The sequence below is a fragment of the Adiantum capillus-veneris genome, chromosome 24 (genome assembly GCF_014529385.1).
Source record: "Adiantum capillus-veneris isolate H3 chromosome 24, ASM1452938v2, whole genome shotgun sequence".
NCBI lineage: Eukaryota > Viridiplantae > Streptophyta > Polypodiopsida > Polypodiales > Pteridaceae > Adiantum > Adiantum capillus-veneris.
In genome coordinates, this window is record NC_140954.1 from 19,010,582 (window position 1) to 19,082,670 (window position 72,089).

A 72,089-nucleotide genomic window follows, 5' to 3' on the forward strand; every position below is an offset into this window, starting at 1 on the left:
GCCGATTTTTACACAAAAACTTGTGTAAATTTGTTGATTTTCTTCAAGTCAAGCTCAAAATCTAATCGGGAGTTTAGGATTTCGGCCGGTTCAAATACACTGGACCCCGGTTTTTTTTTTCTAACATTGGTGCATGCCTGCACGCAGGGAAGCGAGGAGATTCGAGAGAGAGAGAAGGGAGAGTTAGAGAGAGAGCAAGAGAGAGGGCGGGTTCACGCGGGGCGGGAAGAAGAAGAAGAGAATTTTACAGTTGATGAACTATCGCAAGCGATCGTAAAGATCTAGTTGACGAAGATTTTTTATGCACGGCAAGGCATAGTGTCGAGCTCGAAACGGCTTTTTATTCATTTTTTATTTCCAAAATTGTCCAAAAATGCAAAAATTCAGCCGAAAATTAATCGAAAATCCAAAAAATCGTCAAAAAATCCCAAATTTTTTTGGGAAACTTAAAAATCATCGTCATTCACAACCAAACATTTTTGAGAGGCAAAAGCACACCAAAAATAGCAGTCTTCATCTAACACACCAAATTCGACAAAATCGTCAACCCAATCCCCAAAAATAGTAAAATGCTAAAAACTTGACCACGGAGGGCACAAATGCGAACAAAATGATGCCGATAATATGCACACACAAAATAGTCCGTGAAGATCGTAAAATATCAAATTTTTATTGAATTAACCAAAAATTAATAAAAAAATTGCAAAGATTATCCGAAAAATACCCAAAAGAATTCTACAAATTCTCCACACATGGGGAAATAGTGCAGCCAAATAAAATTGCCAACAATTTTATCAATAAAATCAAGACTAGGCCATTAAACCGGCAACAAAATTAGGTTAAAAATTGACACAATTAGAGTGTGAAACACACACACACTAATAAAATTGGCAGTTTTTACCAATCTTTAGGTGCGCACACAAAAGGGTTGACGTCGAATTTGCAATGTGATTTCACAAATCATTAGTTGGGCATGAGCACAACACCAATCAATCATCACAATTGAAAAATCATAATGCACACATTGATTTCTTAGTGTACAAACATGGGCAAAATAGTGCACACACACCTAAAATTAAGCATACACACACTCAATTAAAATGCACACACACTTGATTTTAGTGCGCACACACTTAAAATTGACCATCCAAGCATGAAATTAACTCAATTAGGCACCCAATTAGCAATCCACAATCACCAAATAGAAATTCAAACTTGTTAAATTCATGCGCCACAAGATCTTAAAAATTTCGACATTACGACGGCATGAAAATGAACAATCGCAAAAATTTCAATTCATAACATCAACATTACATTGCATCATGGTGGGATTTCTACACAATTGTACACATCCTTAGATTCTAGGGAGGTTGAGAATACCACCTTAATTACCTTTCTATTGAAGTCAATTGAATGGTCAAATGCTCCAATCCTTCAAAACACATTAGTAAGCTAGCAAAAATTAGTCAAATTAACAAGGGATTAGTGTGAAATTAAAGTGTGTAAACAAACAATTGGCAAGATATGGTGTCAAATTAGGGAATTATGAACACATTGCTTCATGCACACAAATCCAAATCCACAAAAACATAAATACACAATTGAAATTAGTGAGGGAACGCATTCGATTATGCCACAATTACACTAGCGTAGGTCATCGTCCCCAGGAATGGTGCCAAATGTTGGGAGTTCCATCATTGCAATAGCTCTAATGACCAACAAAATTGTCAATACGGAGGGATGAGCTACCGGGCTAGGGTATGGAAACACTCACACGGTTAGTGAGCTAATCGTGGCAACACAAATGGTTAACTCTATGAGGTGAACTTCTCCGCCCATGGAGGAGCTAAGCCACAATGAAGGGAAATCTCCACATCCACTTCTCTTCACCTCTAATCAACCCAACCACACACACTACAATTGCAAGACGCACACAACCCACTAATCCTATCATGCAACACACTAATCGCAAGCACACACACATAGATCTATCGAGCACCACACTCCAATCAAACCTACATGCACACACAAGAAAAAGAGGGCAATCACACAATATTAGAGAGAAATTAACCACTAATTAGTTAAGATCTAGTTAATATAAGCATCATAGGCAATCATAAAAATCATGAGAGAGACATAGTGAAAGAGAATGAATCATTGATTAGTGTTAATCAAGTCTCATGAGCAAGGAGAAGCTCAAGGACTCCATAGCCACACACCTCAAGAGCTCTCACCAAAGAGCGCTCTCAACAAATGAGCTTGAGAACCTTAATTTCTTTCACACACTGCCTTATCATTAGGAAATTTTGGAGGTCATTTGGAGGGCCTTATTGAAGAGAGAAAAAGAAGACGCAACCAATGAGCAACAACCTTACGTAACGTAGAAATGCATGGTAAATAACACAAAAATGAAAGAAAACATTTTAAAATATAGAGAAATGTCCCATTTTCGTAAGGTAACTTCCTCGTCTCACAAAGTAGGGCCTACTGCCAGTAGCCGTCAAGTTGCTGAAACCTGACTACTGATTGATAGCTAACTCTCTCCCTTCATTAAAAGATATCACTACCTTTATGAAAGGCTTTCAAAACTCATTCTCCCTCCATTATACTTATGGCTTCGTCTTCTACCCGCCCAAGAAGTTCTAGAGGTTGCTCTACAGTGTCCCCAACTAACCTCACCGTTAGTGTGCCAAGAAGACCATGTAGTAGCATAAGCATTATTTCAATCTCAAACTCTCTCACTACAGATAATAGGTGACAAGAGCAGAGGATAAGCAAAGGTTCTTGGGTTCTTATGCAGCCAAGAAGGAGAAAAAGCTCAAAAGCAACAAATATGTTTCGTTCTGCATGGAAACCAAGAGTTCTAGATTTTAAAGTTGAGGTTGGTAAGAAGATTGCGAAAGAAGTCTTTGTTCAACATGTTTTCACTCACTCTGATGTGATTGCTAATGATGGCGATGTATCCATGGTGCATAATCTACGGTGCAACTGTGAGTTAATTATTTAGCACTCCTCTATAAATGTTATCTTACATTTCAAATGTGAATGTTTTTTTTTTCTTCTCTTATTACAGATATTTAATTAGGTTATACAGATGTTTGTATTTATTTCTATTCTCTTACATTCATAGATGTTTATACTTCCTCAAATGAGGAATGGGAGCCACTGGAGTTCATTATAGGTCTCATCTCTGTGACCCATGCTCATATTGGGGTCTTACAATATACGGCTAGAACTAGCAAAATCCTTGCAGATGAGGGTATTTTCTTCTATGACCATTTCTACCAACTCAATCAAAGGAATCAGAGAGGAGTGTTGGTGAAGGTTTCACTACCAACCAACTGGAACTCCGTGGATTGGCCCATTCCCGACACAACAATGAGTGAGGCATTGAGGAGCAGGCTCTATAGGGATGTTTAGAGGACTCTCCAAAACTCTGTACCCACTAAATTGGTCAAACTTGCAAACTTATGTCCTGTTGGTATCTTTGTTGAGTTATTTCATACCTGCAAAGTACATGTTGCTGAAACTATGCTTCTCTGCAAATCATTTGATTCCTTCTTGTGTGATAAGCTTCTTGATCGAGGGTGGTATGTGAAAGAAACAGATGGCATATGTTGCGAGATTTCTCTTGACACTTTCATTATTAAGTATATGCTTGTAACTCAGACATTAATAATCTCCTTTTGGTACAAGCGTTCTCACATTGTTGAAGGTTGCTATGTGGCTATGGATCAAGAGGCCGCAAGTTTGGCAAACAATGTTGTCATAGACGTGGAAGTGGTGGACAAAGACATAAATCTTATGACATCAATTACAATAATGCATCAATGAAATCTTTTGCAACTTGGACATGACATAGTGGAGGAGACTGCCGTCATTGACTCCGTAAACTTTTATTTCTTGCTGGGCGAACGAAGAGTAATGCAACAAAGGGAGAAGCATTTTCTGTGTGGAGATCTTTCTGGTCGTATTCAAATTGTGTCCATGTAATCTAGCATGAATGGCTTCAACAAAATGTAACTTTTTTTACTAGTTTAATCTTAATATCAAGTGTTTGCTCAAGTCTCTCTCTCTCTCTCTCTCTCCCCAACAAAAAACGTAGCCGTTTTTTGACCTAGTAGACATCAGTTTACTCTTTTGATCATAACTTCTTCATTCGAACTCCGATTTGGATGATTTATAGCCTCAATTGAAGAGCATGAAGCCCTCTACGCATTGAAGTAAAGACAAAAAATTTCAGAGTTATGGAAGATTTTTTTGTAATAGAATTTCCAAAGTGAACAGGTTCAAGAAAATTGACTCTCATCTCTTATTTTACATACAATGTCCTCCGGCACTCGCAAGGGTTCTTCTTCTTCAACAAGGTCCACAACCATTGTGGAAGATGATCCAAGATCTCCTAAGTGTGGAGATAGCAACAGAACCACCCAACCAACGACATCAAAAACCATGATCATGGCATACTTGGTATCATTGCAAGAGACCATAAACAAACAAAGAGAATACTTATGAGCACTTGCAATGGAGAATGGCACACTAAGGGTACTTGTGGTTGAGAATGAGAATCTCAAGAGGACACTTGAGATGCAAACAGCACATTTGATGCAACTTGAAGAGGAAGTCAAGGAATGAAACACTCTCTTGTGGACTTGAATGCTTTGAAGGAGCGGATGAGCAAAGTAGAGCATGACCATGTATTGAAAGAGGAGAAATTTGACACCATGAGACGGGATGTATGTGACATGGCCAATGTACAATGACGTATACACCTCAAAAAAATGGTGTTGCTGAAAGGAAAAATAGGTTGCTTACAAAGATGGTGTGGTGTATGGTCAAGAGTTAAGCTTTGCCACATTTGTTTTGGCTTGAGGATATCATGTGTGCTACTTATGCAAGACCTTCACATGGTTGAGAAAATTCACTACAACATTGCTAGTCAATGGCTATTGGAGAAACATGTTGTGCTTGGTAATACTTTGTTCGATATGTATACCAACTTGCGTGCCTTTAGAAAAACACATAAAGTTCTTAACAAACTTTCTATCTAAAATGTAACCTCTCAAAAAATGTTGATTGCAAAATATGCCCAACATCATTCTGCTTGATGTGTCCCTTAGACTTGTGAATGATTGCACACTTGTGGTAGTGGATGCAAAATCATTTGGAGATTTAACAGTCTTTTCAACCTTTGGTGATATCTCGACACCTTTACTAAATTCATGCAAGAATTTATTGTTCAAAGAATCAATTTTAAGCTTTTCAGGTGCATGTGCATCTTTATGCTGGTTTTGAACTTGCAGTGCTTTTACTAACACACCGGTGGCAAGGACTAACATATGAAATTACAAGAGAAAATTTCACATGGCCATGTCAAGGACTTGAATACCAAATTAGTAAAGAGAAATTCATTTTGTTATCTTGTTCTTGAATACCATGCCTATGTAGTAGGAAATGGATTAGAAAAACACATAAAGTTCTTAACGAACTTTCTATCTAAAATGTAACCTCTCAAAAAATGTTGATTGCAAAATATGCCCAACATAGCGGTGGCAAGGACTAACAGACAAAATTACAAGAGAAAATTTCACATGGTCGTGTCAAGGACTTGAATACCAAATTAGTAAAAAGAAATTCATTTTGTTATCTTGTTCTTGAATACCATGCCTATGTAGTAGGAAATGGACTACAAGAAGGACAAGACTTCCGTTTTTATAGATTTAGAGAGACATTGTGCTGATTCTCCACCATAATTCTGTATGGCACTCACATAAATGATGCACTTTCTAGTTTTTTATTTTACTTTTATTTTCTTAGTATGAAAAGTTTAACTAGTGTTTTCTTTGTCTTTTGTAACTCCTCAAAGTCAAGACTTTTCCCATATAAACTTGTTCAAATGAAGCTTCTATGTTTATTTTGATTTTTTCTTTTACCTTAGAAAAAAGTTATCAAGCAAGCTACCCAAAGTTTATTTTTTAAAAATAAACTAATGTGAGTAAGTACTGATTTTTTATTTCAATTGCAATATCAATTTAGTATACTCAAGAAGGCTCTGAACCTTAGGGGAAGGCCAAGTTGTGTGATAGAAGGTAGAATGTTGCAAATAAAAGCAACTCTCTCTCTCTCTCTCTCTCTCTCTCTCTCTCTCTCTCTCTCTTCCTTCTCAAGCCAATCCACGGTCTCACTATGGCGTACGACTCAGTGAAGGTGTACAGAATGGTCGCCTACTGACCATTCTAGTTAATCATGGGCAATCGGTAGGTAGTAAGGCTCTGAACCTTAGGGAAGGTCAAGTTGTGTGATAGAAGGTAGAATGTTGCAAATAAAAGCGACTCTCTCTCTCTCTCTCTCTCTCTCTCTCCAAGCCAATCCATGGTGTCACTATGGCGTACAACTCAGTGAAGGTGTAGGGAATGGTGATAGGTATTAAGGCTCTGAACCTTAGGGGAAGGCCAAGTTGTGTGATAGAAGGTAGAATATTGCAAATAAAAGTGACTCTCTCTCTCTCTCTCTCTCTCTCTCTCTCTCTCTCTCTCTCTCTCTTCTCAAGCCAACCCACGGTCTCACTATGGCATACGACTCAATGAAGGTGTAGGGAATGGTGATAGGTAGTAAGGCTCTAAACCTCAGGGGAAGGCCAAGTTGTGTGATAGAAGGTAGAATGCTGCAAATATAAGTGACTCTCTCGCTCTCTCTCTCTCTCTCTCTCTCTTCAAGCCAATCCACGGTCTCACTATGGCGTACGACTTAGTGAAGGTGTAGGCAATGGTGATAGGTAGTAAGGCTCTGAACCTTAGGGGAAGGCCAAGTTGTGTGATAGAAGGTAAAATGTTGCAAATAAAAGTGACTCTCTCTCTCTCTCTCTCTCTCTCTCTCTCTCTCTCTCTCTCTCTCTCTCTCTCTCTCTCTCTCTCAAGCCAACCCATGGTCTCACTATGACGTACGACTCAGTGAAGGTGTAGGGAATGGTGATAGGTAGTAAGGCTCTAAACCTTAGGGGAAGGCCAAGTTGTGTGATAGAAGGTAGAATGTTGCAAACAAAAGTGACTCTCTCTCTCTCTCTCTCTCTCTCTCTCTCTCTCTCTCTCTCTCTCTCTCTCTCTCTCTCTCTCTCTCTCTCTCTCTCTCTCTCTCTCTTCAAGCCAATCCACGGTCTCACTATGGCATACGACTCAGTGAAGGTGTAGGGAATGGTCGCCTATTGACCATTCTTGTTAATCATGGGCGATCGGTGGAGGCCGGGAGCCGGCTGGTCACCTTGATTACGAGAATGGTCAAAAGGCAACCATTGCCGGCTATCAAATCTAGGGGAGTGGGGGCCATTAAAGAGTTTACATGTGGATTGCAAAGCATAGGCTGCACAGGGGAAGGAGGAAACACAGTTGCACAAACAACATATTATGTAGGCAATGATTGGCTGCATGTTTCAAATTCTGATGGGCTGACATGGCGAACGTTGGTTCATATTCCCACTACTGCCGTGTGAGACAATCATTTGCAGGACTTGAAATTTATTATGCATGCTGATGTGGCACCCATCCAAGGGCTGCAACACTGGATTCTACAATAGAAACGACACTAAACGGAGGGTTGTGATGAATCTCAAATTTTATTAGGAATGAGCCAGTAAATAGGCAGTATAGATTCTGCAAGAGAAACGACACTAAACGGAGGGCTGCGATGAGTCTCGAATTTTATTAGGAATGAGCCAGTAAATAGACAATATACTTTGCACATTAACTCGTTCAAAGAATGGTTTGATGGTACAAAAAGGAGTGTCCTTGAGAGAACATATACTTGGTGATTGTTGTGTGTAAAAACCATGGGCATTTTTTTGGAATTGGGGAGGGCAAATAAACTTCTTTTTTAAGTGGACGTTTTTTAAACTTTAGAAGCATGCAATCCTAAGAAGAGGTGGGGGGTGATGGCGGGGCCGGGGGGTGGGGTTACGGTTGGGAGCTTTCACTCAAGCACCTCTCTCTCTCTCTCTCCCTCCCTCCCTCACACGTCCCTCTCCCTGTGTGTCTCTCTCAGTTTTGAACCTTCTCGCCTTCCTTTCTGCCTCCATAGCCACCAAGCTGCTCTCTCTCTCTCTCTCTCTCTCTCTCTCTCTCTCTCTCTCTCTCTCTCTCTCTCTCTCTCTCTCTCTCTCTCTCTCAAGCCAATCCACGGTCTCACTATGGCGTATGACTCAGTGAAGGTGTAGGGAATGGTCGCCTATTGAACATTCCTGTTAATCATGGGCGATCGGTGGAGGCCGGGAGCCGGTTGGTCACCCTGATTACGAGAATGGTCAAAAGGCAACCATTGCCGGCTATCAAATCTAGGGGAGTGGGGGCCATTAAAGAGTTTACATGTGGATTGCAAAGCATAGGCTGCACAGGGGAAGGAGGAAACACAGTTGCACAAACAACAGATTATGTAGGCAATGATTGGCTGCATGTTTCAAATTCTGATGGGCTGACATGGCGAACGTTGGTTCATATTCCCACTACTGCCGTGTGAGACAATCATTTGCAGGACTTGAAATTTATTATGCATGCTGATGTGGCACCCATCCAAGGGCTGCAACACTGGATTCTGCAATAGAAACGACACTAAACGGAGGGTTGTGATGAATCTCAAATTTTATTAGGAATGAGCCAGTAAATAGGCAGTATAGATTCTGCAAGACAAACGACACTAAACGAAGGGCTGTGATGAGTCTCGAATTTTATTAGGAATGAGCCAGTAAATAGACAGTATACTTCGCACATTAACTGGGTCAAAGCATGGTTTGGTGGTACAAAAAGGAGTGTCCTTGAGAGAACATATGCTTGGTGATTCTTGTGTGTAAAAACCATGGGCATTTTTTTGGAATTGGGGAGGGCAAATAAACTTCTTTTTTAAGTGGACGTTTTTTAAACTTTAGAAGCATGCAATCCTAAGAAGAGGTGGGGGGTGATGGTGAGGCCGGGGGGTGGGGTTACGGTTGGGAGCTTTCACTCAAGCACCTCTCTCTCTCTCTCTTTCTCCCTCCCTCACACGTCCCTCTCCTTGTGTGTCTGTCTCAGTTTTGAACCTTCTCTCCTTCCTTTCCGCCTCCATAGCCACCAAGATGCTCTCTCTCTCTCTCTCTCTCTCTCTCTCTCTCTCTCTCTCTCTCTCTCTCTCTCTCTCTCTCTCTCTCTCTCTCTATTTGAAAATGGATAGTAGTGCAGGAGATTACTGGCTTGGTGATGCTCAGGACCTTTCTTTCGATGAGATAGAAGGTGATGCTCAGGACTTCTCTTTCAACAAGGTAGAAGGTGATGCACAACTCCTCTCTATCAACAAGATGGAAGGTGACGCACAGTTCCTCTCTTTTGATGAGGTACAAGGTGGCCGAAGCAATGTTCAGCAGATGCACATCAATTCCATTAGCACTAGTATTTCAGCTGCATGTACCGGTAATCAGGCTTTTCTTCGTGATTATTGGGCTACAAAGAAACTTGCACAGATAAGCAACGAAAGAAATCCTACGTCTGCTCTTGGATTATCAGAAGCCATGTCCAGAAATAACACTTGTACAGTGGTGGCTCGATGTTGGCGCAAGCAAACAGTAGGGATTGCAAAGAATGAGCAAAAGGAAATATTCCGGCAACTCCTGGACCACCAAACATTTTCATTGCTGCAACCATCAAATTTCATCAAAGTCAAAGACACTGTTGTATCGGGTGTGCACAACACTTTGACTCAAATCAAGGTCCCTCATTCAGCAAGTGAACTTTTTGTAAAGAGAAGCTCTTTGGCAATGATTCTGAACAATAGTACAAACTCACAATCAGTAAACCAATCCAGAATGGCTAGTATCCTAGGGACCCATCGAAGGAATATAGCTGTAGCAAGCTCACGGCTAGAGAATGAAGATGAAGATGAAGTGTTGCCATTGGGTGCTTGCGAGAGACAATTGCCACGAGGAACCATTATTACCAATGAAACAAGAGATTTGGTATATGCCTTTTGGACATCAGAGAGCAGAGTTTCACCCAACAAGAAAGACATATGCAAGATGAGAATTGGAAGGAAAAGTGTCGTCAAACATCCTATACATCTACTCAATGAATCTCAGGTACCAACAACTACTAGTAATTGTACATCTTGTTTGGTGCTACTTAAGGCTTATTTGGTCCAGACAGTACCAAATTTGGTAGTCTATTGTACGGCAGAGGGTGTTTACAGTACCAAAGAATATCTATAAAGTACCAAATCCTAGCTATCGAGTGCCAAAGCCTATCCATAGAGTTTAAAATCTTCTCTATAGAGTATCAAAACCTAATTATCCAGTACCAATGACTATGTGTAGAGAACCAAAGTCTATTTACAGAGTACCAAACTCAACGGATACTACCAAAGCCTCTCTGTAGAGTACCAAATCCTATCACTATAGGACCAGGATCTATTTACAGGGTACCCCACACTTCTGATAGTACGAGTACCAAATCCGGTATATCGAGTACCAAAGCCTATCTATGAAGTACCAACTCAGATCTGTAGAGTACCAAATCTGGTATATCGAGTACAAAATCCTAGTGATCGAGTGCCAAAGCCTATCCATAGAGTTTCAAACCCTCTCGACAGAGTACCAAAACCTATTTATCTAGTACCAATGCCTATGTATAGAAAACCAAAGTCTATTTTCAGAGTACCAAACTCATCGGATACCACCAAAGACTATCTGTAGAGTACCAAATCCTCTCTGAATAGTACCAGATCCTATCTGTAGAGTACCAAAGCCTACCACTATAGGACTAAAGTCTATTACAGGGTACCACACACTTTTGATAGTACCGAAGCCTATATGTAGAGTACCAAATGTTGGGGTATAAAGCCCAATGTGGTCGCCCAGGTAAGTGGGCGGGCTGCTAGGTATGTACACATATTCTTTTGTAAAAACCTAATAAGAACTCCCTATTCTCTACACATTACAATAGAGCGAGTTCACCATATCGTCGTGCTCTTCTTCTCGCACTCTCTCTCACATCGCACTTCTGCTCGTACTCCTTCAACTGGTATTAGAGCTCAGATCGAGGCTCGGGGCAGCACTGCAGGAGGCTAGAGTCACCAACTCAGATTGGAGTGAAATTCGACAGGCGAAGACACGGCCCCAAATCTCGTGGGTGGACCCGAAGGACTCAATGTTCTCAGAATTTCATTCTGAGGTCATCTCGGCCACCGTTCGGCTTCGACAAAGGTCTACGCAGGCCATTTTCGACTACGTGGTCTCGACAGGTGCAGATCCAACTCTGCAAATTTGGGGTTTTTCGGCCTACGACTGCAGGTGCTGAGGATATCGACACTCCCAGAGTGTTGATTTGCGGCTGTCTACACATCGAAGGACGGCTCACAGTTCTTGGAGGCGTGTCACATACGACACAGGCGCATATACACACAGACTGTAGGCGACATCCACTAGTTCATCAGGTAGCTTGTGTTTGCTGCTTGATATTCCAAATTTCATCGTGACATTGTAGGTAATTCCACATGGGATGTATTGTCAGAGATGATGTATGTCTGTTGAGGGTTTGCTGGCTGTGAGTCACGCAGCAAACAACCGCCGCAGCGGTTACAACATACAGTGGGAAATTTGTGGATGTATGACTTTGTGGGAAGTCTATGTACTGTCAGATTTACTGCAGCCTTTGTTGAGGGTCGAGTGAGGTTTTATTGAGCTGGCGGATTCTCGAATGTTGAGATCCTTTCGGTGATACAGGTCTCGGAGCGATTCCTCGAGCACCCTTAGATAGGCAGCTAGGATGTATTGACTGTGAGTTAGACATTTGGGATTGCATCTTTGCTTTACTGCCGTTGAGGCATTGTCGCAGTCTATGCTTATAGGACAGTGACAGGACAGTCAGAGACAGTACAGGTGCAGGATAGGTTTACCCACAGCTTACAGTGTTAGAGAGAGAGTGTTTTTTGAGCTGTTTTTTGGTCTGTTTTTTTAGTACACTAGAGCCATTTTACAAAGGAGACTCTGCCGAAATTTATGCAGAATCTGAAGCTTTCTTGGTTCATTTGACAGGTTGATATTGGTTTAGAGGTCAGTTTACAGGGGAAACTCTGCCAAATTTTTCCCAGGAAAGTAAACCACTATGAAGCGTAGCTATGGCTGGATCACAGGACACTGCTCTTTACAATATCAAGAAGCTGGATGGAACCAATTTCCCATTGTGAAAGAAACAGATTTGGCACGTGTTGGTACAAAAGAAGCAGATAAAACCTATAAAGCTCAAGGGGATAAAACCAGAAGATATGGACGAAGATGAATGGAGCGAAATGGATGAATTGGCACTTTCTACCATTATGCTGACTTTGGCAGAAAGCGTTTACTTCAATGTAGCAGAAGAGATGTCGGCTTATCAAGCATGGTTAAAGCTGAGTGGTCTTTATGAGAAGCAGAGTGCAACTTCACAGGTATACTGGCTTAAGAAGCTTGTTGACTTGAAGATGAAAGAAGGGACACCTATGTCCAATCATCTGAATGAATTCAACACAATCTACAGTCAGTTGTCAGCTCAAGGTGTTAAGTTTGATGAACCTGTTAGAGCTATGTTCCTGTTGATCACATTGCCGGAAAGTTGGGAAACTTTTCGCACAGCTTTGAGTAATTTTGCACCTCCAGATGGTTTGAACATAGCAGGTGTAGAAGGAAGTCTGCTTACTGAAGAAACCAATAGAAAGACAATGGACAAAGGCAAAGGAACAGCCTTAGTTGTCAGGGGAAGGACCAAAGAAAAGTACAAAGGTGGAAAGAGGAATCAGTCTCGTAGCAAGTCCCGCAGTGCTAAAGGCAAGAGTGACATAGAATGCTACCATTGTGGCAAGAAGGGTCACATGAAAAGAGACTGCAGAGAATGGAAAGCAGAAAAAGGCAAAAAGAAAGCTGAAGACCATGGTGAGAAGAACAAGTCCTCAGTGAAGATTCAAGAAATAAATGTGACAAACACTGTTGCAGAGGATGACAGTCTAGTGTCAGGAGACATCTACTTCTTGAAGAATACAATGGACTCAGCTCTTCTTACAGCATCTGATGGAAATGCACTGAGTGACTGGATTATAGACTCATGGGCATCACTTCATGTGTCTCCAAACAAGGAGTGGTTTACCTCTTATGTGACCACTAAAGATCATGTTCGGCTAGGAAATGGGGAGACATGTGAGATCTTAGGTGTTGGAGATGTTCAATTGAAGTTTCGGAATGGCTCTTCTTTCACGCTGAAGAATGTGAGACATGTTCCCGCAATTACAAAGAGCTTGATCAGCACAGGTTTACTTGATGATGCTGACTACGTCACCACTTTTGGACAGAACATGTGGAAGATATCCAAGGGTTCTATGACAGTAGCACATGGAGTAAAGTCTGGAGGACTTTACATGATTTATGTATCAAATGTCTCTAAAAATGTAATCAATGTAACCGAGCAGCCAAACGTTTCTTTGTGTCATAGCCGGTTAGGACATATGTCCAAGAAGGGAATGGAAATCTTGTCTCGTTCTGGTTAGTTGCCTGGCTTTTCATTTAATGATTTTGAATTCTGTGAACATTGTCTGTATGGTAAGCAAACACAGTAGCCACATAAGCATAGAAGCAGTAGAAGAGATACACAGTTGGCACTTGTTCATAGTGATTTGTGTGGACCTATGCCTAACCTATCTCTAGGGGGAGCTTCTTACTTTATGACATTTATAGATGATTACTCGAGGAAAGTATGGGTTTACTTTCTCAAGCACAAGGATGAAGCGTTTAGTGTTTTCAAAACGTTTGTGACACTTGTGGAGAATCAGAGTGGCAAAAAGCTTAAATGCTTACGCACTGACAATGGTGGAGAGTATGTTTCAAAGGCCTTTCAGGAATTTTGTGAGTCAAAAGGTATAAAACGTGAACTTACTGCTCCTTACAATCTTCCTCAAAATGGTGTTGCTGAGAGGATGAATAGGACCATACAAGAGAAGGTCAGAAGTATGTTGTCTAATGCACAGCTGCCAAATGGGTTTTGGGCTGAAGATGTATCAACAGCTGTTCATCTTGTAAATAGATCTCCTAGCAAGGTTTTACAGAAGGATTCAGTGCCAGAGATGGTATGGTCAGGCAAAATGCCCTCATACAAGCATCTCAAAGTCTTTGGCTGTGAGGCATATACTCACGTTCCAAAGGAATTTAGGAAAAAACTTGAGCCAAAGAGTAGAAAGTGCATCTTTCTAGGCTATGGTAATTCTGATGAGATGGGGTACAGACTTTGGGATCCCGAATCCAGAAAGGTTGTCCGCAGCAATGATATTCACTTTAATGAATCCAAATATCATTCTAAACTAGAGAGGGTTGAGGAGATTAGAAGAGTTGTCTTCCAAGAAGATGGACCTGCACGTGCAAGACAAAATGTCAGGGCTCAAGAGGAGCAAGGACAGGATAGATTGGAACCACAGGTTGTGGCTGAGCCTAAGCCACCTATTGTGCGTAGATCTGGACGTGTCACACGACCTCCTGATAGGTTTGTTCCATCTATGAACTATGTCATGTTGACTGATTGCAATGAGCCTTCATGTTACAAGGAAGTAGTGCAAATGAAGGACTCCGGGAATTGGCAATTGGCCATGCAGTCAGAGATGACATCTATGCATAAAAACTAGACATGGAAGCTAGTTAAATTACCACGGGGCAAAAAGGCTCTACCCTATAAATGGGTTTACAGGTGTAAGATCACCGCTCATGATAGTTAGCCAAAGTACAAAGCAAGGCTTGTTGCCAAGGGCTTTAAGCAAGAACAAGGCATTGACTTTGATGAAGTCTTCTCTCCGGTGGTCAAGATGACTACATTGAGATGCTTTCTTGCATTGGTTGCCATATTAGATTTGGTGTTGCACCAAATGGATGTCAAGACAGCGTTCTTGCATGGTGATTTAGATGGGGAAATTTACATGCAGCAGCCAGAAGGGTTTGTTGAGAAAGGCAAGGAAGATTGGGTATGCCAGTTGTTAAAGAGTCTTTATGGCTTAAAACAATCACCGAGGGCATGGTACCATAAATTCCACAAGTTTATGCTTTCTCAAGGCTACAAACGTAGTGAGTTCGATCACTGTCTATATACAAAGAAGGCTAAGGATGGAAGTTGGCTAATCCTTCTTTTGTATGTGGATGACATGTTGATTGCTGGCAAGCACTTGGAAGAAATTTCAGCTTTGAAGTCAAAGATGGCAAAATCATTTGACATGAAAGACATGGGTGAGGCAAGTCATATACTTGGTATGCGCATTGAGAGAGACAGATCAAAGAAGTTGATTTGGTTATCTCAAACAGAGTATATTGACAAGGTTTTGCAACATTTCAATATGGAGAAGGGAAAGGCATTGAGTGCTCCATTGCCACCATATGTGAAACTTAGCAAACAAGATTGTCTTGTGTCTGAGGAAGAACATGCTGAAATGGATAAATTTCCATATGCGTCTGCAGTGGGTAGTTTGATGTATGCAATGATTGCTACTCGCCCAGACATTGCATTTGCAGTGGGAGTAGTAAGTCGATACATGTCAAACCCAGGCAAGAAACATTGGGAGGCAGTGAAAGGAATATTGAGATACCTAAAAGCTACAAAGAGTATGCGTATATGCTATGGGAGTCAGGATCTAAGTGTAAAGGGTTTTACAGACTCAGATTATGCAGGTGACTTAGACAACCGAAGTTCTACGTCAGGGTATGTCTTTAAATTGGCTGGTGGAGCAGTATCATGGCGTTCTAGATTACAAGATTGTGTTACTCAGTCTACTATAGAGGCTGAATATGTTGCAGCATCAGAGGCATGCAAAGAATCAATTTGGCTTAATCGACTAGTAACAGATTTGGGAATCAAAGAAGAGATGCCTGTGTTATATTGTGATAGTCAAAGTGCTATACAATTGGCTCGCAATCCAGTTTATCACTCAAAGACAAAGCATGTGGATGTGAAGTATCATTTCATCAGGGAAATGCTCGAGGATAAGCAACTTCAGCTTGTCAAAGTTCACACCACAGAAAATCCTGCTGATCTACTTACAAAAGGACTTCCCTCAGAGAGCTTTGCGCATTTTCGCACGCAGTTAGGTGTAGGGTAGTACATCAGTTCTCTACATCCCTTGTATATTAGCTTGTATAGTAGCTTCTCTCACACTTAAAGTGCCACATTGACTTTAAGTGGGAGGTTGTTGGGGTATAAAGCCCAATGTGGTCGCCCAAGTAAGTGGGCGGGCCACCAGGTATGTACACATATTCTTTTGTAAAAACCTAATAAGAACTCACTATGCTCTACACATTACAGTAGAGCGAGTTCACCATATCATCGTGCTCTTCTTCTCGCACTCTCTCTCTTCTCGCATATTTGGAACTGTCTAAAGCCAGTTTTGGCACTACTACAGTAGTGGAATTTTACCAGTACCATGAAGTTGGTTTTTTTCTGAATCATTTTGTTTTTGTGCCATAGGTTGAGCTGTACCAAAGAGTCAAGAAGGCTCACCCAACAGTGGTAGTGTCTCTTAGATGCTTCAAGGCATTGAAGCCATACTTTGTACGGAAGTTGAAGGACAAAAATACTTGTTGTTGTGTGGTTCATGTGTAGATGCTCTATTTCAAAGAGGCCCTTAATCAAATGTGGTAGAACAAGTTTGGGCACCACGGGAAAGGCACCTTTGCACTTGCTCCGTTTATTGCAGAGGTGATGAGAGACGAACGTGTTTTGCAAACCAAGCAATGTCTCAGCATATCACCGGTATGTGGGAATCCATCATGTGCCCAAAGCCTCCAAATTGTGAATACCATGCAAAGAAATTCTTTGATGGGGGACTGCTCACAATGTGGAGTACGGAGGTTGACATTTTGTCCCGATGAGATAGCAGAGGATAGAAAAAAGGTGTCTGTGAAGGTTTTCATGGAGGTTGGAACAGGACAGGTTCATGAAGGTGGGAGTGAGAAGAAGAGAAAGGACTTGATTGTGCAACGGATGAAAAGTGGGACTTTTCTTAGCCTATTCAGCCCATCTGACAGGCTTCATCAGGCACAACTTTGTCTTCCGCTGGCAAGCCCAACAATTCAAGGACTGTTTGCAGAATTTTCCTAGCAACGTTGTAGTATCTTTTATTGACTTTGCGAAGAATTATTCCTTTAAAGTTCAGTATGAAATTCAGTCAATGTATTGGTGGTCTACCCAAATCACATTACTTGTGCACATCACTTATTTAAGAAATGCAGCAGGTGGTACACAGAAGACGCTACACTTCTACATATCGGATGAGAAGCAGCATGACACATTGTTTATACAACATTGTTTCTTACTGCATGACAAGTGGCTGAAAGAACGAGGACATTCTCTGCAACAACATTGGGTTTGGTCAGATGGTGGTGCTTCACAATTCAAGGCCAGTAGACCTTACTATTTTGTGGCCAGGTACTATCAAATGACAGGCTTTCACATGATGCATAACTTCTCTGCATCCGACCATGGAAAAGGTGAGCATGATGGGGCAGGGGCAGTCATCAAGAGAACTTTGACGCATGAGGAATTGAAACCAGATGGCTGGCGTATGAAGTGTGCAGCCGATGTTGTCAACTTTTTGAAAGCAACTTTTCAGCCAAGAGAACAGTCCCAGAGGTGTAATACACAAAGAGTCTTTAACTTATTTGCGCGGATGAAGTGCAACACAATCTGCAATGGGACTGTGAGTGCATCATTGGCTCCCTCTCATTTCATGGTGTTGATGGCTATTCACAGGACAACCGCACCGCCATATGCTTTCAATCACTTTCATGTTTTTGTGATCCGTGTATGCGTGGGTTGTGGAGAGGATGCAGGAACAGAATGCACATTGAAGAATGGAAACATGTTTGCATCAAACCATGCCAGAGTCCAGGGATACAATCAGGGATGACAAATCAGATGATGATGAGGAGGGTGGAGATTCAACATCAATTCCAATGAGCCAAGTGTCCAACCTGCCACTATATGAAGGATGCCCTGAAATGTTAAGTGGCATGTTGTCCATAGGGGATAATTTTGCAGTGAAAGCAGCTGAGGCAAATGAAGAATTCTACATTATCAAATGCACAGAAGTGTTGTACCAAATGGTGAAAGCACAAAAGGATAAGTGGTATAACCAAATTTTTAGAGGAGGGAAGGTTGTTGAAAGCTTTTTTTATGGCCAAGTTGAAGGAAAAGCTGATACATACCGGCTATTGGATCACACATCTCCGGTAATGATCTACTCACATCTTGTTAGGGCCATACATTTCCCGATGGAGCCTATTGCAGGATCCCTAGGTCAAATTTTACAATACAAGTAATCTACTGAAGTATATGAGAGGATATGCAATAGCATGCCATATCATGATGATGAGAGAGACGAAGTGCGTCCATGTTACTTGAGGGCAATGAGAAGCCCTGATTGAACAACTGAATCCGGTAGTCAATAGTACCAAATTCAGTAGTCAATAGTACCAAATCTAGTAGTCAACAGTACCAAGTGTATTCTTCACTATGTGATTTTTAGTGACTGAGTCAACTTGATTTTTTGGCCCTGAGATTTATATATTCTCTCTATCTAGTTCTGTGTTGGTATGCTACCTTTCATTACATTACTGTTTCTGTTGTCCTCACTATATGTGCATTAAAGTACCAAATTTGGTACTATTGAACTTGGGTGCACGTCTGTCCACTATTACAGTACCAAATTTGGTACTTTTTGGTACTGTTGAACTTGGGTGCACGTCTGTCCACTATTACAGTGCCAAATTTGGTACTTTTTGGTACTGCTGAACTTGGGTGCACGTCTGTCCACTATTACAGTACCAATTTGGTACTTCTTGAACTTGCTGTATCACTTATGGTTTACTTTATTGCTTTATCTGGCTCTGTGTTGGTATGTTACCTTTCATTACATTACTGTTTCAGTTGTCCTCACTATATCTTTACTTTTTGGTACTGTTGAACTTGGCTGCATGTCTGTACATTATTACAATACCAAATTTGGTACTTTTTGGTACTGTTGAACTTGGGTGCACGTCTGTCCACTATTATAGTACCAAATTTGGTACTTTTTGGTACTGTTGAACTTGGGTGCACGTCTGTCCACTATTACAGTACCAATTTGGTACTTCTTGAACTTGCTATATCACTTATGGTTTACTTTATTTCTTGGTATTTTTCAGTTTGTCTATTCGTATTTGATACGACCACCTTAAGCAATGTCTAGAACTACGTTGATAACATGAAAGGTATGCCAAACATAGATGCTATCTGCCTCAAAAATTAAAATGTTGGGCAACTTGGTTAGCTCCAAGAGGTTTCAATAGAATTAGTCAGAGGTCTCAACAGTAGAGATCAAGATACCAAGACAGTCTGAACAAGAAAAGTGGTTTTCCATTATGTATAGTATCGGGTTACAAAATTCGACTATTTACATGATTATGGAAATCTCCTACCTTGGGGGATCAAATTTATAGGAGTACCCCTCCATCTGTATGAAGTAATCAGTAATGTACCCAGAGATATCCTCTTCAGTTTCAAAGACTGGGTTTTTGCGAGTGTACTCTGTTGGGTACTGATCCCTTATCCACCCGAGCAACCAAGGCAAAACAAAATCCAGCAAGTAAAATGGGTAATCGGTTCCTACTACCATGGGATCGTATGATCGGATTGCCATACAGTTTTCATAGTCATTTTTAAGAAACTTATATCTACAATCATCTACAAGAATAGTGTTGTTGGCATCGTACTTCGGGTGCCTTGCCCACAGCGTCCGTAGCTTCTTCAAGAAAACGGGCTTATCGTCCATGTCTTTGGGCACAACCGGCACCTCTAACATACGGGGCCGCCATATTTCACAGTCCTCTTGGGAGAGAATATCTGCTAATGCCAAAAAACGAGGTTAGAGGTATGTGTAACTTATGTCCGACAACATTCAAAGCGGGTATGCTTTACCTGCAAAATATTTTTGCCTTCTATGGTTGGGGAAGCACGCGTTCACCATGTGTAACAGTTTTTCCCTTCTACAGCAGGACCACAACACTAGGGTGACTTTCTGTTTAATCCATAGGATGAACTGCTCCGCATCCGGCCTTACAAGACAAATTACATCCTTTTGGAGATAGACTACCCCGGGCATGTGCTTCTCTTCTAGGCACTGAAGGGCTTCAAGGAGTTCGATGCAGCTGGTTATTAGGATGCCATTAAGATCAAGCACAATCATCCACCCGGGTCTAGCAGCCACATGAGGCTGCAGCAATGTGCTTGCCGATGTCTCGTCTAGCCACCAACTTACTACAGCACCAACATACATAATGAGTGGGGACAAATACACAGTGCAAACATCATATCTAAAACAGAAAACTGGACCAAAAACTACCAAATTTGGTATTGTATTGCACAAGTGATAAGGAATATCCAAAACAGCAAGTTCAAGAAGTACCAAATTGGTACTGTAATAGTGGACAGACGTGCACCCAAGTTCAACAATACCAAAAAGTACCGAATTTGGTACTTTAATGCACATATAGTGAGGAAAACTGAAACATTAATGTAACGAAAGGTAACATACCAACACAGAACCAGATAGAGAGAGAAGATAAATCTCAAGGCCAAAAAATCAAGTTGACTCAGTCACTAAAAAGCACATAGTGCGGAATACAACAGATTCTCACTAGCTACAGTTTGCATGCACAGGATAATAGATCACAGGCGCTATTGCGGGCCTTCTTTCTCTGCAAACCGAAAAGTTCTTGCAGGGTCGCGGAATCAGGGGAACCACCTCTCCACTTCGAAACAACATCGACAGCAGTAGAGTCAACGCCCCTGTCGGTGCTGTCCACAACAATATCGTTCGCAAGTACTTCTTCTTGCTGATCCTCGGCCTCCCTCCGATCTTTGTTGCCTTCCGACCCCTCTTTGGCCTCCCCTTCACTCCCCTTTGTGTTTTGCACCCCCTCCCCAACACCCCCCTTCGTGGCTTCTTCCTCCATTCCTTTGGGTTCTTCCTCTCCCTTCTTGGCCGTTGCATCATCGAGCTTTGTGTTGGCAGCATCCTGGCTTTCCTCCGCATCCAGCTCCACAACAACAAGGACTTTACCTTCCCCCTTGTCCTTAGTCTTTTTACCATCTTTGGCCTCCTCTTCACTTTTACTTTTGTTGTCACCTGTCTTTTTATTATCTCTGGCCTCCTCATTTTGACTTTCGCTGTCGCCTATTGCCTCACATCTTTGCCCCGTCACATTGTCTTTCCCTACTGAATTACCTTGCTTCAAATCATGAAGAACATCTGATATCTCCCTTGTCACCTCATCCACGTCCCATATTCAACTTGCAGCCGACTTTGTGGTGTGATGGTCAGCAACTGCAGCATCCTGCTCCTCTGCAAACACAAAGAAAGACATCACATACTAACTTGTATGAAAACCTCACTGAGTTGCAAGTACGCATATCTATTCAAAAATGCACACATACTTACTCTTGACAACTTGAAGCCCACTGGCCCAAGACTTTGCCAAATCAGAGATTACCATATTACAGCCCGGCTTGACACACTGATCCCTGCTTTGTAACAGAGCACTGAAGCACAAGGGATAATACTGGTGTCGGCACTCTAGCAAGAAGGTTCGGACTACATGTGCGCACTCCAAGGTCTCACCGCATGCAACACACATACCAAACACCGGGATCACATTTACCGAATCATTAACTTGGGGCCTAGGATCAGGCTTGGGAACCTCTTCCCAAGCCTGATATCAAACAACATCTCCTTCACAAATAGGGTATGCTCTTGACCTTCCTTCCATTTTTTCTCCAGAGTGTCATACTCAGCCTGTTGACAACCAGCGGTCCCAATTAGTTTCAAAAACTACCTAGAAGTCATACCAAGACTGGTACTTCTAAGTACTGTACTACCAAATAGAACCCAAACTACCAAAACCACCAAAACTACCAAAAACTACCAAACTCGGAAATCATATAGTACCAAAAACATATAAATACCCTCAATACAGAACTAAACTACCCTAACCTTATCAAAACTACCAAAAGCCACTTTTTGCAGCACTTTCAAATAGTACCTAAAAGTACCAAAACTACCAAAATCAAACTACCAAACAAGCTTTTTGCTGCACTTTCAAATAGTACCTAAAAGTACCAAAATTACCAAAATCAAACTACCAAAGACACTTTTTGTAGCACTTTCAATAGTACCTAAAAGTACCAAAACTACCAAATCAAACTACCAAAGCCACTTTTTACAACACTTTCAAATAGTACCTAAAAGTACCAAAAGTATCAAAAGTACCAAAATTAATACCATACCTTAAGCTTAACGGGGAAAGCAATCGATTAAGCGTCTTGCTTCAAGAAGCTCACAAATAAACAATCACGAGAGATGGAAGATGCGAGGCCACTCTACATCAAAATTGTGCGTAACAATGGGAGAAAAACTCGGCAATGCATTGCAACGGAAGAGTGCCGGGCTAACAAAATATGTTACGAGAAGAGGGTCGATATGATGGACCATCTTCGAGATGATCATGGCACCGAGTGTGATATCCCACTACGCAAGGGTGGTCGACCTCGAGGCATGATGAATCGGACTTCGTCAAGGGCAAACACATACGAGAAGCAATCAAAGGTGCGCTTCAAGGATGCGGCTTATAAGTTCAAGAGAAACAAATCGAAGATTTTACAAGGGAAGGAGAAGTACTTGCTTCGGAAATGGAATGCTTTCGATGAGAGTGAGAAGCTAGCAAATGGATCGAAAGAAGCTTTTGTAGAAAGAGAAATGGCCAATGCATTAGGGGACTACATGAGCACAAAAGATGCACGCATGGCGGCTATACAAAAATGGATTGATGGTGGCTTCAAAATGAATGTAAGCATATCTATTGCAATCATCAATTTTTATTTGTTATAAGGATTAAGTTTTTTTTGCTCTACGCTCTCGACTCTTTTTAGAAGCGTAACCCCGGTGGAAAAATACATAAGGAAGAGGAAAACGTAGAGGACAAAAAGGTAGAGGAGAAAGTTGATATTGAGCAAGCATGTACTCCGGTATGTCGCATGTAGTGTCGTTATTTAAATGACTAATTGTATTGCATGATGTTTTGGTGTTAAATGAGTTGTATGTCTTGTAGCCAAATCTCAAATTGGATGATGGTCATGGTCCTTTGCTTGCACCCGTGAAGCAAGGAAAAAAATTTAAATTCATAGAGGGTACTCCCGTACCGCTAGGTGCTTCCTTGCTTGAAAATTCGTTGTCCATTCAAAGAGGAAAACGGGTAAAACTTTGTTCATGTAGTCATATAAATATGCATATAGTAAATAATGTTACTTAGCTTCTCTTGATCTTGTCAATATACTTTAGATTCGGGTGACCATTGGCTCGTCAAAGCAAATCCAAATTAGTGACTCTCCTCTTTGCAAAGGCGACATGCCACTTTCTTTGGTGATAAACAACGGGGGAATTAACTTGGAAGCAAGTAGTAGTAATGGCAACGAGTCCATAAAAGCAAGGTGAATATTACCATCCTCTAAAGGTTTGACATTCTCTATCATTTGTTAATGTTTGAATTTGCTTTGACATATAGTTTTGAAAGTGGATCATCGATTCACTTTAGATCTCATCGATCTAATATAATTTCGGAAGTGGACATGAAAATGCTTGAAGATATTTCTCATGCCAAAGCTTCCACAAAAACAATGAACTTGTTTATGATGTAAGTATAGCTTAAAGCTCATTTCTATGCTTTCAAAAATATTTCGTGTATTATGTAAGTTTTCAACGCAATGTCTTTGTTTTTTATGGTGATAGTTGGATAGAAAACACATTGCCTAAAGAGATTTTAGACAAAGTCTAGTTCATGGATAGTTTATGGTATGACTATGTTACACTACGTCACCATGAAGACATTGGAGTTATCAAAAATTACTTGCAAGGTTTAGATATGTCTCAACATTGGTTCCTTTTTCTACCAATAGTTAGTAGGTATGATTTATTCACTTTCTTTTAGCTTGAAAGTGATGTGATGTACCTTTGGTTGTCATGCTTAATTTGCTGCATATTTATGTCTTGTTTAAGGAACCATTGGGTCCTTTATGTCATCTTCAACAATCACTTCAAAAAGCTTGACAAATTTCCATGGGATTCACATGCTATCATGTACTTCAATTCATTGCCGGATTCTAATGGCACAACCTATCTTGCTAGTGTTTATAGGTATGTATGTGGTAAGGAATATAGAGGTTATTGGGTGAGAGTTGGATCTAAGAGATATCCTTGTAGGGTTCTTGAGATTCTATTTCACAATTGTTCGAACGAGGGTTTGAAAGAGTTCATGGCAAAACCAAGAAAAGGACTTTCACCACTAGAAATACCTGAGGTGTGTCAATGGCTCAAGTGTTGTACGCATGTGTTTTCATGTTGATAAGATCAATTTATATGATTTTTCACTATTGAAAATTGATGCATGTCTTTAGGTTCCTGTCAACCAAATGCCCATGATTGTGCGTTTTATGTCATGGCTTATATGAAGAATCTTATTGCTGGGGCCTTTGGCAAACGATCAAAGAGCTGGGTATGTAAATGTTTTTCATTGAAAAACACTTAACTTTATGTGATGGTCTATTTTTTAGTGATTTACATGGTTCACTAACTCTCTATGTTTGATGTACAACTCACAAAGACTTGGTTCAAGCACCAATCCGTTCAAAGGCTAAAAGAGGAGCTTATAGCATGGAGCAAAAAGTCTCTAGGACTTGATGGAGTGCAAGGATAATGTGTTTTGGACACCCCATACTAGGATATCTATGTAGCACCTCTTTTTTATCCCATGCGTTGGAAATCGTGTTATTATATGAAAAACTTTTGTGATGTAACTTTTGAGATGTAATTTTTGAGAGCATAGTGCAATATAATCCATCTTGGTTCCTCCAATATGTCTCTCTGTGCATCTACTCTTGCTATGTGAGAAATGATGTGTTACGATGTGAGAAATGATGTGTTATGGTGTAAAAAATAATGTGTGAGCATGTAAGAAATGGTGTGTTAAGATCGATTCTAATTCTCTAAGAGTGAAGATCAACCTTGCGAGAAATGGGGTGATCAACACAAAATGATAGACCGATTATTGTAGGGGTAAAAGGCTCAAATGGTAACGAAGAATTGATACAAACTATAATGAGCCGAGTCTTGAACTAAGGTAATGCAAATTACATGACAACGATAGACCAATTATTGTAGGGGTAAAAAGCTCAAATGGTAACGAGGATATGCTACAAAATATAAGGAGCCAAGTCTTGAACTAAGGTAATTCAAATTACATGACAACCAAGCCTCCATTTGTGATACAAACTAGGCATAAGGGGTGACCCAAGGGTGAGCTAAGAGTGCACAAAGGGTGAACTAGGTGTGAACTAGGGACCAGATCAAACTGCAGTAAGGTGAACTAGGGGTGAACTAGGGAGGAAATTTGAGAATAATTCCCGAGAGGATGGTTTTGGGCCTAGCAGTGGTGAACTAGGGGTGAACTAGGGGTGACCTAATCTAATTGCAGTATGGTGAACTAGGGGTGAACTAGGGAGGAAATCTGAGAATGATTCCCGAGAAGATGGTTTGGGCCTTGTAGTGGTGAACTAAGGGTGAACTAGGGGTGAACTAGTCTAATTGCAGTATGGTGAACTAGGGGTGAACTAGGGAGGAAATCTGAGAATGATTCCCGAGAGGATGGTTTTGGCCATCTAGTGGTGAACTAAGGGTGAACTAGGAGTGGACTAGGGATAAACTAGGGACCTAAACTGAGAATGATTCCCGAGAGCATGAGCTTTTTCCCTACAGTGGTGAACTACGGGTGAACTAGGAATGAACTAGGGATGAGCATTGTTTTTGGCCTGACAAGGGTGAACTAGGGGTAATCTAAGGGTGAACTAAAAGTGAACTAAGGGTGAACTAGGGATTGATTTTGTGTGAGCACCACAAAAATTCCTAGAGCATACCATATTGCAAACCAAATGTAAATTCATATATTGAATGGAAGAGTATCAAGATAAGTGTAACTAGAAGTGAAATAGACATAAACCTTGATTAAACCAAATAATATACATGACCAAAATGGATCCATCATACGAGCACAAGCCTCCATTGGGATGCAAACACATTACGGAGAACTTCACCATTGTCTTGAACCATTGTAAAGTCTCTCTCATCTGTTGGGGTTTCTCTCGATGTACAAGAAGTAATCTTGCATACTACATTTGTTGGGATATCACATATTCTCACATGTTTATCTATTAGGTAGGTCTCTCCATCCGGAAGGGTATGTTGTGACAATAAAGGCAATAATGCATGGCAAGTTGCACATGTAATGGTAACCCTAGGGTCAACCATGAATATTTTGGTGCAACAATGTGGACACCAAATTCGTGGTGTCTCATGAAATCGGATTCGAAACCTGTCACGTTGATGTTTCCTTCACAATATACCAGTTACATGAGCTCGCTTTGTTGGTTATGATGTCCCTGCTTCATAAACCTCTATATTCGGCTCCACTTCTTGTGGCCTCTTCCCATGCCCAAGTCTTGTTTGAGTCACATGTGCTTGTATTTGCCGTATACTTCCTGTCATAGGCATCTCAATCACCTTCGGTGGCGAGGTCTTTAGTAAGGTATCCTTGCAAATGTTGAGTTCACATAACAAGACTGCTTTTTGAGCCGGATCATTGTCCTTCAAGCCTTATTCAATCCTTGTGAGTGTGCTTCTGACCTCGCTTACACATTTCAAGACCTCATTATCATCAAACCCATCCTCAATTGAGTTGCCTGCGAAATATTCATTGATATCTTCTGTGTTCTGGAGGTCTTTATCAACGGCATGCTCATTATCCACAGCTGGAATGAAGGGATACAAGTGTGGAAAGTACTTTTTTATGATTAGGTGAAGTGCATATAGGTGTTTACACCCGCTTGCCCAATCTGGGCAATCACAGTAGTTGCATTGCATGCTCGCATGATGCCAGTGGCTTGTATTAGAAATACTTCGAACCTTGAATAATAGTGTCATCTCATTCACAATTTCCAAGGTGGAAGGATCACCCTCGTACAATTGTAGTATTTTCTCCCCACCATGTAATCGCGTAGTGTGTTGCTTTGAAGAGCCCCGGATGTTGTAGCGGCCCGAGTCAACTAGAGTAACAATACCAAATCAAGTTTAGGGTTCCTCTTTCATAACAAAGAGAGAAATCAATCCATGAGGTCTTGTCTTACCTATTTCTTGTTTTTGTTTGAAGAACTCTAATAAAGTACCACCCATTCTAGTGCCAGTTGTTGAATCACCCACAATAGCATGCAAGAGATCCACAATCGATCTATTGATCCGCGCGTCTAATAAGGTATACTTTATGTATTTCCACAATCTCTCCACTAAGTTGGTAGTGTCAACATTTCCATAGTTGAATAAACGACCAAACTTGGGCCATCTTTTGCGCCATGGGCAGTCACGTCCACACCAACCACTTGTCACATACCTCTGCACATTAACATGAGCTGCATAGTGTTGAAGAAGTTCTTGGTAGTGATTCTCAAATTCTACTTCGTACGTTGAAGGCATGCATAAGTGTTGTCATTGATGAATAAAGATGATCTTGGAGCTCTTTTGGTACCTACAAAATAAAAGAACAATTGGTTATCAAGGTGCACAGAGACCCACACATGCATTGCATTCACAAAGAAGAGTCCACAAATCTTTGGAAGAAGATTTTGTTAGGAAATAAGACGTAGCTAAATAGATAATTGAGTAGATTACTTAATGGAGAGAGACAGATTTATATACACGAGATTATAGAGTAGAGAGAGAGAGAGAGAGTACACACGATATACGTGGTTCACCCAATGTGGACTACGACCACGGGAAAGTAGCCACTCAATGGCTTTAGTACTTCAAAACAAGAAATAGTTTACAAAGGGATTATACCCTTAATGGAGCTCCCGCTTTTCTTCACTCTCACCACCTCACACTCACCTTGTTGCATCAACTTCACACTATATGAAATGTGTGTAGAAATGGCCTCCTTTTATAGGCCAAAAGGGCTGCCCTCTCTTATGAGAGACAGCCATGTGTAGTCGCCCTTGTGCGAATAAGTCCAAATCGGACCCTCCAATCCGCCCATGTGTGGCCGCCCTTGAGAAGACAAGTCCGCTTTTGAATTCGGCCACCGGCCATTGAATTCGACCACCGGCCACCGGCCATTGACTTCCGACCACCGACCACCGGCCATTGACTTCCGACCACCGGCCATCGGCCATTGACTATCGGCCACCGGCCAACCAACCGGTTGTTTTCCGACCACTTTCCGGCCGCCGGCCGGTCATAATATTCCGACGAAAAAGAATATTCCGGCGAAAAAAAAGTCTCGGGGGCCTCTGCCCCCGAGGCCTTTCAAGTTGCCCCTGATTCTTGTCCGTGAAAATTTTGGTTTCCGGTGAGTGATTTTCCTTCACGCACGATGGCTTCTCCTCATAATGGGGGCCTTACAAATGTGCGCTTTTACCACAAAAAATTACAAGGGTAAATCAAGCTCCATACTTAATAGATTTTCCACCCATGCTTTCTTTGTGTGGAACCAACACACAATAATGTGGCAAAAACGTTGCTCTCGGGGTCTTGTTTCATAAGAATGCCAACAATATTCATCTCCATTGATGACCTTTGAGAATGCTTCAAGCTCTAAAGCAGATTTGTCAATGACAAGGGCGGTAGGTCCAACATTCCCCATTCTAGATAGGATTGTAGATAATGTTATCTCTAATGCTATCCTCTCATGGTCTGAGCCTGGGTCATTAGAGAACATCATAAACCAAATTGGAATACCCACACCATGTTGGTTTGGCAAGACAACGGCATATAGTAGTAGCCCAAACGCATTCGTCTTAAAAGTGCTATCAATAGCCCATGAGTTATGCCGAGAGAATCGCATAGCCATTTCCAACATCCATTGGTCTTGAATGATAAGAATAAAGGGCTTTTCACTGTCATTTGTTGCATGAGGATTGTAAGGTTGGTAGTAGCACACCTACATGTTTTCACAAAAAAAGCTTCAATAGGCATTATGCTCAAACAACTTTTTGTTACTACAACTCTCACAAACGAGCAAACTATATTATGGATACCTTTTCCTGCTTCTTTAGCATTGTAGCCTCGGTCAACATACATGTCCAATCATCCCTAGAAAGTTTTCCTTGGAGCACAAAATGAGAAGTATACCTAAAATGCATTAGTTTCACCTCTAGAAATTACAAAGTGTACTTGAATCAAAGAGATAGCGCAGTAAATACCTTGATTTCGTATTTGAAATGACATCATTGATACTTTTCTTTGTATCATAAAGAATCTGAAGGTCACTTGATCAACGGAAGAAGACCGTTCATAATGTAATTGCTCTTTTGATAAGGACATCTTTGCAACACTTCGTGCATTGCCAACATCAAAAAGATCTTCCATACAACACTCAATCACATTTGGGTGGGCAGGTAAGTGGTATAAATCCTCACGACTACCAGGGGTATGTCCTTCATGAAGAGGAAACAACAAAATGGATGCCTTTTTGTTACCATCAAGATATTCTATTTTGACTTTGAAAGGGCATCCACACTTCTTTGTTTTTCTAAGCCTCTTTTTGGTACCTTTATTATGGGGTTGTCCACCTCTATGACAAATGTAATCGATAGTGGTCTTAGAGATTCCATGGTTCTTACTGGAACGGACCATAACAAGCTTTATGCTCAACCATAATATCCACCAAAGCTGCTTTTACTTCTGATACATCTACACTTTTGTGATGCGGAAAACGCACATATGTATGCTTTCTTTTGGCACTATTGCATGCCTCTAAGTATTCCTTCCATCTGTTACACTCACAAGCACTGAGAAGGTCCTTCACATAGTCAAGTGGAATCCCATGTCTTCTAACGTCCACACACCACTCTAACTTGATCATTCTAATGGTATCTTCTATCCCCAAGTGATTTTGTTCATACCCCTTTGTGTGGCAACCTTGGACAATGTTCCCCCATTCTTCGAGATAAGATATCTTGAGCTTTGAAGATGATGAGGGTAAACAAAGATAACTCATGCCATCTTCAGGTTTTCCCAAGCACAAACCTTCCTTCATTTTTCTCCATCTTCCCAAATCTAGCACCCCTCTAGTATCACAAACTTTAAGAGCTGTCGAGGTGATTAAACTGTCATCCCTAATCACATTCTTCATCAACTCATAAGTACTCCTTTCAAAAGAATAGAAAATAGGAGAAACATATGCTAGTGGATCGAAGGAAGGTAACATTGTTTGTGTCCTCCGCGATATGACTTCATCACCTTCAAAGGAGCTCAGAGAGTCACTAGCTTGATCACATGGTTGCTACTGCTTGAGTCACTCTCCCACTCTAGGTCCGATATGATCTCGTTGCCCTCATGATCTTCAAGTGATTCCATATTGTAGGAAGCCGAGTTTAGTTCACTCTTAGTTCATCCTTAGTTCACCTATGTGAACCCACATTTACAGGCGAGGCCAAGTTCACCACTAGTTTACCCTTAGTTCACCCCTAGTTCACTATGGTGAAGTACAAAAACCTTAGTTTTACCTCTAGTTCACCCTAGTTTACTGTTAGTTCACTAATTTCAAAGCTCTCTCCTCACTATAAGTGCACATTAGAGCCCCCCTATGTGAAGGTTTGGCTTTTTAAAATGTGCCTTCTCAAAGTAATAATGACTGCCCTTTAACTATCCTTGGATTATGTGCAAATCTACTTTTCAAGCCTAGTTTACCCCAAGTTCACCTCCAATCATTAATCAATCTTCCTAAAAAGACGTGCAATTTGCTTTTCCACCCTAGTTCACCCCTAGTTCACCATATCTTAGTTCACCCCTAGTTCACGTGTAGTTCACCCATTCGCCGGATGGCTAGGATTACGTTTCGCTTCCCGCTTTTCTTTTCCACCATACATCCCCTCTGGAATCCAACCGTGCCACATAGTGACGAAGCTGTGCCTTGTTCCGAACATTCTAGCATTTCGCATCTCTCTCCGGTGTATCAAGCTTTGGGTCAGAAGACGAGGAGTATATTCAAATGCCATGGGCTTTCTTGGCGGAGTGAATATTTGGGCTTTGTTGGTGGCTCGCATTTGCCAGTTGTACCCAAATGCTGTACCCAGCATGGCAATGGAGATGGCCATGCCCAGCTGTCATGCTATGTGAGATCGAACAAGGGACGCCGTCGCTGGGCCTCCCGGTCTGGGATCCTCAAAAGAACCCACGGGTCACGACACATTTGATGCCCATCATAACCCCACCCCTGCATATCCATGCATGAACTCTAGTTACAATGTCTCCGCTAGTACTCTGCAGGTCATAAGGGACCAATTTGAGAATGCCAACCAGGTCTGCGAGGCTGTGGAGATGAGGCAGGCAAAATGGAGTGCGCTTTTTGACACTTTCCCGTTTTTTGAGGCTTACAACAACTACCTGCAGACCTGCGTACATGGAAGGGTTGGGTGGTATTGTTCCAAACTCCCATTTGGCAAATTGCAACACTAATGCATTTACTTCAAGGATGAGGACACATCCCAATACCTTCACCAAGTTCCTATGCCTTAGTTTACTCAAGATGTTCACCTCCTGTAGCAATGCTTCTCGGGAGCATGCAATGTCATGCTTGAACTCTCTTATAGCAACCAATTCCCCATTCGCAAGTACTCCCTTGTACACTACACCAATCGCACCCTCCCCTAGCAAGTTCTTCTCTGAGTAGCCTTGTCTTGATTCCCAAAGTCCCTCGGCTGAGAAGTGCCTCACTTCTACCAAGCTTTTGATCGTTTGATCTACTTCATGAGTTGGCTGGCTCTTTCGCAAGTATCTATAGTAGTAAATTGCCAATAGAATGGCCGATAGTATGACCAGTGATGTGGTGAGGGCAATCAATTCTTATCTTGAACCCTAAATGAGCTTGTCCATGGTGGGAGTTGCATTAAAGCTTATGTATAGTTGAGCCACACAATCTAGGATTACCTCGAAACCAGCTTGCATTAAGGTGCTTGAAAACACCAGACAGGGGAATGGGACCCTCGAAATTATTGAACGAAATATTGAGAAACTATAGGTGCTGTAAGAGTCCTAAAGTTGATGGCAACAAACCTGTCAGCTCATTGCTAGAATGATTTAAGGATATTAGTTCTGATTTGTTGTTAAAATGTAGGGGAAACTCTCCCGTACTGAAGTCTGAGATTGTTATTAGACACATCAAGATATTTAAGGCTCATAGAGTCACCAAGATTCTTCGGTATGGTGCCCACAAACCTATTATGGGACAAATCAATATTCTCAATCATCATCAACTGTTCAAACCAAGGCGAGAGATTTCCGGTGAGGTAGTTGTGAGAAACCTTCAGAGACACTACGTTTTTGAACACATTGCGAAGGTTGTTTGGTAGGGTACCATTGAGATGTTTGAAGGATATATCTACTCTGAGCAAGCTGCCTAAACCCATAAAATCTGGAATTGGGCCTTGTAGCAATCGTGGTCCATATATAACTTCTGTAGGTGTAGAAATTTGCTAGAAAGATGACCAACTAGCTGATTGTATGACAAATCAAGAGCATATAAACGGGTACAACTCGAAAGGGAGTCCCAGGGTATATCGCCTGAGAAAGAGCTAGGAGCTGAAGTCCTCGCAGTTGGCCAAGCTCTGCCACCGATGCGATTTGAAAACATAGATAATTCAATCAGACTGGTAGCATTGATCAAGCTCAGATCAGGGGACGTAGCTTGAAAACCCGAAAGGCGATCTCCACCCAGGTTTAGTATCTGTAGATTCTAATTTAAGTTGATGATCTTGCTTGGCAGAAAATCGTTAACTGATTGTAGGTGAGTTGGAGTGTCGCAAGCTGTGTGCAATTGCCAAGGGATTCGGGGATGATTCCATTCAGGTTGTTTTGCCAAAGTCTCAAACCCTGAAGATGAGCCAACTGGCCTAGCTCTCTAGGGATGGAATCTTTTTGTTTACACATTCTCTGTAAACATTTTTTTGATTAACTAATGCAATAATCAAATTTTTCACAACTTTACTCTCCTTCAGGATGAACCTAACATTTGTGTTACTCTCTTTTGAACTCATTTGTCCACCAAGTGACATGCCTCTCTCTTTTGAACTCATCTGCATTGAGCATCGCAACTAGTCTTGCTTGGTTGGCCTTGTGCGGTGTAGTTAATGTGTGAAGTATTTACTGGCTCATTCCTAATAAAATTCGAGATTCATTGTAGCTCTCCGTTTAGTGTTCTTTCTCTTGCAGAATCTATACTGCCTATTTACTTGCTCATTCCTAATAAAATTCGAGATTCATCGCAGCCCTCCGTTTAGTGTCCTTTCTCTTGCAGAATCCAGTGTTGTAGCCCTTGGATGTGTGCCACATCAACATGCATAATAAACTTCAAGTCTTGCAAATGATCGTTTCACATGGCAACAGTGGGAATATGAACCAGCGTTCGCCATGTCAGCCCATCAGAATTTGAAACATGCAACCAATCATTGCCTACATAATTTGCTGTTGCGCAAATGTAAACTCTTTAATGGCCCCCACTCCCCTGGATTTGACGGCCGGGAATGGTTGCCTTCTGAACATTCTCATAAGCAGGTTGACCAGCAGGCTCCCGGCCTCCACCGATTGCCCATGATTAACGGGAACGGTCAGTAGGCGATCATTCCCTACACCTTCACTGAGTCGTACGCCATAGTGAAACCGTGGATTGCCTTGAAAAGAGAGAGAGAGAGAGAGAGAGAGAGAGAGAGAGAGAGAGAGAGTCTCTTTTATTAGCAACATTCTACCTTCTATCACACAACTTGGCCTTCCCCTAAGGTTTAGAGCCTTACTACCTATCACTTCTTAAGTATACTAAATTGATATTGCAATTGAAAAAAAAAGCAGTACTTACTCATATTAGTTTATTTTTAAAAAAGATATTATGGATAGATTGCTTGATAACTTTCTTCTAAGGTAAAAAGATAAATCAAAATAAACATAGAAGCTCCATTTGAACAAGTTTATACGAGAAAAGTCTTCCCTTTGAGGAGTTACAAAAGAAAAAGAAAACATTAGTTAAACTTTTCATACTAAGGATATAAAAGTAAAATAAAAAACTAGAAAAAGTGCATCATTTATGTGAGTGCCATAGAGAAGTATGGTGGAGAATCGGCAGAATGTCTCTCTAGATCTATAAGAAACAATGTCTCTCTAGATCTATAAGAAACAGAAGTCTTGCCCTTCTTGTAGTCCATTTCCTATTACATAGGCATGGTATTCAAGAACAAGATAAGAAACATGAGTTTCTCTTTACTAATTTGGTATTCAAGTCCTAGGCATGGCCACGAGAAACTCTCTCTTGTAATTTTGTATGTTAGTCCTTGCCACCGCTATGTTGGGCATATTTTGCAATCAACATTTTTTGAGAGGTTACATTTTAGATAAAAAGTTCGTTAAGAACTTTATGTGTTTTTCTAAAGGCACGCAAGTTGGCATACATATCGACCAAAGTAATTCCAAGCACAACATGTTTCTCCGATAGCCATTGACTAGCAATGTCGTAGTGAATTCTCTCAACCATGTGAAGGTCTTGCATAAGTAGCACACATGATAGCCTGAAGCCAAAACAAATGTGGCAAAGCTTAACTCTTGAGCATACACCACGCCATCTTTGTAAGCAACCTATTTTTCCTTTCAACGACACCATTTTGTTGAGGTGTATATGGCATTGTACATTAGTGTTTTATCCCATAACTAGTCCTAAATGCATTAAACTCATGAGACATATACTCCCCCCCTTAATCTGATTAAAGGGTGATCATAGTACAGTTAAAGACTGTAACATTTAATGGCCTAGTAACTTGTGTGTAGCGGAAAATAACATGAACATAGTGAGCATTTCATTAGGATAGATTCCTAATGAGCATAACAAGAGTGCTTGGGTGGAGAGAGCAACAAAAAGCATAACACCTAGTTAGATAGGCGTGAACAATACTTCAAAAGAGAGAGAAATTAAGCTATTGACAACAGTTAAGGACCGGATTTACATGATCAAACTGAAGTTAGAGTGAGGTAAAGGATGGTGCTACTCCCCGTCATAGTCCAGGAGGCTACCTCTTGACCTCGGACTGACCTGGGAATAGACCTTTTTGTTTACACATTCTCTGTAAACATTTTTTTGATTAACTAATGCAATAATCAAATTTTTCACAACTTTACTCTCCTTCAGGATGTAGCTAACATTTGTGTTACTCTCTTTTGAACTCATTTGTCCACCAAGTGACATACCTCTCTCTTTTGAACTCATCTGCATCGAGCGTCGCAACTAGTCTTGCTTGGTTGGCCTTGTGCGGTGTAGTTAATGTGTGAAGTATTTACTGGCTCATTCCTAATAAAATTCGAGATTCATCGCAGCTCTCCATTTAGTGTCGTTTCTCTTGCAGAATCTATACAGCCTATTTACTGGCTCATTCCTAATAAAATTCGAGATTCGTCATAGCCTTCCATTTAGTATCGTTTCTCTTGCAGAATCCAGTGTTGCAGACCTTGGATGGGTGCCACATCAGCATGCATAATAAATTTCAAGTCTTGCAAATGATCGTTTCACATGGTAGCAGTGGGAATATGAACGAGCGTTCGTCATGTCAGCCCATTAGAATTTGAAACATGCAGCCAATCAATGCCTACATAATTTGCTGTTGCGCAACTGTGTCGTCTCCCTCCCCTGTGCAGCCTATGCTTCACATGTAAACTCTTTAATGGCCACCACTCCCCTGGATTTGACGGCTGGGAATGGTTGCCTTCTGACCATTCTCGTAATCAAGGTAACCAGCAGGCTCCCGGCCTCCACCGATTGCCCATGATTAACGGGAACGGTCAGTAGGCGACCATTCCCTACACCTTCATTGAGTCATACACCATAGTGAAACCGTGGATTGGCTTGAAACGAGAGAGAGAGAGAGAGAGAGAGAGAGAGAGAGAGAGAGAGAGAGAGAGAGAGAGAGAGAGAGAGAGAGAGAGAGAGAGAGAGTCGCTTTTATTAGCACCATTCTACCTTCTATCACACAACTTGGCCTTCCCCTAAGGTTCAGAGCCTTATTACCTATCACCAACCTTCTCAAGTATACTAAATGGATATTGCTCCAGACATTAGATTGTGTGTGCGTGCGTGTGTGATAATGAATTGACAAATTCAGCCCCGTCTCTCTCTTGGTCAACCGCTCCTCCATTTTACTCATGCAAGTACCCGATTGGCCCATGCCAGCTTAGCCAATGAAATTTAAGCAGGATAAGTGATAGCCTTCTGACACGGGTCCCCTTTCCCCTTTTGTGAGAGCTTTAGGTAACTAATTAATGCAGTTAAACTCTCATTGGACCCCTTTGTCTCTTGGCCAATAGGAATCAGGCAAGCCATTGGGCTGCCGAATGCTCACTAGACCACTTGGGAGATTTTCCAATAGTCTTCTAGAGAGCTTAATTTTTATTGGTTCTTTTATTAAATATTTATAAATTAATTAAACTAGATTTACTCTAGCCTAATTCTCATTGGTCCACCTCCATGGCCATCTAATAGGATTTGAAGTACACCTTGTGGGCATCTGGGCTAGGGAGCTGGCATGTATCCCTCATTCCCTTTGTGTAAACGAGGCTTGTGAGTGTGTGGGTGTGTTTCTCTCTCATCCCATACTTGCAAGGATTGCCCCCTCCTTTGTAGGATTCATAAAGATTTTTTGAACACACACACAAAGCATCCAATTTTCCTAAGCTTAACCATTGGACACAACCTTTGAGTTTTGGAACCTTAGCATTTTGGAAGTTCGCCTTAATGGGCTAAACCTTAGGGTCTTTGAAGCCCATTGTTGCACCTTGCTCTTTTGCAGAAGGCCCCCCATTTGGATCCCTATTTTTCCTCCTTTAAATCCCTACTGTGGCCGGTCTGCCAGCTTAATCAATATTCTAGCTTTTTCTCCCCCGGCACTTCCCCATATTAAATGATCAGTTTAACATGAGAAAATCAGTCAGGAGAATTAGATATTAGTTATTATGACATTACCTCTCTCTGATTATGCTTGCAAGCAGTGTGAGAAATATGAAAATGAAATTGCGAAAGGAAATTTTCCCACCTCACTTTTTTGTCGGAGAGCTTGGTCTGCGTCATGAAGTACTTAAGACTTTGGTGATCCGTTTGCAGAATGAAAGGAGTCCCCAATAAATAGTGCTTCCATGAGTCTAAGGCATGAGACGAGTGTTCGCAGGCCGACAAAACTTTTGGGAAACCTTGTAGAGCTTAGTCTGCTCAGATTTTTGATTCGGGCTCATTTCGGCCTCCGTTTCCACTACAGACAGGTTTGCACATGCAATTTTGTCATTTTATGTAGAATTTTTGTCAGTGCTGTTTTTTGCATAACAGGTGCCTTACAGTCTTCTACAGTTTGTGCTATATAGAACGTGTTGTTCCCGCCTCGTTTCTCCTCTTTTCGGGCAGTTTTCACATCAGGTGCAGCATTTACCATGGCTGACAACAACACAAATGTGTTCAAGATGTTTGCTACTGAGGAAAGGTTGGATGGGGACAATTACCCTATGTGGGCTTACATGGGAAACAGTTCTTGTGTCAAAGGGCATTTGAAATATTGTGCAGGGCATTGATGTACGTCCTGGTTCTGAGGATGCAGGAGATGTTGAGGATGTGGTAGGTGTTAGTTGTGGATTTTGTTGAAAATTATACATTCAAATAACAAATGACATTCAATCCATGAATTGGTTTTCTTGCCACGTCACAATATTTGTCCACATCACATATGTGCGGATTGCCACAATAATGTCCAAAAATGCTATCATTTCTATGTATCTGATGATAGAATCCATGATACACTATTTTGTCAAGCATTTCTTTATGCTCCATTATGGATGGTTGAAAGAGCTAGGCATATCGCTCAAAGAACATTGGATGTGGTCAGACGGTGCAGCCTCACAGTTCAAAGTAAAGAGTTCTTTCAATTTAATTGCTTGACATGGAACTCTGACAAGTTTGAAATTGGCATATCACTTTCCAGGTTCACATCATGGGAAAGGCAAACATGATGATGCAGGTGATGTTATAAAGAGGTAACTCACTTAGGAGCATCTAAAGCCACACTATATGAAATTAAAATGTGTAGCAGATGTGGTGCCATTTTTGAGAGAAACCATGTCCAATGGGGCTACATCCACATATTCTTCTCAAGTATGATCATCTACTCAAGTGCTCTCGGAGATCAAGGAAGGTGATGTGAATAGAAGTCGATGTTGGGATCATAAACATGTGCCTAATGCACGTGGGTTACATTGTGTTAGTGGGTATTCCTTAACAAATGTAAAAGCTCACTGGTGTAGGCAATTCTCAAGCTTCTGTACTGATGTATGCTTAGGCAGTTGGAGGAGGTGTTCTAATATGCATGGGATTATGTTATTCTTGAATCTATAGATGATTTCAAATATGTTGTCGAGATTGAAGTGTTTGCATATGAAGGACACTATGATGCATTGAGTGATGCACTTTGTGTTGGTGACAATTTTGTTATTATAGCTCCTCATGACAATGTGGAGCTTGCGGATTTCTATGTCATTAGGGAATTTTGGAGGTCATTTGGAGGGCATTCTAAGAAAATATATTTTTTCTCTCTCTAGAAAATTGGTATAGTAAAAGAAAAGGTGTCCTCATCAACCATTCAAAAAGTGTACTTCCAAGTGGATTCTTTGGATTCCTTAGACATAGTCATAACGACCATGATGATTGAGCGAATTTCTCTTTTTAGTTCAATTGAATGCACCTGTTAGCAGCAAGCTAACACGGACAGAGCAAACAATTATTATTTTGATAATTCGCGAATATTGTAACTCCTATTTTCTTAATAAACCGTGTAATTAATGAGCCGGGGCTACAAGCTTCCAGATTGTATCAGCCATTCAATTCCCAGCTTTGGTAGAACTCCAGATTATTACTTTTGACCACCCAAAAACCTTGGCTAGGGTATAAAAGCCAATTTTTGTAAGTTTTTTATAATTTTTTGGATAAAAAATACTTAGTGTGAGCTAACGGCGCTCACTTCTCTCCTTCTCGCGCTTCCTACTCCCTCTCCGGTTGTCACATTGCGAATGCATTTGTTGCATTGCAGTCGTAGGTAAGAGCTCTATGCATTGACGTAAGCCATTCACATTATTTCGTAGCTTTTGGCGTCGTCGACCCACGACCTAATTTTATCATAAATAGGAATTTTCATGTTTAAATCAAAAACTAAGCATAGGTGGGGTATTGGGGCATCATTGCTAAGCATTTAGATGCATTCTGGGTCGAAAACGACTAGGTCAAAAACCCACTGTTGTTAATAATCACGATTTTGGAACTTGACCTAAAGTGGGGTTTGAGGCCATAGGCATGTGTGCTTAGGTCTTATAAACTTGTCCTAGAGGTTTCATTACATTTGGATGTCATTTGATGTTGTAACGGATGTGATTTGCTTGCCGATGAGCGATTGGCTTTTGGTGATTTCAGTCACTTGAGTGTAGCTTGAGTTAGATGCGAGTTGTTAGTTGTTTTCCAAGATATTGACAACCTCTTGTAGCCTCTATGCACTAGTCGAGTCAGCTTTGTCCCATGGTTTGACAAATTAATCGTGGTTCTTGTTAATACCGCAATAAGATAGGATGGTGAGGTTAGACATGCGTCCCACATTTGGCACCATTGCCGGGGATTGAAGAGACCTAAACTAGGGAAAAACACAAGCGTCTTGTGTAATTGTCCTTTAACTTCCTCTAGGTTTGCCTAGAGTTCAAAACTCTCTTTTAGAAACCGCATAGCTTAAGATTGTCGTCTTTTGTTGTATAGAGGTAGCTTGGAAGTAATCGTACTTTTTGAGTACCTTTAGGACTATGGGATTGTAGATTTAGATTAGGATTGGGAGAATGATTGGTAGAAGAGACAAATCTTAAGATAAGACTCTGAAAAACATAAAAAAAAACAAGAAAATGAGTGTTTGTGGACAATTTCCACAACCCCATTGCATGAGAAACTAGGAGTAGGGTAAGTATGCAAATTTATCATTTATCTGTCCGCAGACTACAAGTTGTATACTTGCCAAACCAATCCAAAAAGAAGAAAAAAGTGACAAAAGTAAATAATCGCGATTATTTACTTCTGCTATCTAGAGACTTCAAATTTGACTTTTGGGCTTATACAATATTGGACCATCATAATATAAGGCCATAGGGAAATTTTGGGTTCAATCGGATCAAAATTGGTACAGATACACTCAGTTTACAGATTGTAGATTAGACCTTTGGTTTTGCTAAGCTGAATCTGAAAGTCAAAATTTTGACTTCCATAGCACAACGTGAAGTGAAATACAGAGACCAATCACTATCACTAGAGTTCTCAAGAGCTCTACTGTCCTTATAGAAAAATAGCTAATTTGATAAATTTTGTAGAGGAATCAGGTAGCAGACAAGGAATCAGTGGCTTGACAGAAAGTTGCAATTGAATCGTGGACATTGACAACAAGTCAATCCCAGGTGAGCACTCTATCCAGGGCTTCATACGTCTATATGAACCTTAGATTCGGTCGTGTAATAGGAAATCAAGGCCTATTCGGGGAAAACACCAGTAGAGTATCCACTAAAGAAAGTGTGAATCAAGGCAATTCCTTGCACACAATTCCTGAAGAACTCTCGGACACTTTTTCAGATTCAACATCCGAAATGTCTTCTTACTCGACTCACTCTGAAACCAGAACGACAATGCGCTATAAGCATATACTCTCTTTTTTTACAAGACCAATCGTCATGGAGCCCAAGTTTACTTGGATCCTAACGAAGAGTATGCTATTCGCATTGATGATCATGGTATTGAGTTCGAAGAAGAAGTTAGGGCCCACAAATAAGGAAAAATGTACATGGATCGAAATGGAACTCAATATGTACAAGTCAAAAACCTGGATGTGATAGACAATTGGGGCTTAGAAGTAAACACTATAATCCCATATATGTCAGCAAAAGAAGGACCGCCAACCTTGGAATTCAAGGGATACGATCAAGTAGACTTGAAGCCTTTGAAACGTCTTGGTACGGATAATCCTAGGATTGGAGTCTATTGTTGGGAAGATAGAAACATAAAAGATCTTTTGTGGACTTCTCATGCTAGACCAGGGCAACTAATGGCCATGAAGATCTTCTATATACTCAAAATCAAAGATAAGGGATCTGCGGATCTACCAACTTACTTGTTTAGGGATTGTTATAACAACAACTTTGTTATGATGACTCTTGAGGAGGTAGAACAAACCAAATACCAGGGGTATTCCATACGGGATTGGATATTGGGTCAAGGACCAGAAACCACTCCAAGAGACGAACATCGTGAGAGATCATCTAAGAGTAATGTGAAGAAACCAGAAACCACCTCATCACATAGAAAATTGGGTGACACTAAGGCTAGCCCAGGGCTACATGAGTCACTATTTTTGACAGATTGGTTTGAAAGACTCGGAACAAGACCAACTCCCAAAAGACCTAGACTTTAACCGAATAGACGTGTCACACGAGTTGATTTCTAAAAATGGGTCAGAAAATACAGTGGATCAGGGGATTCATATGACCACTTAGCAAGATTCAAGCAAGTGCTAAGAGCAGAGCGTATATTGGACTTCCATACTCAATTCGAGGGATTTGGAATGACATTAGAAGGAAAAGCTTTGACATGGTTTCAAAACATTCCACCAAGGTCAATCATGGATTTGAATATGTCGGCTCAAGGATTTGTAGTGCTTGTTCTAAAATGGGGATTAAACATGATACGGTAGCTCAAATCTACAGGTTCAAACAGAAACATGGTGAGTCTGTTAAGGATTGTGCAACTCGAATGAAACAATACATTACCAGATGCCCAAAGATGGAGATACCTATAGAGGAGCGACTTGTATCATTGTTTCTGGAGGGATTGCTAAACAAAGAACTTCATGCTATACTCTATAGTAAAAAGCATACAACCCTAGAGGCGTGTGTGTCTGATGCTATCGACCTAGGAGACAATTGTGAGATCTTTAATGAAGAGGATGTCCCTAAGGATAACCAAAGCGAGAAGACTACATTCACAAAACCAGCACAAGTGGAAACGGCTGCTGTGGCATCACTCTCAGCCTGTAAAAAGGATGAATGACATGATGAACAATATGCAAAAGGATGAATGACATGATGAACAATATGCAAAAAGCACCTATGAGAGGACCAGGACAGGGGATATCCCCACAAGGACAACCAAATAGGCCACAAAAATGGTGTGCAATCGAGGGTAAATGGAACAACCACTAGACCCATGAGTGCTACTTCAGACCAAAGTATGATGGGAATGTTCAGTACGTGCCCATGAGGCCACAAGGACAACCCTTGTACAAATATCAACCTAATGTGGCTCAAGTTCAAAGACCACCAATGGGTATGGAGAGACCTCAACCTGTGTTGGGACAAAAACCTCCTTATCTAGGACATAATGTGGTGCCTGTAAAGTACATGCACTCAGAAGGAGTCATAGATGAACAAGCATTAGTGCCTGAGTCTAGTCCATCTACAATAATGGTAGAGGGAGATTGGTATAGTACACAACCACCACCAATGGAGGAACCGTGACATATGCTCCACCAGAGCTCCCACCAATGTATTATGTAGCTAATCAAGGTGTCAGACCTCCCATGGGAAGACCCATGATGAAGCCCAAAACAAGAAACTATCATAACTGTGGTGCTGATGACCATTGGAAGAACAAAAGTCTAGAGCCTGACAAAAACCTCAAACCAATTGAAGTCTATTGCATACAATGTTGCAAAAAGGGAGGACACTTTCCAGAAGATTTTCCTAAGAATCCTTTGAATAAGGGAAAAACTATAGTCAACGTAGTCCAAGTGATGCCTAGTAGCTCATCAGAGAGCGAACCGATTGTTCCAATCAAAGTAATCACTAGAGCCCAGGCAAAGAAAAAGAAACACAATTCCTCTGATGATTCGGAGAACACAAAAGTTTCTTCTCAAAGAATCAAAAGGAGCAGAAGCAAAAGATATGAGATGAGAAAACAAAAACAACGGGTTGAAAACGAAGAGAAAGCAAAAGTTCTAGTCCAGGACAAGTCGAAAGAAACTGGCAGTGAATTCGAGGAAACAATCGTGAAATCTGGAGGATCCATTCTGGTTGATAAAATTTTTGATCCTATCAATGCTGCCTTGGAAGCCTACCAAGTTGGACTAAAAGCAGGCCCAAACATGGAAAACAAATGGAAAAACTATCCATATCTAGACATGGAAGCAGCTAAGCTCGAAGATTATCAAAATTTGGTAAGAATCACGTAGGAAATAATGGATGTATTTCAAAACCAAAAGAGCTTGCGGTAGAAGAAACGAAAGCAAAATCCGATGTGGTGACAGAACCCCACCTTGAAACAAATGAACCAGAGCTCATAGTGCCGGACAGTGAAGATGCTTTAGACGGAATTCCATTCGTGGAGGAAGATTGGCCAGGACACTTATGGGAAAAGGTAAGGGAGATCAATGATGTGAGCCTAACTTTAAAGTCAGCTCCTATAGATGAAGTCTGGTTGGATAACCTACCATATAATATAAAGAAGGATATACAATCATTATACAGGGATTGCGGATCAGAGGCTTCAAGAATATCTAAACCTTTGACATTAAAAACATTACCTTCGTACTTGGGAGACAACAAAGATGAATCCATCATTTGCAAGACCACTCAAGTAAGAAGAGTCAAACAGACCCTAGAAGTGGACAACATTCACTCAATAACGTCTACACCTATCCAATGCACTCTTACTTTGGGAGAGCTGTTGAAACTCAATCCATACTTATGGAATGATTTACAAAAAACTCTAGAAAAGGTGGGGATAACGGGGTTCATCTCTAAGAATCTGGGAAACTTGAAAAATGAAACGGGAAACAAAGAGATACGATCAGTTCCTATGAACAAGGTCGGACAATATTATGAAGGGAAAGAAGGAAACACTACCCTCCTAGTGAAATATAATGACATTGAAATCATGGCAATACTGGATAGTGGAGCGGGCATAGCCATAGCCACTAAAGTAGTATGGGAATCCTGGGGATAGCCAACCATTTGACAAACGCGAATAAAATTGCAGTTGGCTAACAGACACATTGAAAGACCATTAGGGCTACTAGAAAAAGTGATAGTCAACTCCTGTGGGATTGAATATCAACAAACTTTTGCCATAATAGACTTTGGGAAAAAACTCAACTATGAAATCATATTGGGAAGACCTTTCATGCAACAGGTACAGCTTATTCAAGATTGGAGAAATGACTATATGTACTTGAAACAGGTGGGATCTATAACAAGAGTCAATCTAAAGGACCACACCTATAGAGACGTCTTGAGAACACCCATCTAGGAGTTTGATTCAGTCTCTTCGGCTGAAACTAAACTTCCTTCTTGGCTAAACAAAGACACTCCTATTTAGATGTGCGGAGCTTCAAAAAATGGAAGCTTAAGATGAGAGGAATGTATCCTAGAAAGGGACTGTACAGACGAAGCCTACATACCTGAACCCTTCCCACAGCATTTATTCAAACCATTCGGGTGGACTCAAATCTTAGCGACAATGGATATATGTGTGAATACATCTATGCCTACTCAATTTCGCAATGAGGATGGCTACAACATAATTCCCATCCAAATCATGCCAGTCCTTAACAGTGAAAATAAGGGTGAGGAAACAAAGGACTTGATGAAAGCTCAGCAAGTCTTTTTTGACCTCTATTACGATGCAACTGTTGAGTTGGATGAACACTCAACTACCTCCAAAGATTCGGGATCCGAAAAAGAACATACGAGAGCTCAACTACTCTTAAGGGGAAGGGAGGAAAAGTTTTTGACTTTCCAAACTAGAAATCAAGAAGACAAAAATGGTATAAAAGAAAGAGGGACACTAAAATTGTGAAACCACGACCTATGCCATCAATCTCCAGTAAAACACAATTCCTGATGCAGATAGATGCTAATGATTGTGTCAAAGACAAAATAACTAGTAGATATCCTTCAAATGGAGACTAAAAAATGTCTCAGACATCAAGAAAAACAAGGAAGGGTACTCAAGAAGAACATCAGGATAAAAAACCACTCATGACAGAGTCGAACAGAAAAAGAAATATCAAGAGTTGAAAAAATCTCTAAAGGAGATATACACCACCGAAATGGAAACAACGGAAGAGGATGGGAAGGATGTAATGCATGTTCCATCCCATTACAAAAAGTATACTCTCCAAGATCGGAAAATCATAATCGAACAACCAGTCAGGGAACTACGAAAACAAGGCGAGTCTTATGAGTACCTAATTGTGGTAGTACCTAAGAAGAATGGGAAATTACGAGTGTGTGTTAATCTCAAAAAAGTGAATGCAGCTACCATTAGAGACAACTTTCCTCTTTTGATAAGTGAACACGTTTTAGAACGAGTGGCAGGAAAAGAAGCTTACAGCTTCCTAGATGATTTTTTGGGATACAATCAACTTTTGGTTGACGCAAAAGATCAACACAAAACTGCTTTTGCAACAGAATGGGGTATATTTGCCTATCGGCTTATGCCGTTTGGGTTAACTGATGCTCCAGCCACATTTCAGAGATGATGAGCCATGGTTTCAAAGAGCATCTTCAGAAATTCTTGGAAGTATACATGGATGATTTATGTATACATTCGTCAATCCGAGCTGATCATTTTGAACACCTCAAAAAGGTATTCGAGAAATGTAGACTTTACAGAATTTGCTTAAACCCTGAAAAGTGCACATTCATGGGAAGACAAGGAAAAATTCTTGGACATATAGTGTCTAAAAATGGCATAGCTACTGATTTTAAATAGATTCATGTCATTGCTGATTTGCAAGACCAACAACAGTCAAAGGGGTACAAGCCTTCATGGGACATTGTGGATATTACCGACGGTTCATCTACATGTATGCCATAATTGCAAAACCCATGTATAGCTTGATTATGCACTTTGAATGGACTGAGGCATATGAAGAATCCTTCATGAAGCTTAAGCAAGCCCTCACCTCAACTCCAATATTGAAAGCACCCGATTGGGATAAAGTATTCCAAGTACACGTTGATGCTTCAAACTTTGCTATTGGTTGTATACTAGCCCAACCAAGAGATGGGAAAATTGACTTTCTTATTTCTTATGCTAGCCGACAATTAAATATGGCAGAAAATAATTACACCACCACTGAAAGAGAAGGACTAGGAATGATCTATGATGTTAAAAATTATAGACATTACCTATTGGCCAATAAGTTTGTGTTCTTTGTGGACCACCAAGCTTTGTTATATTTGGTCAACAAGCCATGCAGCACAGGGAGAATAGTGCGATGATTCATCATTCTTATCGAATTTGATCTCACTGTGGTTGTTAAAAAAGGCACTACACATCAACGAGCAGATCATGTGTCCAGAATTTTTTTGAGGGAATCACCTAAAGGGGTAGATGATGATCTACCAGTTGCCTATTTGTTCTCCGTGGAAATGATACCAAGATGGTGAGAAAAAATTGTGTCATTAATGATGATAGCTCAAGTGGATTCACCACTTCCTATCATAGTTAATTTAATCAAGCAATCGGCTACGTATCAATTACTAGCTAGAAGGCTATATAAAAGAAATCAAGACGGGATATTGCTTTTATGCATTAACCCTGAAGGAAGGGATTAGTACCTAAGTCAAGCACATGTTACCATAGTAGGACTTCACTTTGCGAAAGACCAAACTATGGAACAAATCTTAAGACTATGAGGAGAGATGTTCGATCTTTTGTAATAGATTGCCCTCCATGTCAGAAACAACAACCCATTCCTCACGTAACATTGTTTCAAATGTCACCTGTTCCTAAGTGGAGTAACTATCTGGTCACTTACTTATCAAGTCGAACATTTCCTGAGGATATGAGTAAACGACATCAAAGAGCAATTGAAATGGAAGCAAGAGACTATGCTCTTATTGAGAACCAATTATATTGGCAAGGTAAAGGTCAACATTTGCGTCTTTGTGCAAATAAAAATGAGTATATTTCGATTATAGAACAAGCACATGCTGGATTAGTTGGAGGTCACTTTTCTAGTGAGACCACCGCAAGAGCAATCTTGATGGCAGGCATATGGTGTCCAAAACTTTTTGCAGATGCCAAAGAATATGTTTAAAGGTGTGATGCTTGTCAACAAGCAAAAATGCCAACACGAGTAGACAGCATACCCTTAAGACCAATGATGGGGGCCAGAGCCTTCGCAAAATGGGGTATAGATTTTGTGGGACCGATACAGCCGCCTGCTTATAGAACCCAAGCTCAATATATCATTGTAGCTACGGACTATTTGACCAAATGGGCCGAGGCTAAAGAGACTCAAAAGAATGATGCCAGAACCACTGCTGCATTCTTATATGAGTGTGTATTCATAAGGTATGGACTCCAATAGAGATTTTCAGTGATCGGGGAACTCATTTCCTCAACGAGGTAATTTATAGTATCTGCTAAATGAGCTTATGGTTATCCATAACAAATCAGCTCCCTATCACCCACAAGAAAATGGAACTGACCATATGAATAAAATTCTTAGCTCAATACTGACCAAAGTGGTTAGTTCAGGAAGGACCGACGGGGGAAATGAATCTCCATGCTGCTCTATGGGCTTATCGAGTTTCATTCAAAACAGCTTTAAATGCTACACCCTTTAACCTTGTTTATGGTCTTGATGCCATACTACCAATAGAATTTCTATTGCGGACATTAAGGGTAGCACAGACTCTCGAGTGGACTGGACATGAATTTTCAGAAAGACTTGAAGATTTGGAAAATCTAGACAAGCAAAGGCTAACTGCTGTAGCTCATTTCTATGCACAAAAGAGGAAACAAAAACAGTTTTTTGATTCCCACTTAATCACCAAAATTTTCAAGAAAGGGGACTTAGTTCTAGTCTATTCCCTTAAGTAGCACATTCCTAAGTTTAAGAAAAAGGAAAATGGACCATTTATCATTGAAGATGTATTCCCAAGTGGAGCAGTAAAATTGTCAACCATAGATGGTGAGCCAATGGCTAATTGGATTAGTGGATGTCGTTTAAAGAAATACAATTTGCCACTAACCAATGAATTGCTAGAGAAAATGCATGCAGCCAAACAAAGGAAGATGTAGCGACAACAGGTTATTGATGAATCCCAAGAGGAAGCTAGACCTCGGGTACTCAAGTGTAAAGCTGCTCTCAAGAATCAACAGATACCGATTTCCATTAACACTTTGGAAATAGACGATCGACAATGGGAATACCTAAAGATGCAGTTTCAATAGATGATGACTGGTTAGATGGAATGGATCTCCGCATCAAAGTAGAGCTCAACAATCATAGCACCAATGCTTTGGTAGACACAAGAGCTAGAGTGAATGCAGTCAGTTATTCCACATACAAGAAAGAAACAAATCAAGCATTGACCGCAAGAATAATGACAATCAAAGGACAACAAGAATCCGACTCCAACATTGGGAGTGGTCAACTTGAACGTGGTAGTACATGGATGTTCATGTCCGCATAAGTTTGTCTGCTTGCCAGATGAACACATGAATGAGACTATGATTCTTGGTATTCCTTGGATGCAGACATACAAAGCAGTACCAGATTGGGATACAAATTAGCTAAAGCTATCACTGTTCCCATTGCACCAAGAAAAGTGGAATGGAAAAGGTGCAATCAAAGGACCAGTCCATGAAGAAAATATTCTCCATCCCCTCGACGAACAAATGCTACAAGTAGCATGTAAGGAGTGGGTACCAAAAGCACAACTTGTGGATAAACCCAATCATATCTGGGTACCTAAAATTTCACCAATGAAACAGAAGACGGTTCCAAGGATTCGAGCATCTATGATCAAGGAACCTAACATGAAAAAGGTTTGGAAGAAAAAAGAGCACATATCTTCCCCACACAACACAAAACCAACCAAACAGTGGCAAGTTAAGTCTCAACGGACTCTCAACCACCATGCACCAAGCAAACCGAGCTACCAATGGCGAGAAAAAACTCGACAACCGTCTAAAGTGCTACCAACAGCTCAAGCAATCAGCGTGCTTAAACACCCTGTGGTACTATCAAGCAAAGAGCACAAAGGCTACAGGATTTGGTCTTTGAAAGACACCAGCAGCAAACCTCGACATCGGAAACCCTTGAGTTATTTACTCAAGACCCAACTCTTGTACAACATATTGAGTTGAATTGCATTGATCTTCATATCATGGTAGAGCCAATCAAGGCTATTCATAGACACAATTGTTCAACCCATGCACACAGTCGTCCCGGAGAACGCCCTCTCGGAGGGGTGGAAGGGTAGTACTAAATACTATGTAATTAAGGGCAATGTTTGAAGAGGGAGGAAAAAGTTTCATGTTAACGTGTGATTTTTGCAAAATTACCTAATAATGTCCTTATAATTCATCAACTGGGAAAAAGTCACTGAGAATATCTTCCCGAAGAGTGTAAATATTGTATATACTATCAGAAAATCATTAAAAATAGTCCTTTTTGGGTATTTTTCATCATTTTTGCTGATAGGAAGGCTTAAAAATGGAGAAATCTGACAAAAAACAATAAAGCTGTGTTTTTAAAGGGATTTTCTTAATAATTGGATTTTCACTTTACTTTTTTAGAGCATTTTTCTATTTTGTTTGATTTTTTCAATAAAAAGATCAAAAATTAATAATAAATAGCAGGGAAGCTCAGATGGAAAATTGGAAGACACGCTGGTGATAAAGAAGACAAGGCGGACAAGCTTAAAAAGTTTCAACGAAATCAGAAGATGGAAGCGGGAAGCCTAAATTAGGCGCCCAGGCCTATGATGCATGGTTTTTAGGACCCCTTCTGAAGATGCAATAAAGGCACAGTCAGTTGTTGGGGAGATGAGGATACTCTAGTCCAAGGGATCTCGAAAGAGAAGAAAAATCTACTTCACAAGCACTAAAGAGTAAAAAGTGCCATGGACAGAAGATGCGTGGGAACGAGCTCTTATGCATGCCTACAACCTATATCTTACAGAATAGCCCATTCTAGGTGTGAATTTCTAGTGAAATTTACACGAGGATGTTCGTGTGGACTCACAGCACAGCATACTCCGTTTTCACTTTTCTACCGACAGTAAATATTTTTCACCTACATGGTAAATACAAATCACTTTTTACCTACAGTAACTTTTTTTACCCATGGTAAATATTTTTTACTGCACCATAAGTTGGTAGGTAACAGTTCACTGTTACTAGAAGCAGTGATTGGGCATCAACAATGCAGTTACAGGAGGAGAAAAGGGGAAAATCTTGTGGTAAAGGTGAGTCAACAGGGATAAAGACTTTTGAGTTGAAAAGAGACATGCTGATTTTTTCAAAGAACACATGTCAAAAGAAGCCATGGTTGAGGATTTTTTGAGAATTTGATATTCAGGAGGACCCAGCTGCCACCTACCCCCCGTAGGTCCCCCCCTGACATGTGCAGAACCTCCAGTTTCAACAGCCACCTTACTTGCTCTTAAATGCTGGTCAAGGCCTTATCCCCATGTGTCACAATCAGAAAAATCAGCATTTAGCCTCCCCTCTCACATCACTCTAGAGAATATCTTGATGGTGACATATCAGGTGACCTCAATCTGTTGACCACCCTAAGCAAAAAGTAACCCCAATCAGCGGATTTAAGCATGTTTATCCCTAATCCTAAACCCTCTCACAAACCTATATAAGGAGGCCTTCTCTCACTCAAAACCAACACTTCACCCCCTTCACCAAGCAATGAAGCTATGATGACATTGCTCACAACGAGGAGCTATGGATGGAGCTCTACTCTCTCTCCCTCTCTCTCTCCCTCTAGTATGCTACATTACTAGCCCTAAAACCTAAATAAGGAGTCTTCTCTCATGCTCCATGGCCACCATCCTTGCCATCATTCTCTAAGGTATTGATGTGTTGCTAGTAGGATCATACCTACTTGCTGGGTTGATTGTTTTTGACAAGGGATTATGCCATCCTTGGCTTGCTTCTCTATATCCTTGTTATGTATGATCAGATGCCGTTGTATTGTTAAGCTGATGTCTTGTGTATATATATGCTACATAAGGTCCCTAAGCTTCGTTTCTATGTGTTTTGCCATATGTTTTGATGCCATCATAATGCCAGATGTCTCACTTGCCCATGTGCACTATGTGTGAGTCCCTAAACCTCTTAATTTAGGGTGGTTCCCCCTTTGTTTTGTTCTTTGCTTGTTTGCATGAGGCGTGGTTTGTGGAGTGTGCACGAGTACAGAGGCCACCCGATTGCACTGCTCTTTTTCCCGCTATCATTTTGGTGCCCCCACGGAGGAGGGCTACACAGACCTTCAGTCCACAAGCAATGAAGATGTGCAATCTACAACATGGATGAATGGCGTGAGGAGTTTACAAATTGGAGAACAGAAGAGGAGGAGGATTTAGAGGCCTTAAAAGCTTTCATCGAGGTCTTGTTACCAGGTTGCAGTGTCATTGAAATTCAAGAAGTAAGTTCTTCTACATGCCTTGTTCATGATCGTTGCCAACGAAGGAGAGTGAGAAGGAGAGCTTGATATACCTCTCCTCTCAAGCTATGAGTGCTCCAGAAACCTCCAACGCACACGAGCTTGAAATATTCTACATCAACATACACGAAGGTACTGTGACACACATTAAGGGAAGAGAAAGCATCACCAGACCTCTCTTTCCTGAGGAGCCGACTAAGAGGAGGAAGATCACCTCTACACCTAAGTGGCCCAAGGCCACAGCGCGTGCTCAAGCGTAAGGTAACATTTGGCTTAATCTCATTAATAAGGGATTACATGACCACTACAGGCAACAAAAAGGCTAGTGAGCAACCAACTTCAACCTCCAACTTGCAACCACGACTCTCACCCCTAAATCCTCCTGAAGCAAAGAGGCGAAGGCTTGCCTACAAGATTGCCGCCCGTCTGCGAGTGCTCCCAGTGCACTTTGTGAATCCAGACACCACCAATCCCAAGCCAACCTCCTATCTGCGTGAAGATCACTTTGGATATTGTCCAAAGTGCTTTGGAGACCGGGTGAAAAGCCTCCCTGCCCTACCTTTGCTGCTAATTTTCAAGAAGTTATCTCAATCTAAGGAAACTATCTTAGTTGATGATGTGCTGCACATTAATGGTGTCACTTTCATTCGTCATGCTGATTATGGTAATAGCATCCAATTGGTGCTTGCTAAAAGGCTCAGCACTGTACAAAGTGTTGCCATCACGCCTTACGTCTTCACAGATGCATCAGGAAGAGTCGAAGTGATCCAAGGTGCTGACCTTCTGTGGCTGATCAGGCTCATTGGTCCCAAGGTGGTGCAACTAAGCTAGGCTCTTGTGTGTAAGTATGGATGCCAATAATGAGAATGATGATCCCCGCATGTTTCCTTTCCATTTTGTGCGTCATATCCGTGTGAATATTTGTATTGATAGAAAAATCTTTTATCAGCAAAGAATAGCCCTGTTGTTTGGAGCCGAGAGACTTGGGGAAATCTTGCGCTCTCCTCATCCTGTCATTCTACCCTTACTAGACTATTACCATTCCTTTGATGTGTCGATCTTCATCCTACTATTTGAGCTAAGTTGTGCTAAAGCTCCAAATTGTAATTACCATACTCTATTTTAAAATAAATTGGAGCTGTTTGTGTAATTGTTTACTCTCTCACTTATGGCCTTCCCTAATTTTTATGGTAAGCCTGGGGAGGTTGCTCCAGAATTTTTGGATAATTTGGAAATGGCCTTTCTGGTATCGAGAAGGGATGACGAAGCTACTAAGTTAAGGGCCTTTCCTTTGGTCTTGAGGGAAGGTGCAAAATTATGGTATCAAACTTTGGCACCTGAAGAAAGAAGAGACTGGGAGTCCTTAAAGATGGCCTTCATCGAAGAATTTCGCCGCCATGAGCCTCCAGAGGAGATATGGAGATAGCTCTTAGAGCTACGCCAAACATCACCCAATGACTATAGAAGCTATGAAGGAAAGTTTTCCAACCTGTGGGAGAAATGGTGTGCATCACTAGGTGAAGGAGAAAGGGCGCCAGAATGCCTAAAGAAGGATTGTTTCCTGGTAGGGCTTTACCCCATCCTTCGAGAAAAGGTAAAAGGTAAATTCCTAGATACCTTTGATAAAGCTATGGCTTATGCAAGGGAGAAGGATAGGAAGTTAAAATTCCAAGCTCAACTACAAGGGGGAATGGAGCCTCCACCGCTAGCTCAACCTACGGCAAGGGTAGTAGCAGGGATAGGAGCAACAGACCAAGAGTCCTCTCAACAAGAATTACTTCAACAAATCACCAATCAACTAGAGAGCCTGTCCATCAATCTGGTTCAAGGTGTAAGGGCTCCCCAGCCAGGAAATGAACGAAATAGACAAGAAGGACAAAGGCAAGCACGTGAGTACATTTGCTACAACTGTGGAGAGGTAGGTCACGGCATGTATTATTGCCCCCATCCACGACGCTATCAAGGAAATGGTAATCAAAGACGGCCTCCTCGCCAGCAAGTCACTCCTCCTCGAGCTAGGCCCCTAAATGGACAAAATGCACACGTGGCTCCACCAATCCAAATACTAAGACCCCCTCCTCCACCACCACAAGCACCAACAGAGATCCCTCCACTACCATCGGGAGGGGAGGACAGGGCTGTATCTGTCATAAGTCTTGACAATGGTAAGGATAAAGGGAAAGAAAAAATGGAGGAAGCTGTTGCCATGCTAATAAAGAGAGTTAGGAGACAAAGAACTGATGAAATGGAAGCTTCAGAGCCGGATAAAGGGAATGAGGGTTCCTCCCAAGTGATAGGAGACAAGAAAAGGAAGAGTAGGTCAAGGAGGCACATAGGAGTAGAAGACTTTCCACTTGGGGTAGGATCCATACCTTACGACCTGGTAGCAGATGTGAGCAAGCAACGACCAAAGATTTCATGGCAGCAACTCCTCCACCTTTCCCCAAAGATGCGTAGAACCTGGTCTAAGATGGTCAGCACCAGGAGGGCTAAGGCAAAGTCAGTTGGGTCTATTAGTGCAAGAGGCATGAAGGATATCGTGCTAGTCATTGATGCAGAGATTAAGAGTCAGCGAGTCTCCAATGTGTACGTAGATGGTGGAGCCGAGATTTGTGTTATGACAGAGAAATTAATGCACAGGTTGGGTTTGGAAGTAAACGAGCGAACTTCCTTACAAGCTAAGATGGCAAATAATGTAAGGGTGGCTTGTGTGGGAAAGGTTAATGGAGTGAAGGTTTCAGCTTTTGGTGTGGCAATCTCAATTGATGCTTATGTGATCCCAACTAAGGGGGAGGGCTATCCGCTAATCCTTGGAAGACCTTGGCTTATGGCTATGAAAGCTAAGAAATATTGGGAGACAGGTTCCCTTGAGTTGCAACCAAATCATAAGGTAGGTGGCAAGCAACAAAAAATTGTGTATGACATGAAGCAGGGTAGACAACAAGACCTAGAGATGGAGACTTCTATGGATGAATGGAGCACAAGCAGCTGCTCTTCATCTGAGGATGAGTCATCTGAGGAGGATGCTAGCTCTTTGGAAGTCATGGGTATAATACTGCGAAACCCAAAAGGAGAAGGTGGTCAAGACTCTCTAAACAAGGAAGAAGCCACAGTCTTAGAGGAGATGCTAGCTAAGGACCTACTAGAAGAAGAGAAAGAACCCTATTTGCAGGTACTAAAGAAGCATGCTGGCCTCTTTATAACTGATTACAAGCACATTAAAGGAGTGAGGGTAACCCAACACCATATCCAATTAAAGGAAGGTGCCAAGCCAGTGGTGCAAAGGCTAAGGAGATTAGGGCTAGTGCAACAAGATGCACTCTTAAAAGAAGTAAAAAGACTACTCAAGGCAGGATTTATCTACCCAGTGGAAGATTCTGAGTGGGTGTCTCCAGTTGTGGTAGCACCAAAGAAAAATGGGAAGTGGAGGGTATGTGTGGATTACAAGCCTCTAAACGCAGCCACAAAAAGGGACCATTTTCCTTTGCCTTTTCAAGATGAAATACTAAATGAAGTGGCTGGTCATGAAAGGTACACAGTGTGTGATGGGTACTCAGGCTACTTCCAAATCAGAATTTCAGATGAAGACCAAAGAAAGACTACCTTCATAACACCTTGGGGGTGTTTTGCTTATAGAGTTATGCCTTTTGGTTTAACTAATGCCCCAGCTACTTTCCAGAGGTTTATGAACTTGGTGTTTCAACCTTACTTTGGTAAGTCCATACGAGTCTTCATTGATGTTTTTTGCATTTACAGCTCTAGGGAAGTACATCTGTCCAAGGTTGATGAAGGTTTCACCCGTCTGGCCCAATTGGGTGGGAAATTGAATAAAGACAAGTTCCACATAGGTGAGAGCAAGGTCACTCTACTAGGCCATGTTGTGTCTCAAGATGGTATTGAGGCTGACCCTGAAAAGGTAAAGACATTGTTAGCTTTACCTACTCCTTCAAACGTGAAGCAACTAGTCTCCTTCATTCAAAAGGTTCGCTACATGGGACGATTCATACATCTCCTTTCTCAGGCAATCTATCCTTTGCATCAGCTCACTAAACACACTACATTGACATGGAGTGAGGAGGGTGAAAGGTGCTTTCAAGAAGTTAAAACCATTTTGAGCTCATTGCCTGTCGTCCTACAACCCACATGGGGTGAATTATTCTATGTAAATCCTAGTGTAGGTCCAGAAGCTCTAGGAGCTGTCTTGATGCAAAAAGACCCAAAGACATCTCTCATGAGACCAATCTACTTCTCTAGTAGAGTGATGACAGCTGCTGAAAAGGGTTTCAGCGCAACTGAGCAATTGGTGCTAGCTCTTAAGTTTGCAGTGGAGAAGTTTCGGGCTTACTTACTTACGAGATGATTTGTGGTGATCACAACTGAGGAGGTTTTTCCATATGCCCTACAACACATGGAATTTTCTCAAAGAATAGCAAAGTGGGTGGTGCAGCTTCAAGAGTTTGACTACACACTACAAGTAGAGGATTCCACTCGTGCTTGTTTGTCAGATGTCCTCACACAAAGGTGTTATGAGAAGGCCAAGAAAGAGGCACCTAGTAAGGTACTGCCTATCCCGGAGCCTGAAGTTCTACTGGGAGCACACGGTCTGTATTTTGATGGGGCTTACAAGAGGACCAAAGACAAGGCATCAGCTGGCATAGTAATATTAGGTCCAGAGAAGGAGAAGATCTTTGCAAAAGGGTTTCATCTAAAAGAGGTTCATTCTAACAATGAGGCTGAGTACCATGCCCTTGTTTTAGGGTTGCAATGTTGTCTTTCTCAGGGGATCACAAAGCTAAATGTTTTTGGTGACTCCATGTTGATTGTTAAGCAAATGGCTGGTGTATGGGCCTGTAAAATGACAAATTGTCTGTTAAGATGAGGGAAGCAAAGACCTTGTTAAAGGGTTTTAAAGAAGTTCGAGTGCACTTTGTACCTAGAGATCAAAATCGAGAAGCAGATGCCTTAGCAGGTGAAGAACTACAAACTCTCATAGTGGGTGCTATCCTTGTGAAAAGTCCTTTATACCAGGGAAAGGAGGAGCTGCATGATTTACTTTACTTTCTTGAGCATTGTGAAGCACCCTCTGGTATGAGTAAAAGTGAACGTAGGTGGTTGGCAAAAAAGGCTACCAGCTATAGCTTAGTGAATGAGGACTTGTATTGTAGAGGGAAAGATGTTGTCTTAAGGAGAGTTCCTGCATCCCAAGAGATAAAGGATATTTTGTTTAGTTGTCATGAAGGTGTGTGTGGTGGCCACTTTGCACAAGAGATTACTAGCAGAAAGATTTTACAAGCAGGGTTCACGTGGCCAAGCCTCCATCGAGATGTACAACATTGGTGCCGCACATGTGAGGTTTGCCAAAAAGCTGGACCAAGGCATCTTACCCATGAAAATCAGTATCCAATCAAAACCTATGGGCCATTTGAAAAATGGGGGATAGATGCAATAGGGCCACTACCTTGCACTCAATCAGGGAAGGAATACATCATTATGGGGGTGGAGTACATGACCAGATGGGCAGAAGCTCGTCCCACAAAGCGCATCACAGCCAAGGACGTGAGTGATTTCATTTTTGAATGCCTTTGTTGCCGTTTTGGAACACCTTTGGAGATTCTCTCGGATAGGGGACCGGGATTTCGAGCTGATTTAGTCGGGCAATTGATGAGCAAGTTAAAAATCAAGCACAGGCACTCTACACCATACTACCCTCAGTGCAATGGTCTTGTCGAAAAGGTAAATGGTCTTATATGTAAAATCATCACTAAGCAAGTGCATTTACATCCTAAGACATGGGACAAACACCTAGATGCAGCACTTTGGGCCTACAGAACATCCTTTAAAACATCCTTGGGGTATACACCTTTTCACTTGGTCTATGGGCAAGAGGCACTATTGCCTATAGAAGTGGAGCTAGCGAGCCTCCGAGTTCTAAAAGCACATCAAGAGGACAGTCAAGAGAAGCACGTGGAAGGAAGAATCATCGATTTGGAGAGGTTAGGGCTAGATCGAGAGTCAGCAGTGAAGTACTATGCAACCCAGGCAGAGAAGAAACGAAAGAAGTTCAATCGCAACCTTGTCAAGAAAGGTATCAAGGAAGGTTCTTTAGTGCTCAGATACGACAATCGCTTTGATCGCATGAAGGATGGTAAGTTCTTGCTTAAGTGGGAAGGCCCTTTTGTAGTGATACAGAGGTTCTCGAATGGTAGTTACCAACTAGGTGACCTAGATGGTAAGGTACATCAGACCCCGGTAAATGGTTGGCGATTGAAGGCCTACCAATGTCGTCTTTCACAGCCATATGCTGGTGAAATCAATGCTAAGGATGGTTCAGAGGAGAGCTCATCATATTAGAGCTCCAACTAAGGTAACAATCATGTACATAGTCGTTTCAAAAAAAAAAAAAAAAAGAGAAGACAAAAAAAAAGAAAAGAAAAAAAAAGAAAAAAAGAGAAGAAAAAAAGAAAAAAGAGAATGCTACCAGTGAAAGCGGATATTGACAATGGATGGGGTATGGCTTTCAAGGGTCTAGGAGACCAGTTGTTAGTCATGGATGGATACCATTATTCATCAGAAAGGACTAAACAGGGTGCATCAGCCAAGAAAGAAGTAACATGGAAAATTCAATTGGTACCAGGTGGGTAAGTATTCAAGAGAACCCTATTGTAGCACAACCTACAGCTAGAGGCATCAAATACCTCTAGCTTAAGGGGGAGGGCTATATGATGCATGGTTTTTAGGACCCCTTCTGAAGATGCAATAAAGGCAGAGTCAGTTGTTGGGGAGATGAGGATACTCTAGTCCAAGGGATCTCGAAAGAGAAGAAAAATCTACTTCACAAGCACCAAAGAGTAAAAAGTGCCATGGACAGAAGATACATGGGAACGAGCTCTTATGCATGCCTACAACATATATCTTACAGAATAGCCCATTCTAGGTGTGAATTTCTAGTGAAATTTACACGAGGATGTTCGTGTGGACTCACAGCACAGCATACTCCGTTTTCACTTTTTTACCGACAGTAAATATTTTTTACCTACAGTAAATATTTTTCACCGACATGGTAAATACAAATCACTTTTTACCTACAGTAACTTTTTTTACCCATGGTAAATATTTTTTACTGCACCATAAGTTGGTAGGTAACAGTTCACTGTTACTAGAAGCAGTGATTGGGCATCAACAATGCAGTTACAGGAGGAGAAAAGGGGAAAATCTTATGGTAAAGGTGAGTCAACAGGGATAAAGACTTTTGAGTTGAAAAGAGACATGCTGATTTTTTCAAAGAACACATGTCAAAAGAAGCCATGGTTGAGGATTTTTTGAGAATTTGATATTCAGGAGGACCCAGCTGCCACCTCCCCCCCGCAGGTCCCCCCCTGACATGTGCAGAACCTCCAGTTTCAACAGCCACCTTACCTGCTCTTAAATGCTGGTCAAGGCCTTATCCCCATGTGTCACAATCAGAAAAATCAGCATTTACCCTCTCCTCTCACATCACTCTAGAGAATATCTTGATGGTGACATATCAGGTGACCTCAATCTGTTGACCACCCTAAGCAAAAAGTAACCCCAATCAACGGATTTAAGCATGTTTATCCCTAATCCTAAACCCTCTCAGAAACCTATATAAGGAGGCCTTCTCTCACTCAAAACCAACACTTTACCCCCTTCACCAAGCAATGAAGCTATGACGACATTGCTCACAACGAGGAGCTATGGATGGAGCTCTACTCTCTCTCCCTCTCTCTCTGTCCCTCTAGTATGCTACATTACTAGCCCTAAAACCTAAATAAGGAGTCTTCTCTAATGCTCCATGGCCACCATCCTCGCCATCATTCTCTAAGGTATTGATGTGTTGCTAGTAGGATCATACCTACTTGCTGGGTTGATTGTTTTTGACAAGGGATTATGCCATCCTTGGCTTGCTTCTCTATATCCTTGTTATGTATGATCAGATGCCGTTGTATTGTTAAGCTGATGTCTTGTGTATATATATGCTACATAAGGTCCCTAAGCTTCGTTTCTATGTGTTTTGCCATATGTTTTGATGCCATCATAATGCCAGAAGTCTCACTTGCCTATGTGCACTATGTGTGGGGTCCCTAAAACTCTTAATTTAGGGTGGTGCCCCCTTTGTTTTGTTCTTTGCTTGTTTGCATGAGGCGTGGTTTGTGGAGTGTGCACGAGTACAGAGGCCACCCGATTGCACTGCTCTTTTTCGAGCTATCAGCCTACTTCTGCAAAATTTTTGCAGAAGGAGCTATACGAATCCGATTTGGGAAATTTTTGAGCCTAACATAGATTCCGTGGCCTAATAGGACTAACGAGGGAATCTGGGGAAATTTGGTTCAGAAAGACCGGGTATAGATAGCCAGTGTAGGCTAAAACCACCTCATTTCCACTAGTTGACCTTTTTGAGCGGCGTCTCACACGAGACATGGATCAATGATCCATTTTGTATGGTCGGTAGCTAGTCTAAAGCCTTAGAAAAAAAACCCTAGAAGCCGAGCAGTACACGAAGACCTACGACCTAAAAGTGACCATAGCGGCCTGCTAGCTTGACCAAATCAGATGGGATTTGAACCATAGCATGCTCTAACATAATAGAACCATTCCATACCATCAGATGATCATTCGGCTAGGGTCAAGGGGGTCCTCAGTAGAGAATTAGGGTTTTTTTGGGAAAGGCCAGAATTCCGACCTGACTCCACAGATGGCCTGCTAATGAGGTTCATATACAATGTATATGAGTGGTTTGGAGAAATCCATCAAGTAAAGCCATTAAAAAGCGAAAAACGGCTCGAAGATTAGAAAGCGTCAAATTCGACATACGCGGCCAAACTGACTCCAAATGAGCCAGAATTGGACAGGTAGCTTCACGATGATGTTACGGACAAGTCCAAAGTCTTAAAGTTGACTGACCGACCCAACAAACAGAGTAGTCACAAAAAAGATGATTTCAAAGTCAGCAGAGCACAAAGTGATGCCGGCATAACCAAACTTGACCAAATTCAATTTAGGACTTGTATTAGGTGTATGAAACATGTTTATGTCAAAATTTATGTGAAATGCAAGTCTTTGTCACTGTTGTAAATAATCGCAATTAATTACCATTGCAACATTTTTGCATGAAAATTGTCAATTCACCTCACCTATCATGTGTACACACCTATTACATGCCAAAATCAAGTATGAGCCAAAATGACCACCCATTACTTGCAAAAATGCCAAAAAACGCAAAGAAATCTGTGAAAGTCAAAATTTGGGTTATGGACAACTTCTCTTGATCCAAATCACCTCATATTTCATACCCAAGGTCTATACCATGCCTAGAACCAGTCTATGCCAAAAAATGTCAATTTTGGAAGAAAGTTAATAATCATGATTATTTACTTTTTGGCCAAAATGGGGCAATTTGGAAAATTTGTCATCATGCATCCAAAGTACATGTTGTGATAAGCTCACTAGCCAATTTTGAGTCAATTTGGATTTCAAAATCTCAAATTTTCTTTATATCTACTGTTTCAGAGACCTAAAGCCAAAATCTGGTACCATTTTCACCCTGTACATCCAAATGAGCCCATATTTCCCTTAGAGCATGTAATTGGCATATAATTCAAGCCTATAAAGCCAAGTTTGCAAAAAAGTTGAAATTTTTCCTAGCTATAAATAGTCACGTTTATTTCCTTTGGTTGCAAATTTTTGTTTGACCATACAGTTTTGTTCCTTGCATGATTTTATGCATCTTTTCTTGTTCAAAAATTGATTTGAAGCAATTTGGACCAAATTATCAGCATTTCAGTCTAAAAGGACATTTTGGAGAAAAATCTGACAACTCCGCTAACTTTGCACTCTATTCACTGAACAAGAGCAATGCAAGCTGCGGAGAAGGCCAAGAAGAAGTTAAACCAAAAGGAGAAACTGCAAGAGCTGCCCCCGTATCAACTGGACCCCTAGTCAGTAAAGGCAGCAAAGGCATCTTACCTTTCTAAAGAGCAGTTAGAAGAACACCACACCACAGTCTTCACTGACAGATTTAAGAGTGAAGAAGGGCATCCGGTGGAGTTGCAGCTCTTTCCTAAAGAGGTTTATGATGTCACAGCAAAGCCAGAAACCAAAGAGGCTAACCGCAGGTTGGGACTCCGACACTTCTATGAACAAGAGCCCTGCGGAATAGACTTTTGGAAAGCTTACGAGATTCTGTCCACCATCAAGGAAGACGGAACGGCCCAAATCTCAGACAACCAAGGAAATAAGGTAGAGGTTGTAATTACAAAGGAAATAGTGGCAGAGGCACTCAGATTGCCCACTGAAGGGATGACCATGCGGGCAAGAGATAGAAAAACAGCGGGTACGTTTACAAAGGAAACAACTACGACTACATTTGCCGATCTCATCCACAAGCAGGTGGAAGAGCCAGCCCATCTGTACCACCAACATTTTCATTTCTTGGCGAAAAGGTCACCAAGGTACACGACACCAAATCATGCCATGGCCACCACTTTTACACAAGTTCTGAAGTCAACCACCAGACAGCCTGTGGACCACGTGCAGTATGTATTGACGACATTGAAGGCCACCAAGAAGGAGGGAAAGATAACATACTTGGGCGCGCCTGAAGTATTGACCAAAATAGCCTATCATGCAATCGGCATGGCCAACAACCTACCGCTTGCCCCGGATCAGAACACATGGATCTTGGTAGCTCAACCCTCTCTAAGATCTACAAGATCTGGTAAGCGATCATTTAAATCAGGTGATGAATCCGATGACAATTGATCAGAGCAGCATAGCAGTGAAAGCTCTAACAACGAAGAAAAAAGAGCTAGGAGGGAAGAGATGAAGAGGAAAGCAGTGGCTGCCCACCAAGCGGAGCCAGCTCAAAAGCAAGCGAGATTTGAAAGAGAAAGTTAGGCATATCAGCGCACTAGGCAAGCGCAGGGAAAAGACCCAGAAAAGTGGGTACCTACCGGCTTGAAAGGATTTAGAGAAAAACATCATTCAAGGAAAGAGGCCAAGGATCCCAAGGATCATTTAGAAAGAATGTACCAAGAGGCAGAGGCCTTGAAGCTGAGAGAGGCTGAAGAAGCGGCCAAGAAAGCTGAAGAAGCGGCAACTCAAGAGCAAGGCCAGGCATCTCCCCGACCCACCTCATCGCCGCCGGAACAACAGGACCAACCCATGCCCACTCCACCATCATCACTGCCAGGCCAAGAGACCACCGAAGAGGCTAAGACTGACAAAGAAAAAGAGTCCGATTTCACCCACCAAACGGAAGTTACACAACAAACTGACCACGCCAAGAAACATGAAGAAAAGGGAGCTGGACCAGCACTAGAACAGAGAGTCGAGGACACTCACAAGGAGGCGGATGAAACTAATAAAGACCAAGATACATAAAAAGAGCAGACCACTATACATGAGGAAGAAACCGGGACTGAGAAGGCAAAAAAGCCTACAACTAAAGAGACTGTAAGGGTTGAGACCACACAACTTGTTTCCACTCAGCCAACAACTGCCGAGGTTCCAAAACCTCAGGATGGCCAAGGAAAAGAAACCATCTCTATAGAAATATCAGCAATAACAACACAGCAAGAAGCGGCACAAGAGGCTGCCGGCACATCTCAACTTGCAAGACAAGAGGAGTGGCAGTCCAATGATGAAGTAATTCTACAAGTGAACGAGTATGCAAGGCAGATGCAAATCATGACGGAGAAACTCCGCTCAGCAGCCTTTAACCGCAGTACTAAATCCAAAGAATTAGAAATGGTCATCGATGCTCTTCAAAGAGAGCTTGACGACATAATGGCTACCATTACTGGTCTCCAAAATCAGGTACAAAAGCTAAAGACTAAAGCGTAACAACATCAAATAGTACGAGACAGCCAACAGAAGAAAATGGAGGAGTTGGGTGACCTCCTGACTAAGTCATCTGATGCCTGCAAAGTGAAAGATGAGCAGTTGACAGAGGTGACAAATGAACTTCTTACCACCTCTCTGTCCGCTCAAAAGATTCAAGTACAACTAGATGTAGCAAATGCATCTCTGCAGTATTCGGAACAAAGAATTAATGATCAGGCCACTTTCTTGCGGCAATTAAGAGAAAATCCATCTGTGGCCTCGATCAAGGGAACATATGAGGTGTATAAAGCACTTGAGAAGAAAAACAAAGATTTAGAGCTGGAGTTGAAGCTGGAGCAGTCACAACGCATAGACCTGGCGCTCATGCGGGTTCAAGGAGAGGAGGAGCTCCTTAAAGAGATTGTAGAATTGAAAAGAGTGAACCAACTCCTCAGAGATGGAAGGCCTGATATACAGAAAGAGGCAGGCACTTCAGAGCCGCCCCAAGTGGAAATCCCCTCAGTCTCATTTGCTGACTTTGAGACGTAGTCTATAGCAGAGCCAAGTGGGGAAGAAGATTTTCAAATCCAAATCACAGAAGAAGACATAGTGCCGATGGTCCAACTGTCAAATGTTGAAGATGCACTGAAGGAAAAGATCACCTTGGAAGTAGATGAGCAGTGGAAGGCAGTTATGGATTGGGAGTTGAGAGTCTTACACTCGGTCAACGTCACACAGCTCACTCCCAATCAAATAAATGCTCAATGGCACCAACAATCCCTACCATACCCTCTCATCAAGGTTGAACTCTTAGAGGTAAAGGAAAGATTATACAAGGATATGCAAGAAGATGGCGCAGATCAAGACCACCCGAAGTGGAGGCTAAGCTGGCTGAACAAGAATCCAAGATATTTGATTATTTTCACAAGAGCACATGCAGCCATACAGAAAGATCCCACATTTTTTCCTGTACCGCGAGTAAGGAGGTGGCAAGCACACGAAGCACTGTAGAAGAAGAGGCCGACACGGCAGAATTTTCTCAGGCTTCCAGCTCCAGAGAGAGGCCAAGCAACAGAAGAATACATGGTGAAAACCCTAACGGGCTCCATGAAATTCTTCAAAAGTCTGCCAGATCTCTCATGTGAAATTTGGAAGGAAACAAAGGTCTTTGCTATGATTTGAGTGGGCAGCCCTCAGAGGAAGTTCTTTATGACTTTTATGACCGATGCATGTTTCTGCCCTCGCACAATATGCTAGCTTTTGAGGAGGCCTTCTACACTGGCTTTTTCACCTGGCGAACGAAGCTATTTGCGCAGGTGATAAGAAACCTCACAGCCAGATTTGTAGGCTACTTGGCAGTGAAACTAAAAAACAAAGTCACCATGCAGTTTTTGCAAGTGCCAGACAAAGAACGCAAAATCAGATATAAAAAAGTACTGGAAGCACTGAAGAACCGCCTCACCTGCCGTCAACCTGAAGATTACTTCAGCCCATAAAGCTGCGCCAAGGGATGACACAGTCGAGGAGGGAGGAATGTTAGCAGCAAGCTAACAGGGACACCATTTTTCGGAGTTCTCCTTGTATAAACAATTATTATTTTGATAAATCGGGCATATTGTAGCTCCTGTTTTTTTGATAAACCTTGTAATTAATGATCAGGGGGTACAAGCTTCTAGATTGTATCAGCCATTCAATTCCGAGCTTTGGTAGAACTCCAGATTATTACTTTTGACCACCCAAAAACCTTGGCTAATGTATAAAAGCCAAATTTTGTAAGTTTTTTATAAGTTTTTTTATAAGTTTTTGGATAAGAAATACACATCGTGAGCTAACGGCGCTCACTTCTCTCCTTCTTGTGCTTCCTACTCCCTCTCCGGTTGTCACATTGCGAATGCGTTTGTTGCATTGCAACCGCAGGTAAGAGCTCTATGCATTGATGTAAGTCATTCACAGTATTTCGTAGTTTTTGGCATCGTTGACCTGCGGCCTAATTTCATCATAAATAGGAATTTGCATGTTTAAATAAAAAACTAAGCATAGGCGGGATATTGGGGCATCATTGCTAAGCATTTAGATGCATTCTGGGCCGAAAACGACTAGGTCAAAAACCCACTGCTGTTAATAATTGCAATTTTGGAACTTGACCTAAAGTGGGGTTTGAGGCCATAGGCATGTGTTCTTAGGTCTTATAAAGTTATCCTAGAAGTTTCATTATGTTTGGATGTCATTTGATGCTGTAACGGATGTGATTTGCTTACCAATGAGCGATTGGCTTTTGGTGATTTCAGTCACTTGAGTGTAGCTTGAGTTAGATGTGAGTTGTTAGTTGTTTTCCAAGAGATTGACAACTTCTTGTAGCTTCTATGCACTAGTTGAGTCAGCTTCGTCCCATGGTTTGACAAATTAATCGTGGTTCTTGCTAATACCGCAATAAGATACGATAGTGAGGTTAGACATGCATCCCACAACACCTTGTCATATTGGAGGGAGTTTCTTCTTCAAAGGATGTATGCGCTAGGGACTAATGGCGTTCTTCTCTTTTGCTTCTTGATTTTCTTGCATTGTGTATTCATGGCTTCTTCCTCCACTCCCTCAAACCTTCTCACCAAACAACATAAATATCATATACACATTGACCTAGATCCTCAATATGAGCCATTATGCAAGAGAATTAAGAGATATACAATTGTAACACCCACAAAAAAATAAAGACTCGGAGTAGAGGGAGCTAAACACGTAGATATATGGACAAATGGCTCACTCTAGGTGATGGAGAGAATGTCTTACTTGGCTATTGCAAAGCTCTGATTGAAAAATCGGAAATTCAAAAAAGCATATTTGTCAGATATGGGTCTCCATGGAGGCAATGTGAAAATCTAGCAGGATGAGAAAAATTCAACCAATGATAAATATGTACCATGAAAACCATCCATTGATGGGATCAAGGCACATCGTTTTTTATCTAAGCCACCTGGTTGAATATACCAGTCCACCTATGTCAGTAAAATTGAGTTTCACAATGGAAAAATTTGCAGATGGCAGTGATGGACCAGGAACCAACAACTCACAATGTCAAGGGTGATGTGTGCTATTTGCTCGATGTGCTATTTTAGATGTGTGACAAAGATGATTGGTCACAAAATGATCTCAACAAGTTTAAGGAGAACCTTTAGCTACTAAAGAAAGCATTTAAGACAACATGGACTGAAACTTAGAAAAGTATGGAAGCCAAGGCATATGGAACACCCAAGGCTTGGAAAAGTCTCATTACATGGCCATGATTGCATATTTCAAACACACACAGTATGGTGGCACTTGAGACAAGGAAAATAGTTTTAAAGAGTTGTTTCAATGGTTTTATCATTGAATACTTCACCATTTGCAACAAAAACATGTATTGGACAATTCAACAACAGAACAAGGAATTAGGCATTTTCAACAAAGGAAAAGAAAACGAGTAGAGGCATTCAACAACTCAAGTGGTCGTGAAGCGCAAAGAAAGTGGAAAGAAAATGGAATATGTTAACCATAGGTAGACCAAGAGAATTTGATTTTGGGTCACAATATGTACAAGAGATGCCTAATGATTTAACAAATCATGTACAAGTCATAAGTCTCTCAATTTGATGATTGTTAAGGAATATATTTTGGCATTCACCCTTGTATCGGAGCATTAAATATTTTCCATAATCCAAAAGTTCATCTGGGTTTTGTTTCCCTAAAGAGAGTGTCATTAATGTGTATGTGTTATAATAAGTCGCACGACCACCTGTGTGTCCTGGAAAGTATCCAAAACATTCTCTCCCAAAAAAACCGTCGACAAAGATAACTCGTCTCACCACAAACATGGTCCTAAGCATGCATACTTCTGAAATTTTGTGCACAAGAAAAGAAAGAGAATGAGTCTTGTAAGACAAAAATGTTGTTCATTTAAAATGCATTTTCATTTTCTTACTCTAGTTTAATATTGTAAGCATTGACAATGTTCATATTATTCTTGAGCTAGGTTCCTTGCATCCATCTAGCATCTTTAAAAGGATAATTCTTAAACTTAACAAGATATCATTGGATAGTCTTACAGTTCCTTAGTACCTTGTCTTCGTGTCCAAGAATCGATTCGGGCTGCAACACCTCTTCTTGATATTTGATCTCTGGCAGGTCCTCCATTATTGGTTCTTTTGCTGGCTCTCCTTTGTAAGGCTTGAGTAGGCTCACATGGTTAGCATTGTAAATGAGCCAATGCTTGGGCAACTTTAACTAATAAGCCATCTCATTGACTGGCTTAAGAATTTTAAAGGAAGGACCATAGGATCTTTTTGCTAGTTTAGCATAATACTCTTGGTGGCTCGTAGGATTCTTGCCCATAGTATACCTTTGATGAGCCTTGAGAAATGTTAGCAAGACCCAATCAATTTTCTTAAAGGCTAAGGCTCTTTTGTGCTTATTGGCAACAAAAACCAATTTTTCCTTTGCTTTGAGATGAATAGAGCCTCTTTTAATCTTTGGAAAAGATTCTATTGAGTCTCGGCTATATTCATCAGCAACGAAGATCTTCCCATGTACTTTAAGTAGTAAGGGACTTTTGGATATTCCCTCTTTAACCTCGAAAGGTGCTTTCCCCATAGAAGTATGTACAATGTCCTTGTACGCATACCCTATAAGAGGTAAGTGCTTCTCTCATTGAGAATCTTTATCTACTTCCATGACATAGGCTTTTAGTAGATTCAAGAATTATTAGATTAGTTCTTTCACTTTGGTCATCCGTTTGTGGATGATAGGCCAAAAGAGAAATTTAATCTACTTCCTAGATTCTCAAAGAGACCCTTCTAGAAATTACTGGTCATTCTACAATCTTTTCCGACACTACGGATGTTGGCAAGCCATGATACTTGAAATTTTGAGATCTAAAGAGGTTTACCATTTGATGTGCCTTAATAGTCTTTTTGACAAGCATAGAGCGTGTTTTCTTGCTAAGCCCATCGACTGAAACAATCCAAGTTGCTTCCCTTGATCAAATTTCAATTTTTGGTATATCACGCATTTTGAAACATACTCTTCTATGTTTACTTTTCATGGTAGACCAACATAAATACATTTCTACTCCTCGAAGAGTAGATTATGGAATCCCTCTTTGCTCCGCATAAGGAGAAGCATAGGATTCATACATGACTTTCTTATTGTATCGGTGAGTAACACATAGCTTATTGTCATTTGGAAAATAACCATCTTTCAAGGTGAATGGTTCTTTTTTTTTTCGCTTGCCTAATCCAAAGGTTGTAATTACCTACTTAAATTTGTGGTCAATAGCATACTCATATATCATAAAATATATATCATTGTGAGTTGCTATAGACACCACATTTACCCTTGGTCATTGTGAAGGTGCATCGACCACTGGATTATGCTTGCCAGCAATGTGAGCAATATGAAATTTAAACTGCAAAAGAAAGTTTTCCCACCTCATTTGTTTGTCGGAGACCTTGTTTTTTGCGTCATGAAGTACTTGAGGCTTTGTGATCCATTCGTAGGATGAATGGAGTCCCCAATAAATAGACTTGCTTCCATGTGTTTAGGACATGTAGAACAACTAAAAGCTCCTTCTCATAAATGACCAAGACCCATATATCCATATTGAGCCTTCCACTCTCATATGCTATGGCATGCCCTTCTTGAAGAAAAACTAGTCCAAGGCAATGACCACAAGCATCACATTGGACCTTAAATGGCTTTTAGAGATCCGGAAGCATGAGGACTGGTTGATAGCTAAGATTCTCTTTGAGCTTGTCAAAAGCATTTTGTTCTTTAGCAGTCCATGAGTACTTAACGTTCTTCTTTATTAAGTCATGCAATGGTCCTGCTATTTGAGAGAATTTTTCTATGAAGCATCTGTAGTATGCACACATACCAATAAAACTTCTTAGCTCATGTAGATTCCTTGGATTAGGCATGCTTTTATTACCTCCAACTTTGATTGATCCATACGGATACGATCTCGAGAGATAACGGACCTAGATATTGAATCTAGAGGTGTCACTTGTACTCCTCAAGAGAATTTGAGTGTCCGAAAGATTTTTGTCCATTGTGAGTTTGAATGCGGTTGGAGCATTTGTCAGGCCAAAACTTGTAGCTTATCAAATAGATCTTCTACCCGCAGCACAGGAAATCTTTTTTTTAATAGTGATCCTAACTAGTGCTCTATAGTCGACACACATGTGATATGTGCCACCTTTCTTTTGCACTAAAAGTACTTGTGAACAGAATGGAGAGGAGATTGGCCTCACCATCCCTTTTTCCACCAATTCATGCACTTGCCTCATGATCTCCTCTTGTTGAACTTGTGAAACTTAATAAGGAGGTTTATTAGGTGGTGAGCTTCCTAGTAGAATCTCTATTGCATGGTCATCATCCCCTCATTTTGGAGGTATCTCACTAGGGATGTCATTAATGAAAACATCTTGGAATCCATTTAGGAAATTAGAAAACTCTAATTCCTCTTGATTCCACTTATTGCTACTTGTGAAAACATTAAAATCATTTATTGATTCTCTAACAAAAATCATATACGCAAAAATAGAGCTTTTCATTGACAAAAAAAAAAAGTGTATTTACTACGGATATGGTGTTCCCTGAATCATTAGCATCTATGTACATGCTCTTGTCCTTGTAGGTAAAGTAGATTTGTCCTTTTAGGGAACTTCATGTTGGCAGCCATGCGGTTGAACCATGGTGCCTCTAGGATAACATCCTCATGTTGGAGAGGAGAGATAAATTTTTTTTCTTTCTTGACGTAGCTTTGGATATGAAGCCTCAACTTCCCAATCAAGGGAGTAACAAAGGCTTGCTATCCCTTAAAAGCTGTGTTGCAGCTTCAGTATCTCCCATCTCAAAAGCTTGAATGTCCAACTTGGTAGCCAACTCCATTGATATGAAGTTGTGAGTACAGCCAGGGTTAAACAAGATGAAGGCATCATGTTTCCTTACCTTTCCCCAAGAATAGGAGAGGAATGAGCCTTTGCAATGAGTATCCTCTTTTGGAGCTTCAACTATGGAAGGTCTGGGAGTGTCATTGCGTACATTTATTTTGGGGCAAGAATAATAATCATGTCCTTGCTCCCCACACGTAAATCTGGGTTGCATTTATACGCCCGTATAACAAAAATTACACGTATAAAACGTCATTGTACACCGTACTTTCGATTAATACCCGAATACCCGTATAAAACAGTTTTTGATCGAGATATTTTTCTATCGAAAACTTTTTCGAATGAAAAATATCTCGATCGAAAACGTCTATATATATACAACTATCACCATATTCGATTGAAAACCATTCTGGAGCTTTTGGGAGTTTGTAGAGCTTGGAGCTTTTGAGAGATTAGCAGATAGTGATAGTCTCTTCAGTTTATAGCGGTTTTGAGGTATATTTTAATTTTCAGTAAATACTAATATTTTTTGTGTGTTGTGCCAGACTTGTGTGGTGCAGTAGTTTCGACTCTCACCACAAAGTTGGCTTGCAAGTCGTAGGCCACTTCGTGGTGTGTAGCCATATGGCTCACTCTAGAAGTGTGTAGAATATAGTCTCCTTTCCCATGGTGTGTAGTCATATGACTCACTCTAGGAGAAGGCTTAGGGTAAATTTAGATTTTCACTCGTATGGTGTAGTAGTATACCTCTCACCATAGAGATGAGTTAGGATTAGAGGTCGACTCGTGGAGTGTAGTAGGCATGATGCTACACCTCTCACTTCAGATTGGCCTATAAAATTTACAATCTTAAAGTAAGTCAGTGTTGATTATTCTACATAGAAGCACAAAGATTAACGTTCGTCATTTTAAGAGTACAAAGATGCATACTTTATGCCCTCTTCATCTTAATGTGACTTTCGTTATTTTTGTGCTACTATTTTTGTAGTAACATTATTGTTCATCAGCAGATGACTTGTTGTCACTCTGAACGTAGATATATACAACAATTGATTTACATTTGAGATTGTTGAGCTGTTTGCTGATGGTTGTGTTGTGCGTTCCACACACTCCATTAGAAATAGCTTATAAAATTTACAATTTTAGATTAAGTTTTTCTATCATATATGTTACATAGAAACACAAGCGTTACCACTCGTTATATTAAGAGTGAAAAGATGCATATTTTCATGCCCTCTTCATCTTAATGGGACATACTGGTTACTCGTGTGTTTCATATTCCAAAGGAACATCATTTTTCATCATTAAATGACTTGGTGTTGTTTTGGACGTAAACACATACGATAGGTAACTTACATTTGCAATTGTTAATTTATCCGTTGATAGTTGTGTTGTGAGTTCCACACACTTTATCAGGGATTAGATTGATAAAAACTATCAATCTATTTTACAACAGCATCCAGGACTTGTGTTGAGAATATCTCACACTAGTTGGGCTGTTTACATGTACGATTTTCCAATCCTTTAGATGTGATTTCTTTCATCATCTCACACTTCTGCACATAGCAGGGTCCAGTTCTTGTGCTGTGAGCATCTCACACTCCTGGCCTCTCTCTCTCTCTCTCTC

General features: G+C 41.1%; 1 protein-coding gene and 2 pseudogenes across 1 annotated transcript; 1 reads left to right on the forward strand and 2 right to left on the reverse strand.

The window, feature by feature from the left end:
- The first annotated feature begins 22,401 nt into the window (after nt 1–22,401).
- LOC147426035 (uncharacterized) lies at nt 22,402–23,532 on the forward strand. The gene is made up of 4 exons (XM_086499346.1): nt 22,402–22,887; nt 22,971–23,066; nt 23,150–23,293; nt 23,380–23,532. The coding sequence occupies exons 1-4, from the start codon at nt 22,402–22,404 to the stop codon at nt 23,530–23,532; spliced, it is 879 nt and encodes a 292-aa protein (XP_086355472.1).
- Nucleotides 23,533–25,948: 2,416 nt separating this feature from the next.
- On the reverse strand, nt 25,949–31,235 carry LOC147426036 (uncharacterized; annotated as a pseudogene).
- A 67-nt stretch (nt 31,236–31,302) lies between these two features.
- Nucleotides 31,303–32,546, reverse strand: LOC147426037 (putative LRR receptor-like serine/threonine-protein kinase At3g47570; annotated as a pseudogene).
- Nucleotides 32,547–72,089: the final 39,543 nt, after the last annotated feature.

Coding starts and splice junctions, on each gene's coding strand:
- LOC147426035 (XM_086499346.1), top strand. CDS start 22,402: ATGGAAGATGCGAGGCCACTCTACATCAAAATTGTGCGTAACAATGGG. Junction 22,888..22,970: donor ATGGTGGCTTCAAAATGAAT/GTAAGCATATCT, acceptor GACTCTTTTTAG/AAGCGTAACCCCGGTGGAAA. Junction 23,294..23,379: donor CCATTCAAAGAGGAAAACGG/GTAAAACTTTGT, acceptor AATATACTTTAG/ATTCGGGTGACCATTGGCTC.